The sequence below is a fragment of the Camellia sinensis genome, chromosome 5 (assembly GCF_055761805.1).
Source record: "Camellia sinensis isolate YWXY chromosome 5, ASM5576180v1, whole genome shotgun sequence".
NCBI classification, from domain to species: Eukaryota; Viridiplantae; Streptophyta; class Magnoliopsida; order Ericales; family Theaceae; genus Camellia; species Camellia sinensis.
In genome coordinates this window covers 205,235,075-205,307,163 of record NC_138965.1, presented here as the reverse complement: position 1 = coordinate 205,307,163, position 72,089 = coordinate 205,235,075, and the positions used below count along the sequence as shown (strand labels likewise).

Here is a 72,089-nt window from a genome sequence, read left to right as displayed (position 1 = left end):
CACGTACCAGAAGAGCCGACTAGGCGGCTAATGCTATTGTCACCAAATCCGGCTCAGCATGAAAGGTCGCCTTGTTAGCCGGCAAGGAGACCGAGGCAGCCAAACTCAGTGCCACAGCTGCATCTTTCAACGCCGACGCTTCGGAGGAGATTGGCATATTTTTGATCTTTGGCTCAATAATGAAAGGAGCAATCATAGTCGACTCCTCTAAGTGTGGCCGTTTTTCAATGGGGCCCTCTTCAGAGCCGTCCTCGCCCTCAGCGCTTCGTTTTTTGCCCTGATCCTACGAAATCGGCCGTCTTTCTGTAATCGGGCGCTCGACCTCTTTTTCCATCTTGGCCATGACAATGTGAGCCGTTTCTTCAACAACAGTAGGGGCAATAGATTCAGTCGGGACAAGTCCGGAATGGATGGCTACGGCCTTTTGTTGGGCGGCCATGCGTTCGGCGTTTCTTTTTCGTGCCATCTGCGTAAGATTTTCCCCAGCCATATCCTCAGAAAAATCACCGAGAAGGTCTCCCAAGTTTGTAAAAATATCTTCAAAGGCGTCTCCTCGGCCTGATGTAGATGGAGGGTCAGAAGAGTTCAATTCGGCTTCCTCGAAGGCCGAATGAATGGCTTCGTCAACTTCCGCGGCTAACCGGTCCTGGTCCTCGGCGATTGGTTCGGCCGTTTGTTCTTCCACGTGTTCAGAATCGGATGATTCTAAGTCAGTCTGTTTCAAGTTTTTGAAGCTGGGGAAGATAAGCGCTGTAAGGCGGTTGTCGCCTCGCACGATCGGAATATTGTCTGTCACTGAGAACGTCGTGTAAGTTGGCTCGTACCGCAGGAGAATGTGGACTGCCCTCCCTTATTTTTGAAGGTCTGGACGACTGACGAACTGCAACGTGGTTTTAATTTCTGTGAGCACAACCTCGTCGTCTGAAACCAACACTCTCTTCAAGTCGCTACCTGCATAAACAAAATGATTAAATGAGCTTAGTGCCGAATACATACATATGTAAATAACAGAAACAAGGTAATCTGATCGGCCCCCTAGTTCGCCTTTTCGCCTTGGCACAGGGTCTAGGCGATCTTCACCTTTGCCGAATTCCCAATTACCGCGGACAACGACCATCACATCGTCGACACGCTTGCCAGAACTGGCAAGCATGGTCACTAAGTGATGATCAGTATCCTTGGCTCTAAGAAAGTAGCGTCCTAGCCGGCTGGTAGATTTGGCTAGGACATAACAGTGCCGAATGGCGGGAATACCTAAATTAATTCTAAGACGCCAATTTATCTCTACAATCCCCATTATGATGCGAAAGAAGTTCACATTGGGCTAGGAAGGGATGAGACCCCAATACCGAAGAACGGCCCTCAAAAGTGGGTGAAGAGGAAAACAGATGCCGCCCTCAGTAATTGATAGGAGAGGAGAGACGATTATGCTCTTATCTTCCCTCACCATATCAGTGGTGCTGTCTGCCAAAAGTGACAGATGGACGTCGTCGAGGATGGAGAAATGGCATCGAAAGCCGGAGATTCGATTCGCAGAAAGGAGCTCCTTCAGATGTTTTGCCATTTTGGCCAACCCAAGGATTAAAGAAAACTAAAAGCAGATAAAGAAGGGGAAATGAAAGAGAAGAAAACTTACAGGAGACGAAGGAAAGAGCGAGAAACAAGGGATTGCAGAAGTCGCGGAATGTAGGAGTTGCACTAGAAGGCGAGCCAGATATCTTTGAGTATTCAAAACATACATTCGAAGAGACAAATTCAAATCGCATTAAATGGAGGCAATGTACGAAGGGGCGAGAAAGCGTTACAATGACCAAAAAGCGTGTGCACGTTCTGACACGCATCGAGAAGAGGAGTAACCGCCGAATTTTTAAACCTCCAGACTAGAAGCCAAACACGCCGACTAACTGATGTTAGTGGGGTGTTTGGGGGACAATTGTGGGAGCCGAATAATTTTGGATCAATAGGAGGACCAATCCGGTCCAGAATATGACCTATATTCGGCAGTGACGCTATTCAATTGAAGGGCCGAATAAAGTAGTCGGCATTCCTACCAGTGAAACAAGGGCCGAGTAGAAGTACATGTAAAGGACTAGGGTGGGGCCGGGCCCCGAGGCCCAAAGAGAATACTATAAATACAAGATCTTCAATTCTAGAAAGGTATGTGAGAACTATTAAGCTTAACTTAGAATACAAGTAATCTTGAGTACAGAGTCTAACTTGCTCGTCGGAGTGCTAATTCCGACACCCTCGACCATAGTGTTTGTTCCTTTTCAGGAGACTAGAATAGGATCACGAGCGTCCCCCGGGATTAGAAGAGTATTTCCAAACCACATCCCCATAACTGGTTTCAGAAGTAGTGGCTATGATCGGAGAGCTGCGAAGAGTATAATGTCCAGCAGTTTGTTGTTGTTTTACAACTTCTCTTTGGAATGCATCAGCGGTAGCAACTTCATCTCTAAGCATTTGTTGTTGCCTCCTCTTCTTAGCCCTTTGAAATACAATGAGCTCTTTGGAATGCTCTGCTTCCACTGCTTTAGCAGATGCTTCGTAAATAGGATCTCCAGTGAAATCAGACAGAGAGACAGTCATTTTCTTCATTCTCTTCAAGGGTGTCTCTTGCTCTTTTTCTGTCTCTTCTTGTTCTGCTTTTGTTTCTCCTATATGAACCTCAGGTATTTCTTCTTCAAGGTTAAATAAGAGCCTTCTCTTCTTCTTTTGTTGCTGTTTACTTTTCAGAAGATTTAAAGCTTGAACCTTTTGGGGAGAATCCCCCTGAGAGGCATCCACACCACCTACACCAGAGGAAGAGTTATAAGTAAGGACAAGAGTATCATAAAGGAGGAGAAAAGAAAAGAAACAGGAGTACATACTTTTCTTCGAGGCAGCTTGGGTAACTCTAGAAGGAGTTGAGACTGCAGGAACAGACTTTGTGGTGACAGGCGCAAGATCTGGGGTGACAAGAGCAGTGGAAGAAGTAACAACTCTAGCCCCTTTGGACTTGGCTTGAGGTACATCCAGCACCATTAACAGATCTTGAGGAGGAATGGCCAAACGTACCTCTACCAGTTCTGGCACCTTTTCAATATGTTACTTTGAGGTATGAAGGGGAAGTACTCAAAGTCAATGAAATCCTAGATGAATTTGGAAGTTGCTTCTTCTAATCTAGATCTTTGAACCTTCAGATCCCTGCTGATAAGGCTTAAATTAGTTTGGCTACAGAGAGGCATTGGGACCCCTTGTGAGAAGCCAAATTGCCTAGCGAATTAGGCAGGACAATAGGGCTCAGCACCATTAACAGATCTTGAGGAGGAATGGCCAAACATACCTCTACCAGTTCTGGCACCTTTTCAATATGTTACCTTGAGGTATGAAGGGGAAGTACTCAAAGTCAATGAAATCCTAGATGAATTTGGAAGTTGGTTCTTCTAATCTAGATCTTTGAACCTTCAGATCCCTGCTGATAAGGCTTAACTTAGTCTGGCTACAGAGAGGCATTGGGACCCCTTGTGAGAAGCCAAATTGCTTAGCGAATTAGGCAGGACAATAGGGCTCAGCAATGCATTTGTAAGCTCTGGGGTTCATAGTCCCAATGAATAATCCTCTGGGAATCAAGATAGAGGCCTACATGTTTTTGTGTTGAGGTGTAGAGTAGGACCTATCACTCAAAAAGGTCCTCAACCAAGATGGGCCAATGTTGGCAGGTTCGAAAGGGGGAAGCTGGGAGTTGGTAGAAGAAAGAAAAGTAAAAAGCAAAGGTGGAAGGATAGAGTGAAACATTAGCTAACTTCATGCCATGGGTAGTAGGGTTTGGCTCCAAAAACTTTCGACATTTAGATTGTAACTTGGCGAAATATGCAAAAAGCCAAAGTTGAAGTATCCAAAATGGACTTCCCTGATTGGCATCTAAGGGTTTCTCACAAAAAATGGGAACAAGCTCTATAGACATGACCTAGAACATATGGAGCTAATGCCACCTTTCTTTGTAAGACAAGGGCTTTGGCAAGAGGGGCAAATTTAGGCATGATCCTCTGAGAAGAGGTGCAGAAAAGGAACTTGTAAAGCCAATATAATATTCCCTATCAGTCACAGGCCTCTTTCTTTTATTCTCAGCCTTGACAAAGTCACTATAGGATAAGTTAAGAGAGGGGAAGGAAAAAGGGGTTTTGAGGTCAGGATAATCTGGACCAAAGGGGGTACCAGTAAGGGACAAACCTAATAGATGGCAGATGTCAAGAACAGTAGGAGCCATCATCCCATATCTAAATTGAAAGAAGTTAAAAGTAGAATTCTAAAAGCAAAGGGCGGCAGGAATTAAAAAAGGGTCCTCCGAAATGGTGAACCTGGATAATTGGAGGGCGTCGAAGAGGTAGAGCTCCTGTATCTAGAGTCCTATCATGAACGACCTGATAATACCATTCCTCCCACTCTGGTCTCATCATGGGCCAGCAGCAATGGGGGCGGCTCATCCTCTAGCTACCCCAGTTAAGACCACCTTCGTAAAGGAGACAATGGTCTTCTAGACGTGGATACAGAGCCGGAACCTCAGTAGGAATCTCCTTGAAGATGGGCCCAAGCACATACTCTTGCTGCTCATGACGACAAGGAATGAAGATGAGTCCGTCAATTACACTTTTCTCACCAGCCTTGTACTTCTCACACTCTTCATCAATGATCCTTTTCAAGGCTACAGATGGACTTGCACGCTCCACAATCGGTATTTTCAAGGAAGAAGAAGCCATTGATAGAGAGTTTTCTCAAAAGACGAGGGTAAAGGGAAAAAGCAAGCAAGCAGAAAATAAAGGGTTTGTGCGTTAGATGATCAAGTGGATTAGGAGCACGAAATAAAAGGGTTTTAAACCTTTGTGTCTGAAAATATACCCAATCGTGGAATTCATAAAGAAGTACTAAAGGTACGAATGCAAAAAGTTTCCCTCAATAGTGATGGTTATGGAGGGAAACACATCTCAAATCTTGATGTCAACTTCGAAATCAAATATTTGGCTTTGAAGCCATATTTTGGCGCCAAAAGTCAAATAACAAATAGCTTCGAAAGCAGGAAGTCTACTTCGAAGCACATTCCACACCTAAGGATGCAAGAATGCTCAGGTTGTTTATTTCAAAAGGATTAAAGACCTGTTTTAGGTTTCTTGATAAAAGTATAATCCTTCGAAGCAAAACTTCAAATGCCCTAAGGTAGGAAATTATTTGTTCTAAGTTTCAAACCAATAGTTGGTTTGATAGTATACAGAGGAATCACTTTTTTAGAATAAAACAGTGTAGTCCTTAAAAGAGATTTTCATATTTTGGAAGATATGGATTGTTTGTTTGAAACAAAAATTAGTTGATTTTTGCTTAATCGTATTAACCATATTTTGGAGAATTGAATATGATCAAATCAAGTTTCGAAGGACAAAGTTGGGTAATTCGAAGTTGATAGCTGAAGAATTATGTTAGTCCTAGAATCAGTATGAAAGGCAATACTTGTTTTCTCAAAAGAAAAAATTTCATACTTTGGAAGAGTTTGAGTTGGAATGGAGTCCAAGCACATCAATCATGTAGTTTACAATTGGAATGGTAAATCAGAATTTGATAAATGAAATTTGAAAAGGCCATTTGTATTGATAAGTGCTGTTTACACTAGGATTCATTTGATTACATTTTCGATTTCGTAGAAATATGGAATGGAGAAAGTTACAAGGTTATGGAATTTAGTCCAACAAAATTCAATAAATGAATACTCTTTCCCTACTCTATCCTCTATCTTGTCTAGGTTTGGTTTATCTAATTGGTAAGCCCTCAATTGAGAAGAGAGTTGTTGGGCCTTCACTTCAAATTCTATCTTTTTTAGAGCTTTATCTGTGGCGTCAATTTCCTCTTCTTCATGCACTTCGTTCATAACAACATCCTCCCCATACTCAGAATCCTGACTCTTGAAGGCTTCATATTCATCAAGAAGGTTCTCTGCCTCATACTGAACCTGGATTCGAGTAGAAATGGCTTCATCCAGAACTTCACTAGTAATGGAAGCATGGAGGTGCCAGTTGAATAGGAGAGGAAGTTGGTCTAAAAAGGTATAGAGCTCCATTTGGGCCACAGGGTTAAAGAGATGGCTTCGAGACATAATGTCACAAGCCCATAGAAAGTTTTGGTGGGGGAATGTCATTTCGAAGGACTTCAAAGGATAAATGAGAAAATGCAGTAAGCAATATCTGAGCCTTGAATTGTTGATAAGGAGTTGGAGGTGCCAAGACCCTGTAAGAGGGGAAGGATCGACCCTCAGAGAAAGTGATCCTCAACTTAACAATCCAATTTGGATTAGAAGGCAGAGGAGGAGTAGTCGGAGGTTCCCTGGGTGAGTCCAGAAATTCAGGTCTGGTCACACATTCTAGCCAATCAGAGGGGTAAAGTTTTGCCTTTTTGGCTAAAAGCGCAGGACTGATCCCTAGAGCTTCATCAGGATGTGGGACACTTCGAACCATCCGAGATGGCAAGGTAGAAGTATACCATGATGTAAGCAGGTTGTCTTCAAGACTGCGTCTACGGTTAATAGGAACATCTGGATATACTACAAAATTACGTTTGGAAGGAGAAATGTCAAGAGGGTCATCGAATTTAGGGAAACGATGATGAATGCGTTCCTTTGTCTGAGGTTGAGTAAGGGTAGACCAAGTTCCCCAGCCAGAGGCCGTAGAAGAAGAAAAAGCAGCAGCAGCAGCTTCGTCCCATGAGGACGGCTTTGTTCCAGAAGAAGAGCCTCCGATGTCCATGGCCTCAAATTTGTGTTCCAAAGAATCGTAAACAGTAGGTTCTTGGTTCGAAGGTGGATGATTCGCGAAATCTTCCATAACTTGTATAAATGGAGGCAGATAAAAGTGGCTAATTAATGCATGACGGTTCTTTCGAGGACGAACAACATCATCAAATAACTCTTCGTATGCTTGATCAATGTAAGAAAAGCTTTGTTTGGCCATGAAAGATGTATCAGTCTTTTCGAATACTGAGATAGTGGGGATGATCAAAGGATAGAAGAGAATTTAATGCAAGTGTTTCATTGATGAATGGCGGTTGCATTTCTGAAAAGTGTAAAGCCCATGCATGTTCTGAGACGTGGGTAAAATACATTGATCCGCTAATATCACAAAGTATTGGGTATATTAGTGTGGGGGGTAATGTTGGCTACACATTTTGTATAAGCTAATCACAGGTTGACACGTGGCATGATGAGGGCAATACAGAAAGATAGTTCAAATCTTCAATTATAATCGTACACGTGGCAGTCAGTATTGGTTATTAAAGATCTGCGTAGTACTGGATCAGCAAAGGAATACAATATGGCGTGGTTTTAACGGTTATACATACATTTAAATTTGAAATCAGGAAGGAAGCCTAACTGCAGATATGGCATAGTGGAGCTAACTGTAAGGAAACATCAGCGATCATGGAGGAGTGGTTCGACAGTTAGAAGTTCATTTTGACGGTTGGCATTGAGAAGTATAAATAGCAGAGAAGCTCCCAGAAAGCGCCCCAGACTTAGATCCAAAAAATCAGTTTTATCTATTTTATTTTCCTTCCAGTTTTTACATTTCTTGTTCTTTACATTCCTGTATTTTAAATTCCTACACTGCACTTCGTTCCTAGGAGTAGTTTCAAGTAGTCTGTCGTTGTAAACCTCTACGAGGCTGATTTGAATCTTTGTAAGTCTTCTATTTTACTTCATGAAATGCTATAATTGTTCTTTATTTAAATCATTGTCTGTTTAATTCTCTTAAAACAAAGCCACCAGTAAAAGTCCTCTTCATTGAGGCTGAAAGAACTAAAACACAATCGTCTGATAATTGGTTGGCAATTAATATTCTGTAAGGACTGATTAATCCTTGCTGGTACGCTCAAAATTATAATACTAACCTTCGAAAGCCAAAAACCAACAACCATCATGGCTAAAGACTTTCAATGACACTTTGATGTCATGATAGATACTATTTGTGATACTATCAAGCGCCATTAAAAAAAGATTTACTGGCACTTCAGTGACACTTGTAAGTGCCATTACACAATCGATGCTAAAGACTTTTAGTGACACTTTAATGTCATAGTAGACACTATTCGTGACGCTATCAAGTGCCATTAAAGAAGACTTACAATCTAAAAAATTCTACTATATGGATTTTTAATGGCGCTTGTTATGCCACAATTAATATTTTTAACAATTTCATAAATTTCACTAAATCCAATTCATTTGTGCCATTAAATGGATATAAAGTGCCATTGGAGCTTATTCTAATGACACTTTGCGAAGCTACTACCACTACTAAGAAATGTCACTTATATGTTCTTTTCATTGACACAACTAAGCATGCGTAAATGCCTGTAAAAATTGAATCGATTTTATAAAAAATTGAATATTGCTTGCCACATCCTATATTAATTTGACATCCATTCATTCTGTAATATTTTCATAATAATAAACAAATATTACCACTATAGGATCATCACATCAAAAACAAAAAAAAATCAAACCACAATCATTTTTTTATCTAAAAATATAAATTTATTTATATTGCAATACAAATCATAATCAAAATTATAAAATATTCTACCACACTAACAAAGTTAAAGCAAAAAAAAATTAAAAGAAAATTATTTCAACCATAAGTTCTGAAGAGCCATAGTGATATCCATATTCCAGAGAGACAAATTATCAAAACAAATTCAATTCCCAAATTCTCAACCTCACTTGTATAAATATTCTCGGCTAGTAGCTATAACTTGTGAAATCTGCATCCAAAAGATAAATATATAAAGGTAATTGAAACTATATTAAGTTAATATAAATTTGTTAATGAAATTGATATTTACGAAAAAAATGTACCACAAACGGAGCAGGGCAAGCAACATGAGCTCCAATAGCTTGTCTAATTGTCTTGACAAGTCCGTATGATCGGATAAAACTCTCATTAGGTTTGACTGGCATTTGAACATGTAACTCCCAATAGTCAGGTCCTAGTTCTTTCCCTTCTATTTTTTTAGATAGGTTTGTGCTTTAAGTACTCCAATTGCAATTGTTTCTGTTGGCCTAATAATACTTTTTAGAACAACTATATCTCTCACCTATAAATCAAGATTTAACTACTTAAGTAATTATATATTTACAATTAATAAATCATATTTTAAAAATAAACTAGTACAAAGTGTCAGAGTGAGGATGATCACAACTGAAAATAATATGCATTTCTCTAGTAGATAAGCAAGTCACATGATTTAATCACTTAATTGGGACTTTTAGAAATACCATGTTTACGAATGTGAAAAAAAAAAAAAAAAAAAAACATAGATTGGGCTTTAGAATATTTCTTGAAGTGATGGTGCGAAAAGAGATTAGTATTATTTTGTCATTTTATTTGTCCTTACAAACAAAAAAACGGTTTTAAAAAAATTAAAATAAAAACAAAGCAAAATAATACAAAATCTCACTGAAGCATTTAAACAAACACTTGCAAGACATTATATAAAATCACAGCATAAATACAATAATAGTAAATCACAACTAACCTTTTACATTAAAAGATGAAAATTAATAAATTCATGAGTTAAAATATTAGATTTTTCAAATTATATCAAATTTTATGCCTAAAACAAAAAGATCATAAATAAGTGACAAAGATAGAGGTATTGTGTGCGTTTGATGAGAGTGAGAAAGAATACCTAATGAACTCTAATCGTAAAAGATAAAAACATAACAAATTTGTGGTGTAGATGGTAGATAAGGATGGCATGAAAGATAAAGAATGATAAATCCTTGCTTCATTATTTGGCTCTCACCTCTTTGTCTTGCCAAAATCAAATTTACTTCACCAATTTTAGAATTGTTGGACTTTTGCCTCTGTCTCTATCTCGATCTACTCTGCGGATTTTGCCTTATCGAATTTGGTTTGTGTCACAGCCCAAAATTTAGACAATTAAATATTAAATTAGAACTAAACCCCAATCAATATTTCATCATCTAATTTCAATGCTCAAAAAAAAAATACAAGGGATAAAAAAAATTAACAAACGTCAACCAAACCATCTATCATAAATTCATGACCATCCAATACCTCAAACATTAAAGTAACAACAAATAGTCAAAACAACTTAAATAATGTAAACTTAAAAAATAACTCATAATGCCAAACTATTAAAATACTAAAATCATAAAAAATAAATAAATAAATAAACTAATATTGACCCTAAACTCCAGAAAACAAAAAAAGTCTAAAAGACATGTCCTACAACCATAGTTATTTTCTGTCACCACTGTAGTCCTAACTAAACCTGCAAAGGAAGCTTGACTGCGACCAAACAGAATGCACCCGAGATGTCAAGAGATAAAACGGGTTAGTATACAAGTATACTGCTATGAGTATAAGACTTGACACCCACGTGTCCACCAGACACAAACAAAAATACATTTAATTCTTGTTACGAGACAAGACAAGTAGTTCCACCTGCATCGAGACGAATGGGTAGTTTTTTGAGATATGATGACATTTAATTTCTTACTCGTACAGAACTAAATATAAGCTGAGTATACAAAATAAATAAATAAATAAATAAACAATATGGTGGATTAGTCCTGCATAAAAAGTTAGTAAGACCCACCATTCTGCAAAAAATAAAGTTAGTATAATTTAATCATAAGTAAATTACTGAAGAAGAATAAAAATATACTGTTTTACGCTTAAATCATTCGAATTGATCAAAACTCAAAGTACATTTAATTCTTGTTACGGGATAAGACAAGTAGTTCCACCCGCATTGAGACGAATATGTAGTTTTTCGAGATACGATGGCATTTAATTTCTTACCCGTACACAACTAAATATAAACTGAGTATACAATAAATAAAAAAAATAATATGGTAGATCAGTCCTGCATAAAAAGTTAGTAAGATTCACCATTTTGCAAAAAATAAAGTTAGTATAATTTAATCGTAAGTAAATTACTAAAGAAGTATAAAAATACACTGTTTTATGCTTAATCATTCAAATCGACCAAAACTCAAAGAACAAAAGTTGTACATAATCAAATTTCATAAAAGACAATGCGAAAGAATTTAGTAGAAACTGAACAGGTTGAGAGAAAAACTTGATAGAAGAACTTAGATGGAATTCAACCAAAAAATCTAAAACTGAAAATGAAAAAAACTGCCCTAAGATGATTTTTTTCGTAAAAGTTCAAAATACGAAAAGTGTTCAGAATAATGTTTTACTTCATTTTATGCGAAATCAATGAAAATGAGCTTGTTTTATGGGTTAAGACAACATATAAAATATGCATTGCTAAAATGAATAAAAACTATTGTAACCAAGATAATCCGATTACAAGTTCTAATTGATCTTTTTAATAAAAAGTTAAAATACAAAAGTTGTCTAGAATTAGGTATACATGCCTCTTCCCAAATTTCGTAATTTATCAAGGTCGTTTACTATTTTTCGAGATGTGTAAATCAATACAATTAAACTATACCAATAAATTCATATTTAATTCTTTGTACCTTAACTCCACCACTTCGGTCCTTCACTTCTGGCCTACACTTATATCTCATGTGTCTCCCGTATACCTAACACCGCTCCGAAGCTAAATTTGCACAGGGATATCGTTCCGAGTTTGACCCATACTCCTCGGACGGTTAGCATATACGTACGTGTGTAAATCAAAACACTCGTCTACTCCTGAGAACGAGGTAACACTATATATACACAACCCCTCATTTACTCATGAGAACAAACATAACAATGCCGAGCCTGAGGCGTTCAAATCAATCTCATAATCCTCACTTTTTTTTATACACTTTTTCTTATCAGCACTCAAACAAAACAACAATTCCTTGAGTCATGGTGGAATATTCAGAATTTATCTATGGGTTCTTAGTTTATTTTAATTTCATATATCTATGAGTGTGATTACAACCATAAAATAAATATTTATAAAAACCCTAAATCTTACATACACAACTAACCAAAATAATTGAAATCAATCCATCATCTTTATGCCAATACAATATCAAACCAACATCAAATAAATAAATAAATAAAAACAACGAAATAAACATAAATTAAAGGTCGTTTTGCACTCACAATTATTTTTCAAAAATCAAAAAAATAATTAGAGAATTAATGAAGTCACCAAAATAAAATCATAACCCCCTTTTTTTCTCCTTTCCTTTCTCTCTCACCGTCTCTCTCTAGGCTTTCTCTCTCTCCCGGCTGCTACACTCTAGTTTTGATTTTTTTTTTTCCTTTTCCTAATGACAGCCTTATTACAACCTAATCACAATTATGTAACCTAATACAACATAAATACAACATACATAAATATAATATATATTTTATCAATATTTAAAACAACTTTTTTTATATATAAAATATATAAATATATAAATATTCGGATTAATTATATATAATTAAATTAATTAAATACCACATTAAATTCTCATGTATCCATGCAACTAATAAAGCCAAAAATAAAATAAAATAAAGTAATAATAATAATAATAATAATAATAAATAATGACTTAAGAAAAAATTAGGGTCGCTACAGTTTGTTTCCTTTGAGATTCCTTATTTCATTTGTTATATAATATATATATATATATATATATATATATAAAACAGTGGAGAATGAGACCAGATGTATCATATGGATTAAGTTTGTTCATATTTTAAATAAAAAAATAAATATTAATTTTGGTCCTTATATTTTTAATTAAATCAATTGTAATCTATAATTTTTAATTTTGTATCAATTTAGTCCAATTAATAATACCGATAGTATTTTTGATGAAAAATGATCACTGAATTTGTTAAGATTAACTCAACGAGTTGAGCAAATTTATTATTTTACCTCTAAAAGAATGTCATATGTCATTTGTATGCATATTAAAAAATGCTAACAATTAGGGCTAATTACACTATTAGTCCCTCTATTTTAGCTATTATGTCATTTTAGTCTTTATAATTTCAATTAAATCGATTTTAACTTTGAATTTTTTTATTTTATCTCAAATTGGTCCAATTGATAGCATTTTCTTTTTTTTTAATGACAAATGCAACATGTCATCGTTTTAGGATTAAAACAAAATATTTGATTAATTCAGTGACTTAACTTTAATCAATCCAATGAATTTTTTTTTTTTTATCAAAGACCTTAAAGATGTTATCAATTCGACTAAATTGACGTAAAATCTAAAATTAAGTGTCAAAATTGAGTTAATTAAAACTATATGGAACAACAAAATGTAAGGGTTATTGATGTAATTTACTCAACAATTATAAGCAGTTGAAATAAATTGAGATAAATCTTTAAATTCAGAGTCAAAATCGAGTTAATTGAAACTACATGGACTAAAATTCAAGAAACTTTATCATTGTATAGGAGAACAATTTGAAATTTTATTTTTCTTGTTAAGTCATATAAAGTCGTTGATCAATTTTGTACATGTGGCAAGTACAGTTAAAAAAACATGTTATATTGAGTTTAATTTATTTGTTTTTATTTATTTTGTGCATTTTAAAAATTTTGAAAATACATTGACATTTTTTGTTTTTTCAAAAAATGTCATTAGATAGCTTGGAAAGTTTTTGGCTTAGTGGCATTTCTGAAAATGCTATAAAATATTTGTTTATGACACTTTTCACCAAATGCCATATAAAGTAACTTGTACATACCTAGTTTAGTGACATGTTTTAAATAATGCCATTGCTACTAAAGTTTAGTGGCATCTATTGATAAATGTCACTAAAACAATTTCTTGTGTCATTCTTTTGTAAAATGTCATAAAATTGATGTGACATTTCTTTATTGAAATATCGCTAGAGCCTTATCGATGGCATTTTTCTAAAACGTGTCACCAAATATTATTTTTATGGCATGTTTTAAAAACATGTACTAGTGTAGTGCCATTAAAGTGTGTTTTTGTTGTAGTGTCTATGTAATTATTGTTTTGAAATGACAACTAATTTGTTATATCCCCTTAAACATAAAGATGGTACTAAAAAGGGAGAATCAATTTGTTGGCTGTATAATTTGTAAAAGCCAATCATAGAGTGACACGTGGCACCTAAAAGGAAATTTAGGAAATTAATGCAAGTCTCCAATCAAAGACAGACACGTGGCAGTTCATATTGATAGTATCAGATCTGCTGGCATCTGAATAGTCAAGAGGCGTGAGATGACATAGCCTAATGGTTACCTACAATTTAAATTCAAATTCAGAAGGAAAGCCTAACTACAAAAGAGGCGTAGTGGGAGCTAGTTGAGCGAAGCCATGACCATAGATCGTGGAGATTTATTTCGATGGTTAGAAGGTCATTTCGACGATTACCACTAAAGAGTATAAATAACATAGAAGGCTAAAGAGAAAAGGACCCAGACTCAGATCCAGAAACCAGTCATTTACTTAATATTTTCTTTCCAGTTTTTTACATTTCTAGTTCTTTACATTTCCAGCACTTCAATTCATGTACTGCACTTCATTTCCTAGGAGTAGTTTCAAATAATTTGTTGTTGTGAACCTCTACGAGGCTGGGTCAGATCATTGTAAGTTTTCATTTACTTAATGAAATTGAGATTTTGAAATTGTTCTTCACTTATTATTTACTAATTTCTCCTAAACAAGCCACCAGTAAAAGTCCTCTTCATTGAGGCTGAAAGAACTATAACACAATCGTCTGATAATTGGTTGGCAATTAATATTCTGTAAGGATGAATTGATCCTTGTTGGCACGCTTAAATTTACATTATTAACCTTTGAAAGCCAAAAAAGCGAACATATATTTTTGGCACGCCTAGTGGGACAATTAAAAATGGCTAGACGTAGAGCAAGATGAGAAAATAAATGCCTGGAAGAGGGTATGGAAGGAGATGTAGAAATACCTAACCCAGAAGACAATGTGATGGATTCACCTATCCCATTAGATCCTCCACAAATGGTCAAATAAACCAGCACTTCAAAACATAGAACACATGTCTAACACAATGGACTGGGCCATGAGACTGGACCTTCGAATGTTTCTTCTACCCAACCACTGAATCCATGGGGAGGTTTAGTAGATGTTATGGGACAGTAACTAATGTATACAATGGAAAGATGGACAATATCCTTTTTGGATCAAATGAATTCTCATCAACCAACTACTGTAAGACAACATGAAGAAAGTGTAAATAATCCTCAACAACGATTGGCTCGAGATAAACAGCCTATGCAAAATAATAGACAAGTTAATGGTTAGACTAGTAGTCACAACCATGAGAGGCAAGCACCTGTGTCTCAGTCATGGTATAAAACTCCTTCGAGACCAATAGCCACTCAAAATGTACCATTCTCTACCAATGAAACCATACAATTTGGTGGATCTGGGCCACCCTAGGGTAATGGCATGAGGACATTTTCAAATCCTATATTTGAGAACATGCCTGGCACAAGGGGTTTCACCAACCCTATGTTTGAGTTTGCACTCGGGGGGTTTGAAGGATTTTCTGCAATTGGAATAGAAACAACACCTACATCTCCTCATGTGGTACCTTTCACAGGGCAAGCCCTAAGAGGCCAGCCATACTTTCTATAGCAGCCAGTACAACAAGGACAACTAGCGCTGTATATACTCGTATATGGACCAAGAGGCCCACAAGCACATGGCGTTCCTCCAAACCCTGTGTATGTCCCTCTAGTAGTGGTTCAACCAGTACAAAATATGGTTCCAAGGGACCAAATTGCTGATATAGTTAAAGAGATGTGTGGACCCATGGCTTAGGGGGTCCAGACACCAGTATATAGAAAACCTTACCCAGAGTGGGTAGCTAGGGTACACGAGTATCCTAGGGGGTTTAGAATACCAGACTTTGTCCTTTTTTATGGTAATAGAAATCAGTCAATAGTGGAACACATTGCTAGGTTTATAAGCCAATGTGGTGAGTTTGCTAATAATGATTACATCAAATTGAGACTTTTTCCAAGTTCTCTAACTAGAGCAACCTTCGTATGGTACATAAACCTTACACCTGGCTCTATCCAGACTTGGTGGCAAATAGAGGAAGTTTTCCATGCCCAAATTTTCTAAATAGAACCTGAAGTTTCTATGGCAGACTTGGCAAGATTGAGCCAGAGGCCTAATGAGAAGGCCACTTAGTTTATTTCCAGATTTAAAAGGGCATAGAACAAATGCAGGGTCATGCTACCAGAGCCTAAATTTACAAGTGTAACAACCCTGACCCTTGATTAATGTTAATCCATGCTTAATTATGCCCAATGAGTAATTAAAGTGAAAATTTGCATCATATATTTCCTTATTTGTGTTTATTTCTGTTTCACGTAGAAAGATTTGTTCATGTTTTCATTTTGGTTTGTGAATTGAAGGCCTTATCGGCATTCGAACACAAAATTTTCTTGGTATATGTGTTCTTTGAAATTTTTAGAACATTATGGTAGGTTCAATTGAAATTTAATTCGGAACGATTAAAATTAGATTAATAATGTCAATTGATTAGCTATTAATGAGGTCTTCCTAATGGAGCCTATATAAGTCCACTTTGACTCCCTTAATACATTGGACACCCTCATTACATATTCCTCATAGCTTAAAACGTGAGAGAGAGAGAGAGAGAGAGAGAGAGAAGAGAAGACTTGAGCTCAACTAGGATGATTGCTAGAGAATTGGGAAGAATTGGCTTGAACTTAGCTAGAATCTGAGCCATTGAGAAGAATCACTCAAGAACTCAAAGAATCAAGACTTGTAGGTAAGAAATTCAACCTTTGAATTATGTAATTAGCTCATTCAAGTTGTGAATTCAGAGTAAATGAAAGATTAGTGCATGAAATCAACTAAAGAAGTAGGAAGGAAGGAGAGTAGAGCTTTTATGTGCATTTTATGGTAATTTCGAAGTTGATTTCAAGTAAATTCTCCATGCATGTCATGTTCTCAACTTAATTATGAAAATTCATCATGTTTTCCATTAATTTGCCTTAATTGATCATGTTTTAGAAGCTTTGAAATCAAGAAAATGCTTGCATGTAAGTCCATGTGTTGTTTTATAAGTTTCAAGTTTAATTTTACCCAATTGACTCACTTTTGGGCCTTGATTTTGGGAAAAAATCTTTAATTCTTAATGTTTTTAAAGTTTAAACTTGTTTTCTCAAGTTTTGGGGGCCAAGAGTTATGTTTTGATGAGTTAGATTCGAGTTATGTTTTGATGAGTTAGATTCAAGTTTTAAGCTTGGGAGTGCAATTTGAAAATTCCAGATTTTGCACTTCCGCTCTACCGAAGGAATCCACACTCGAGCGACCACTCTGAGTGCATGCACTTCCGCTCGAGCAACCTGAAGTCCGCTTAAGCGTGAAATGCAAGCTCCCAGAAGTTCCATGTTTTTGTAGACCGCTCGAACGACAAGAGTTGCGCTTGAGTGAGGACATGAGTCTCACACTCGAGCGACTGTCGAGCGTCCGTCGAGCGTGAAAATCACATAACCAGTACTGTTCCAAAGTTTACAGGTCGCTCGAGGGGGGGAATTTACACTCGAGCCACCCCTCATATGTTTTCATGATTTCTTAAGCGGAGAAAGTTGCGCTTGAGCGGGGACCCCTGTTTCCAGCATTTTGACCAAGTATTTTCAAGTGCATTTTAGCATCCACATTGCATCTTAGGCATTCTTAGGCCAAGATTAAGACACCATAATGAGGATAAGAATTAGAAGCACACTAAGATAAGAAAGAATTAAGTTAATGTTTTTGGGTGTGTAATTCAGTACGTGTTCGTTTTGTAACTATGTAGGTCACGCACCACAAGACGTCTGATTTGCCCATTCTGTCTGTTTGCCTTGAAGCCATCTATTAATTGTGAGTAATAACACTGTAAAGCTATGTTTAATTATAAGTATTCTCTGACTGATATGATACGATCTGTTTTCTGAAATGCTATTTTATGAATCATAAATGAATGTCCATTTTTCTAAAATATATTTATGGCATCTTATATTCACGTGGCTCTTACCCTAGGGTAACAATACCGTGGTTTATATTCACGTGGCCCTCACCCGGGGGTATCAATACCGTGGTTTATATTCATGTGGCCCTTGCCCAAGGGTAACAATATCGAAGTCTAAATTCACGTAGCCCTTGTCCGGGGGTAACAATACCATGGCTACTTGCGCGTAAGATATGGACCTTTATGGTCGTTGGTACCGACTATACATATGTGTGATAACCCTGTTCCGAATTATGCTAATTAAACTTAATTATGATTGTGATTATGTGTTTGATATGATTTTGAGTGCCATCTATATGATTATATGTGGTTTTGAATTTCTATCTGTTCACCGTAGAAAAATCTATCTGATTTTCTGCTTTAGAATTTAAATTGAAGGCCTTATCGGCTACAGAAAACGAAATTGACTACGCCATTATGATTGGCATAATTTTTAGAGCTTACGGTGAAATTTAATTGAAAACTGATTCGAAATGAATTAATTAGTTTAAAATTAATTGAATTAAGCACCATTAGTTAATCCTAATCAAATTTGATTAAGGAAGCTTATATAAGGGGCCCTATTACACTTAACCTCATTCCTTTTTTAACTCAAGTCTAAAAATCACACTCCAGAAAGAGAGAGAGGGCCGGTTCTAGGGAGAAGAAGAGGGAGAATTATGTATTTTGACTCTAAGTTTGTGAATTTGGAAGTTTAACTCCAAGAACTAGCTAGAAATTGGAAGCTTGGAACTCCAAGGTGAGTATTTGAGCATAAATTCATGGGTTTGAGTTTGTAATTCTATGAATTAAAGTTATATTGTAATCAAGAATGTGAATTGTGTTGAATTTGTGGAGGTTGAAGTCTATGTGTACATGCATGTTAGAATTTGCCATGGATTTGTATAATCTAGCTTAAGGCATGATGAACATGATGAATTGGGCATCAAATCTCACATGCATGCATAATTCTCATGAGTTTCCTGATTATAAGTATCATTAATACCATTTGAAACAAGATTGAAATCAAAAGCTAACATGCATGTATAATTCATGGAGTTTATGGAGTTTGGTTATATGTATATTGAAGTTAATTATGAAGCTAAGTGTTTTGTTGAAATGATTTGAGAATTGGATCATGATTTTAACTTGATTTTGAACAATTGCTCATATTACTTATATACTTATGATATATAATGTGTTTCCACATTTTTTAACCAAGAACATGAGTTTTGGGCCTTTGAAAGTTGAGTTTGAACTGCAAAAACAATTCTGGAAATTCCAGAATTCGACATGTCCGCTTGAGCGGGGAATGGCCGCTCGAGCGTGAAATGCTAGCTCCCAGAACTTTTGCAGACATGGATGTCCGTTCGAGCGGAGAGGTTCACGCTCTAGCACCAAGCCGTGTGGTTTGGCTTTCAGCTCAAGCGTCTGAAGTCACGCTCGAGCGTAAAAATGAGGCAACCAGTACTTTTCCAGACCTAACGAGTCCGCTCGAGCGGCATAAACCACGCTCGAGCGGGGAGCCCTATTTCAGAAATTTTGAAAAGATGTTTCATGTTTCATTTTCCGTTCTCTTTCATTTCTAAGCACTCTTAGGCATGCATTGGGCTTTGTATATGACCTAAAGGGATAAGAAAGAAGCCTAAGAGAAATAATAAGTTAAGAACAGATTGAATAACTTATGACCCATTGTGTTATGAATTATGTAGGGTCGAGTGCAAGGGCGAATCAAGCACCGGATCACTGTGAGTAATATCTTAGTAAAGATATTTTTGTATACGCATTGCTTCCTAAATGTTGCCAACGTGGTAGTTTCTAAATTTGTGAAATTGTACTATGAATGAGTGTTCTATCCATTCGTACCTGTAAAATGAATGTTGTGAAAATGGAAAATGGGCCTAAGGCCGTTCAGTATATTTGACAAAGATGTAGATTGGGCCGAAGACCGTTTTGCATAATTGATAAATGGACGAAAGGTCGTTTTGAATAAAGAACTGATTGGACCAAAGGTCATTTTGAGTGTGAATACAGATGCGACCATGATTAAAGGCGCATCACCATGAATATGGGAATGTTGGACCCGAGGTCATTTTGTAATGTGATAAGGAGGACCGGTGGTCCTTGGCACATGGATCCATTAGACCTAAAGTTGGTCTATGAATGAGTATTGGACCCGAGGTCGTTTTGTACAGGTGGACCCAAGGTCGTTTTGAGTGCAATGGGCCTGAGGTCGTTTCGTACCTAGATATGACATGGACCTGAGGTCGTTTTGTACATGGATATAATGTGTTAGACCCGAGGTCATTTCATACGTTACAGTCATGCATTTGATACAAGTGGAACTAGTAGTTCAAATGTTTAAATTATATGTACGACTTATTCATAAACGAATCTCATTCATTAACCTCTTTACTCTGGTATTATTCAATGGGCATCAGCTCACTTTGTATTTATATGTATGTAGATGAGCAGCGGGATATCCAACCCCAGTCCTAATGAGCGTTAAGAAACCAAGTTTTGTGTGGTCATCCAAGGTTTGCTTTTGTTTTATTACTCTTGGAGCCTTTTTGTGGTCATGTAGTACAACCTTGACCGACCATGTATAGAATCTGAATTTTTGTTAACACTGGTTGAATAATCCTGGATGTATGTATGACATACTTTTTGTGAATATGCTTATGGTGTGAGTTATTATGAGTATATAAGAATGTTTGGTTAAGCCTTGTAAGCACAGCTCTATGGACAATTCATAAGTTTGCTTCCGTTTTGGCCCCTTAACTCTTATAAAATATGTTTTATTTGGTTTGAGGCCGCAGATAATCCCTTGATTACTGGCCGGTTATAACCCTAATCCATAGGGACGGGTTGTGGTCATGACAATATAGATCTCAAGACTAAGTTGATATGATAGCTAATGGATGTACCACCTATAGCTGTTATGATTTCCAGATAAGTATGTGAATTTGAATCTGTTTCTGATATAAACTCTGTTTTCTAACTCTGAGATGGATATCATTTATTAAATTCTTTACCTTATTATTCACTGGGCTTTCACTTACTCTAGTATTTATGTATATAGGTGGCCAGGCATGTAGCCAGGCTCAGTGATGACCGCCTAGAGAGTTTTTGGTCAGCCAGCCTTTGCGCCTCCCAAGGAGGTTCCATATGGTCATGTTGGTGAATGTAAAGGGCTTTGTTTTCTTTTGGATTATGAACAAATGTCCTATTAACTATATATTGGGCTATGTCCCTTTTTGGTTTTATTTGTAATGAATATGACAATATAACATCAGGCATATGCGTATATAAAAAAAAGAAAAAGAATTTATGTCCTATATATGTCAGCACAACTCAATGGACTATGTATGTTTCTATATTTGCTTCCGCAACTCCTAATTATATGATATTCTGTTCAGAGGCCTTTGTTAATCCAAGGATTATTGGCCGGTTACGACGCTAAACCCATAAGGGCGGATTTGGGTCGTGACAGTAAGATTGGCTCAGAATGGCTTGGAATTTAGGCTTGGAAAAAAGTTTGATTCAACTAAGTTTCGAGACTTAGTAGAGTTAACCTATAAGGTGTCTAGATATAAAACTTTACTCGAGAAAGAACAAGATCGAAGTAATGCATCACATAAGGCCTACTATAGGGACCCTAATTATAAAATTGATGCAGCAAAAATAGTAGGAAATGAATCTATGACTTGTGAGGCATTAATTCAGAAAGACAATACAATAGACCAGCAGTTTTAAAAAAAGACATGCATAAGAAGTATTCTTTTGACTTAACAAAAGCAGATGACAATTTTTATCATTTGCTTGCATCAAATTTCCTAAAGTTACCAAAGGGAGTCAAAATTCCAACCCTTGAAAAACTTAAAGGAAAATTATACTGTAAATGGCATAATTTTTTGTCTCATTTAACTAAAAACTGTATTATTTTCTAAGACAGGATCCAAGAACAGATTCAGAAGGGGAGTTTAAAACTTCCAGCCAAGTCAGAGAAAGCTATGGGAATTGACACTAACCCGTTTCCAAAAATTAGAGAAGCTGCAGCCAATGTTGGCATGCCAAATTTTCAAAATCTATCCCCGAAAGAATTGGAGGAAGTTACTGTGCAGGTGCATGTGGCTAGCCAGACTGCTCTAAAAAAGAACACAAGAAGTTCACCAGCTAATGGACAAAGCTCTGTAGGCATAAAAGAAAGCTTTAGTGAAGAGATGTTGGATGATGACTCTCTCGAAGCTGCTATAGTGCAAATGATGTGTCCCATGTGCAGAATGTGTTACAAGTGGTTGAAAGGGTTTCTAGTTGATGAGAAGCAACATTACAAAGAGGTGCAGAAGGACCGAGTAACCAGCACTCATAACAAGAGGCCATACCCAACTGGCTCTAGACAACATTCGTCCTTGGTAACTCCACCAGACACTAGGATGCAGTCAAAGGGAAAGAGGCCTTTGTATGAAACTACGTCACCAAATTATTACAGAGTTGACAGTCAGCTTGAAAGGAGGCATGGATTCAGCACAAGGCATGAGACCAGGACTAATAATTAGCCCCCAAAGACTACTTCAAAGAGTGGGACAACAGATCTAGTAGCCAGACCAGTGGGCTCATGGGTCCCAGGAGTTCCAGATTGGTTTGTCATGTAGAATAAACATAAGGAGATGTCAAGTTAAAGAAGGGTTTTTGGAGACTAGGGGAAAATGATCAAACCTCCCTTGGTGGCTCCAAACAACTGGGTGTTATTAAAAAATCCAAAAATAAGGGAGCTAGATAAGGTTTTTATAATTTCTAAGTTTCAAAGATAGAAGATCCAACGAAGATACACCAATATTAGAAGAATCTGAAAGAAAGTAGAGAGAGCACTTCCATGGCACAAGCAAAGGATCAAACAGATGGAGGGATAGGTTCAAAGCTTGTTCCCAAGATCAAGAGGAGTGCCAGCGTGGAGCAGTTGACAAAATTTCATACTGAACTAAGGGCCAAGGAAAAATCCAGTTTAGTAGGCCTTGAAAAGGCTTTAATGGAAAGCGACGATGAAATGGATAAAGGGACTGAACTAGGCCAAGAGAGAACATTAGCTAAAGATAGAATATTTGAGGCTTTCATGGCTGAGCAAACCTTTTTGGTTGACAAGCTAATGGAAGTAGGCGTGTCCGCGGTTCAGTTTGGGACAGTTTGCGGTTCGGTTTGGACCCGTCCGCATGTATGCAGTTTGAGGAAAAGTCAACCCGCAACCGCCCGCTATGCGGTTTGCGGTTTGTGAGGATAGGGTTCCCGGTTGCGCGGGCGGTTGCGGGCGATTTGCGGATTGAACTTTTTTTCAAAATTTTTTTGTTAAACCCTTTTTTTTCCCCATTTTTTTATCAATATTTCTTTTAGACCTTTTTCCTCCCATTTTCTAAAATGCTCTAACATTAATAATTAATGAATTAAAACTTATAAAAAACTTATAAAATAAAAAACACAACAAAATCAATTCATAACCTAAACAAATCATTCAAAATCTACCTTCATCATTAACTTGCATTCATCTCAATTCATAACCTAAACAAATCATTCAAAATCTACATTCATCATTAACTTGCATTCATCCTACATTCATCATTCCTAACCCAAATTAAAAAATCCTACATTCATCATTCCTAACCAAAATACAAAAAAAAAAAAAAAAATCTTCATTAACTTACATTCATCCAAAATGCAAAAATAAATAAATAAATAAAAATTCATTAACTTACATACATCCAAAACCAAAATGCAACTAAAAAAAAAAATTGTTGTCAAACTTCATTCAATTCAAGCCCATGAAATAAAATAAAAACATTTCTAAGATATCAAACTTCATCATGAATCATCCAATCCAACTTTCAGAGAAGATAGAGTGAGTGAGTTTGATTAGGGGTTTTTTTTTTTTTTTTTGAACACTTAGATTTGAAAGGGAAAAAAATGGGTTTTTTTGAACGGTCAGATTAAAAAAAAAAAAAAAGAAGTTTTATGCGGGTAGGTTGGGCGGGTACGGATCAAACCCGCAACCCGCTTGCAACCCGAAAATTAGATAAAATCCAAACCGCATCCTACCCTAATGTGTTTGCAAAACCGCCCATATATACGCGGTTCAGATCTGGTAGGGCGGTTTGGGTGGGTCGGATAACCCTATGCGTAGCCCTAAATGGAAGTAAATCACCAACAGGCTGTTTCAAAGGAACCTACTATCACAGAGGTACCAGAATGCAGTGTGGAAAATGCTTCCGAAATAACTAAACAAGTTAGTTTGGAAGAGAAACAAGTACAGCCAGCAATTCAATTTAGCTTATTTCCTCCAGTATTAGTAAATATGGTATATATACTGCCACAGGAGTTCTAAACTGAAGGTGGGAATCGAGAAGGTCAGGAAGATGACCCTATTCCAGTTTCTAGTGACGATTTACAGGTTAGTATGATTCAAGATGAGTCTGATGTGGCCACACCAATGGAAACTGAAGATGAAAGTATGGAGGTGAGTATTAATCTCTCGTATCCCTTCAAGTACCCTACAACATCTATGATGCAGCACGTTAAGCCCTTGTATATCAAGGCTTATTTTGATGGAATACAAATGAACAGGGTGTTAGTGGACAATGGGGCAACAGTGAACCTGCTTCCGAAGTCTTCTTTGAAGAAATTGAGAAAAAGAAACCCCAAATTAATCTCAACCAGCACAACCATTGCTAGCTTTGCTGGGATAAGCAGATGGCTCAGGGCATCCTACCCATCAACTTGAGTGTGGAAATTAGAGATTGCAAGATAACATTCTTTGTTATAGATAGTAATGTCAAGTATAATGCTTTATTTGGCAGGGATTGGATCCACACCAACAAATGTGGGCCTTCCTCTCTACATCAGAAAATAATGATGGCCCTATGCAATGGAGAGACAGAGGAGATCAACGCAGACCCTCAACTCTTTATCGCTTGTGCTGATTTTGCAAAGGCCAAGTTATATACTGAAAGAGTGACACCACCCAGTATATTGAGGAAACCTGATGGAACAGCCAAAGTGACGGTTGATGAAGAAGTAGCACATCTGATGCATTTAGTGCAAGAGAGTGCTGATGAAGAGTGTGTCACCAAGGATAACAATGATGCCTGGTTGTAGGCAAAAAGATAAGACCTAAGAAGCCAAATCCTTGGCCTTGGTCAAGTTTTCAGCATTGGACATAAAATCAATAGTTTAGAATGTTTAGGAACAAGAGATGAAAGCCATGGTGGTTGGCTGTAATCAGGAGCAACAAGAGGTCAGGCTTTTGGCCCTTGATAAGTACTGTGCATTGGATATTGAAACAAAAGTCCAAGAAATATAGGAAGAAAAAGCCTTATGGACAGATTTTATCCATAAGAAAAAAGGCAAAGATGTTGAACCAGAGAAGGTGGGAGCAGAACAAAACGAAAAAGTTGCTTCGAAGGTAGAAGAAGTCAAAGGAAAAGCATTAGTAAATGCTCAAGTACAAGACCCCTTGGAAGAAGTCAATTTAAAGGAAGGTTCTGCACAGCAACCCACTTATATCAGTGCTTGGTTAAGTTCTATTGACAGGAACCAGTTGTTGGTAGTCCTAAAGCAATATAATGATTATTTTACGTGGTCTTATGATGAACTTCCAGGATTTGATAGGTCATTAGTGGAACATAGGCTCCCTATGAAGCCTAACTTCAAACCACACAAGCATAAACCAAGACGGATGAATCCTGAAGTGGTTTAGAAAGTAAATGAGGAAATTCTTAGACTCCTTAAAGTAGGCTTCATTAGAACAGCCAGGTATGTTGAATGGTTGTCTAACATTGTGCTTGTGGTTAAAAAGAATGGCAAGATGAGGGTATGCATCAATTTTAGAAATTTGAATTTAGCAACTCCAAAAAATGAATTTCCCATGCCTATAGTGGACCTATTGGTGGATAGTTTAGCAGGGCATAGGATTTTGTCTATGATGGATGGGCATTCTGGTTACAACCAGATCTGCATTGCAGAGGAAGATGTCCACAAGACAACATTCAGGTGTCTTGGAAATATTGGCACATTCAAATGGGTAAAAATGCCATTTGGTCTAAAGAATGCTAGGGCAACATATCAGAGGGCAATAAATACTATCTTTCATGATCTTATTAGAGGATACCTAGAGTGTTACATTGATGATATTGTTGTAAAGTCCTAGTCTATGGAGGAACACTTGGTTCACTTGGTAGCAGCTTTCGAAAGGATGATAAAGTTCAAGTTAAAGCGTAATCCTCTCAAATATGCTTTTAGTGTATCAGCTGGAAACTTCTTGGGGTATGTAGTACACAAGAAGGGAATACCGATTGATCAGAATAAAGCCAAAGCCATCATTGAGGCCAAACCTCCATCAAGTATGAAAGAAGTACAAAAGTTTCTTGGTCAGGTTAATTTTCTTCGAAGATTTATTTTTAACACAGCAGGAAAAACTAAAGTATTTTCTTCTTTGTTAAAGTTGAAAGATAAAGAGGAGTTTGTGTGGACAGTAGAGCATTAATATGCTTTTGAAGGAATTAAAGCCTTCTTGGCCAAACCTCCAGTGTTGATATCGCCAAGGAGCAACAAGCCCTTGAAGTTATACATTGCTGGAACGGAAGATTCATTGGGAGTTTTCCTAGCCCAGGACAATGAAGAAGGCAAGGAGCAAGTAGTTTATTACCTTAGTAGGTTTTTAAATTCTTGTGAATGTAAATACTCAGCTGTAGAAAAGCTGTGCTTTGTATTGTACTTTGCAGCAATGAAATTAAGATATTATTTTTTGCTTATTGCTGTCTTGGCACGGACTTGGTTAAGTACATGTTATATAGACCTATGTTGAGAGGAAGAATTGGCAAATGGATATTATCTTTATCAGAATTTTATCTAAAATATGTTCCTCAAAAGGCAGTAAAAGGACAAGTTTTGGCTAACTTCTTGGCAGATCATCCATGTCAAACAGAAAGCCAGGAGATAATAGATCTTGGAATGGTCAATGTTGAGCCATGGCAGATGTGGTTCGACGAATCAAAGGCCAATGGTTTGATTGGAATTGGTGTTGTAATTAAGTCATCACAGGGGTAGAAACCACACATGGTTTCAAGGTTAATGAAACCACTTGTTCCAATAATCAAACTAAATATGAAGCTTTAATAATGGGACCGAAAATGCATATTGGATTACAAGCTCATGCAGTTGATATATTTGGAGATTCTCAATTGGTGGTTAACCAAGTGAAAGGAATTTTCAAATGTCAAAGTGCAAGCATGTTACCATATTATGTTGTTGCATTACATTTGTTTTCTCAGTTTTAGATAGCAAATGTGACTTACATCCCAAGGTTCATGAATAACAAAGCTAATGATGTAACTCAGAAGGCTTCGAATTTCAAAAGGAGGGATGACACTCAATTGAACATAAGTCAAGCAACGTATCAAAAATTAATACCGCCTTTAGCTAAAAGGGATGTTGTGTTGGAAGTCAATCATAATAACTTACAAGATCAATGCAATACTTAACTGGCCCATCTTCGAGGGCCAACAGAAAGATTAAATTATAGTCTATGCAATATGTAGTGTATGGTAATGCTCTTTACAAAAAGGGAGAAGATAGGTTATTATTGGAATGTCTAGGGTCGAATGAGGCATTGACAGCCATGGCTGAAGTACATGAAGGCATTTGTGGTGTCCATCAGCCTGGTGTGAAGATGAGATGATTGCTTCGAAGACATTCCTGTTATTGGTCAACCATCCTTAAAGATTGTATACAGTATGCTAGAGGTTGCCAGGCATGCCAAAAATATGGCATGATAAGACATGTACCAATAACTGATTAGCATGTAGTTGTGAAGCCTTGGCCATTTAGAGGTTGGGCTATGGATATGATAGGGAAAATACGTCTACCCTCTTTGAAGCACCATTATTTCATCCTATTGGCCACAGATTACTTCACTAAGTGGATCGAAGCTAAACCATATAAGGCTGTGGATCAAATTGAAGTTATTGGATTTATTAAAGATCTAATTCATAGGTTTGGTATCCCACAGACCATAACTATAGATAATAGGACTGTATTTAATGGAAAGATGGTAAAATCTTTCATAGCAGAATTTGGAATTAGTCTTATTAATTTCACCTTATTATGCACAAATAAATGGTCAGGTAGAATCATCCAACAAGTCCTTCAAAAAAGGAATACAGAGAGTTGTGGAAGACAATTCTAGGGATTGGCATAGCTTGTTGTTGGATGTATTGTAGGCTTATAGGACTTCTCTAAGATCAAGTACAAGAGTCACTCCTTATGCCTTAGTATATGGGCATGATGTGGTGTTGCCTGTGGAGATTAACATTAGGTCTTTAAGGGTGAAATGCCAGGACCAGTTAATTTCTGAACAATACCATCAGAGCATGTTCTTGGAATTAGAGAACATAAATGGAGCTAAAATTCTGGCATTAAATAACATTCTGTTCCAAAAGACAAAGGTAGGCCAAAAGCTATAATAAGAAGGTTAAGCGTATTAGCTTTGATGAAGGTGATTTGGTGTGGAAAACAATACTCTCAATAGGAATTAAAATCCATAAATTTGGTAAATGGTCACCTAATTGGGAAAGACCATATTAAGTCCATAGAGTTTTTCCTGAGGGAGCATACCATCTGAGAAATCTAAATGGTTATGTACATCCCAAGAAAATCAATGGCAGGTATTTGAAGCCTTATTATCCAACTATGTGGGAAACACAAGAAGTGTGAGAAATTCTAAACAAAAGAAGCATGAAAACACTCAAACAATAAATAAGGATTTCATTTCATAAAAAGTTAAGTACATGTAGCCATAGATTGGCCCAAAAATCAGTACAATGCTTCAGTTGTTCCCTTATAATTGATTCTCTACTCCTAAGGGATGAGAACAACTGAATGGCTAGAACCATATCTTGCTTACGGTCAATTAGCCCTTGATTGTCAATTTTCATCTTTGTAGCAGTTCGATCCAAGGCTAGATTAACTGCTGCTAACTCCTTTTCTAATTGGAACTTTTTTTTCAAGAGCTGGATTCGAAACTGAGAAGCAGAGGAATGTTGTCCTTTCAATTCAGATACCTCAGTATGTATATGGGAAACAAATTCCTTGTCTTTCAATAGCTTCTTTTCTATAACTTTAGCAATGTGGCAGATGTTGATATAAAAATCTATGGTAGCTACTGCTTGGGATAAGTGGCTTGAAATAGCCATATTGGATTGCTTAATGACTTTGCAGCATTGGAGGAAACCATTCTTAAGTATGGGTCCTTGTAAAGCTTCAAATAGAATCGTTGAAAATAATGTCAGCAATTCCAAGCAGGTGCCCAAATCTAATAGAGGCAAAGAAACTCTGCTGATGGTTGAAGAACTCTCAAAATTTTCAAGAGGGAGTCGGCAAGGCCAATGGCTTAGATTCACTGCTGGCTGTTGGAGTGGATAAAAGTGTGTCAAAAAGGCTAGCCAACTGGGCTTCAAAGATGTCCATATCTTCCACTAACATTAAAAGTGTAGAAAGGTCTCGAAGAGATGGCTGCATGGGGATTGGAAAATGGGTTGAAGTGTCCCTGGCAGTGTCTATAGTCCTGGCCACCAGCAAATCAAGGGAAGAGGGACTGGAGCTGGATAGTGGTGGTGGACAAGAAATTGGTAAGCTACCAGTATCTTCTCTATGAGCACCAGCTATCACTGATCAGGTGACAACTAGGGCTTTCTCAGGTGATGAAGGAGCAATCAAGACTATAGCGGGAGTAAATTGGGCTGAGGTAAAGGTTAGATGAGGTTGATATGGGGTATGGAAAGTGTAGAGCTAGGAAGTGGAAATATTGTCTAGATGGGCTCTACACTTAAGGGCATTTCGGTGTTGATCTTTTTCCTCCTTTTTGAGGCTGCCTCTAATGGCCTTTCAACTTCAGATAAGACAGAAGAAGCCATTGTCGAAGGAGAAGAAGGTGGAGTAACTGTTGCTGCAAGATAGAAAATAAGAAGTAATGGAAGTTTTATTGCTGAAAACTTGGGAAAGGAAATTACTAGAGAAACTAAAGGAAATTACCAGCCTCGGAAGTGGTGGTGGTAATGGTTGGAGAACTTCGAAGAGCATAATGTTCGGCAGTTTGTTGCCTCTTTACAGCTTCCCTTTGAAGTGTATCAGCAATAGCAGCTTCATTCATTTATATCTGCTGCTGCTTCCTTTTCTTAGATCTCTAGAAAACCACTAATTCCTTGGATTGCTCCCTCTCTACTGCCTTGGCGGCTTCCTGATGAGTAGGGTCATCAATGAAATCAGAGGGGCAGACTGTTATTTTCTTCCTCCTCTTAAGTGGTGTTTCTTGTTCCTTTTCTGTAGGAACTTCAGGTACCTTCTCCTCTTCAGGATCAAGCACAAATTTCCTTTTTTTTTTTCTATTACTGTTGCTGTTGTTGGTTGTCTTTAAGAATGCTTAGGGCTTAAGCCCTCTGAAGAGAGTCGACTTATGAATCTCCTGCATAAAAAAGAAGCTATAAGTAGATGAGCAAGGCATTATAAAGAAAAGAGAAAGGAAATATGGAAGTGCGTGCCTCTCTTTGAAGCAGCCCTAGTGACTCTAGAAGGAGGAAGAGAGGCAACAGGAACAGTCTCTGTGGCAGTGGGAGTAGGAGCTGGAATAGCAGGAGTAATAAAAGGAGTAATGAGCCTAGTCCCCTTAGGTTTGGCCTGAGGAGGCAAGTCTAGTCCCACTAATAGATCCTAAGGGGGAATGGCCAAGTGCACCTCCATATTTGCTGTCTACCAGTTCTGGTACCTCTTCAGTGCAGTGCCTTGTGGGATGAAGGGAGTGAATTAAAATTCGATCAAGTCTTGAATCAATTTGGAGGTTACCTCCTCCAGCTTGGTTATTTGCTCTCTCAGCTCTCTAGTGGCAAGGAAGGGGTTAGTTTGGCTGCAGAGAGGGATAAGGATCTCCTGAGTAAACTCAAATTGCCTAGCAAATTGAGCAGAGCAGTAGGCTTTTGCTATGCATTTGTAAGCTCGAGGGTGTAAAGTGTCAATAAAGAGCTCCCTTGGAGTTAAGATAGAAGCCCACATGTCCTTGTGCTGAGATTGGGAACAGTTTCTATCAACCAAGAAAGTCCTCAGCCAAGCTGGGCCAACATTGGCTTCGAAGGGACAAAAGAAGGTTTGAGAATAAGGGAAAACTGAGAGTTGGTGAAAGAAAGTAAAGTAATAAGCAAAAGTGGAAGAGTAAAGTGAAACTCTGGCATATTTTACTCCATAAGAAGTAGGGTCTGATACCAAAAATCTCAGGCACCTAGAGTGTAAAGTAGTGAAATAAGCAAAGAGCCAAAGTTGCAATATCCAGAGTGGTCCTCCTTGGTTGGCATCCAAAAGTTTTTCACAAAATTGGGGGCAGGCTCTATATGCATGGCCTAAAACGTATGGAGCTAAGGCTATTTTCTTCCCCAAAACAAAGGCCTTAGCAAGGGGAGCAAACTTAGGTATAATCCTCTGAGAAGACAATTTGCAAAGACAATATAGAAGAAAAAAGAAGAACTCTCTGTCTGACACAGGGCCCTCTCTTGGGTTTTCAGAATGTGTAAAATCACTAAAGCAGGAATTCAAAGGAGGGATGGAAAAATGCACATTAAGGTCAGGATAATCAGGACCAAAAGGGGTGCCAATGGGGGATAACCCTAAGAGATGGCATATATCAAGAATGGTAGAGGCCATCAAGCCATATCGACATTGGAAAAAATTGAAAGATGGATTCCAAAAACAGAGTGAAGCAGGTATGAGGAAAGGGTCTTCAAGGATAAAAAACCTGGCTAGTCAAAAGGCATTAATGAGGCAGAGTTCCTGAAGGTCTAGCGTCCTAGTGGGGACAACTTGTGACAACCCTCACCTCTGATTAGTGCTAATCTGTGATTAAGCATGATAAATAACTGATTAGGATGAAATCCTAAATTGATTACATGAGTGTATTATTTTAAATGCATTTCTATCTGTTTGATTTCTGAATGATCTGTTCACGTTTTAATTCTGAACTGCGAATTGAAGGTCTTATCGGTGACCGAATCAGAAATTGATTAGTATTTTATGCTAATTGGGATTTATGTGATTTTACGGTAGGTTTAATTAAAATTTTGATTCGGTATGATTAAATTAGTGTTTCTGTTAAATTAATTAAGCCAAGGTTTATTACTTTTTTGCCATTGAGTGGATTGACTCAAAAACCCACCCTTATTATGCCTTATACATATTTGATGCATCATTTTGTTCATCTTCTTGACCATAACTGTGAGAGAGAGAGAGGGAGATAGGAGAAAATTGATTCAACAAGAAATTTGGCTAGGAAAGTTAGAGGAATTGAAGAAGATTGCAAAATTGAGCTAACATACTTGGAGTTCAAGAACAAAGGTAGGGAATTCACCCTCTTGATTATGAATTTAAGTTGTTTCTTGCATGGTTCATGGTAAAATTTGGAGTTAAAGTCAAGAATTAATTTAAAGAGTTGAATTGAAAATTAATTCATGCATGCATGTACATATTCTTGAATTTTGAGATTGTTTTCATGCAACTCTCACATGCAAGTTCACATTTTGGTTGTAGTCCATGACTTCACCATAGTTTTGAGCTCAATCTTGCATTTGACCATATTTTGGAGCATTGGAATCCATAGGAGCTCATGCATGTTATGTTCTTACATAGTTCATGAAAGTTTCTTTGAAATTGTGTTCAATTGGCTTACCTTTGGGCTTGATTTTTAAAATGAATTTTGAAACATGTTATACTAAGGGTTTCTAAGTGTTTTCCAGAAAATTAGCCCAAAAGAATCGAGTTTAAAGCTTTAAAAGTTGAGTTTTGTGCTTGAGGATCAATCTAGAAATTCTAGATTTTGGATCCACGCTCGAGCAAAGGACTTCACGCTCGAGTGTACACTCTGAGTACATGCACTTCCGTTCGAGCGAAGAAAGTCACGCTCGAGCATGAAATGCATATGCCCAAAAGTTCATGTGTTTTGCAGTCCGCTCGAGCAAGAGAATTCACGCTTGAGCGAGGGTCTAAGTCTCACGCTCGAGCGGATGTCGAGTGTCCGTCGAGCGTGAATATCATGCAACCAGTACTTTTCATGAGTTTGCAGCCCGCTCAAGCAAAGGGAGTCACGCTCAAGCGGAGCTTCATTGTCTGCATGTCCGCTCGAGCGTAGAAAGCCACGCTCAAGCGTGGACCCCTGTTTCAACAAATTTTGAAAATGTTTTAAAGTGTAACTTTTGCATCATCATTCCATTCTAGGCATTCCTAGGCCAAGTTTAAGGCATCTTAATGAGGATAATGTTAGAAAACCACACCAAGTCAAGATTAGGAGCTAAGCTAGTAATCCCAAGTGTGTAACTTAGTGTGTGTGTTCATTCTGCAACTGTGTAGGGTTGGCACCCGAGGACGCTGACTAGCCTGCCTGTAGCCCAGTGCTCTGTGAGTAACAATGTTGTAAAGATATGTTCAATTATAACTTTTTCTGAACGACTGATTATACTGCTTTCCGAAATGGCATCGTTTACTGAATGAATATTTATCCTATTTGTAAACTGTATTCGTGGCATCCTTAGCAACTTACTGTTACTGTACTATTACTGCTACTGCTACTCTTACAGAGATCTCTGTCGGTTCCAATGTTTGGAACTACTACTATTATTGTCATGATGGCCATCAACTGACTGTTCAGTCTATTAAGACCTACTGTACTGTTTGCTATTGGATGAACCACATATGACTACTATGGCATGAAATATGAGCCACTGATTGAATAACTGATTTACTGATGCAAATGACTGTTTTAATTAATGAAAGGACATTCATTCTTAACCCCTTTACGCATATGTTATCCACTGGGCTTTAACTCATTATTTATATTTATATGTAGGTGTCCAAGCACCGGACCGGAGCTAAAGGCGTCGAATTAAGCTCCCTTTTTGTCAAGCCAACCACTGTTCCTCATTTCGAGGTCCCGAGTTCATTAAGCTAAGGCTGTTTTGGGGTGTTGTAGTTTCCCTCCTTTTGTCTCTGTTTTGTATTGACTGAATAAGTCTCGACTATACAGCTATGGTGAAGGGATCTGGTCCCTAACCTGGATGATTGTGTATAGTTTGTATGTACATATGTTTTGGTTATGAATGTAGCTTTGTTCATAAAAGTCTTTTTGCCTTCAGGTTTCATAGCTCATTGGACATCCTTTATTTACTGTTTGGCTTCCGCCGGCCCCTTTTCTTTGTATTATTTATTACTACTGTTAAGCAGGCCTTTGGTAATCACGGATTACTGGCCGGTTACGATGCTAAACCCATATGGGCGGGATTGGGTCGTGACACAACTCGATCATACCATTATTCCTATTCAGGTCTCATTCTGGTCCAGCAGGGGGGGTCGATTCAACGTCCAGCTCCCTCAGTCAAGGCCACCCTCATAGAGTAGGCAGTGGTTCTCCAAACAAGGGTATAAGGCAATGAGCTAAGTAGGGGCCTCCTTGAAAATAGATCCAAGCACATACTCTCCTTGAGCATGGTGACGAGGAATGAGAATGAGTCCATCAACAACACACCGTTTAACAGCTTTATATTTCTCACATTCTTCATTGATGAGTTTCCTCAAAGTCACAAAAGGGCTTACACACTCAACAACTGGCACTTTTAGAGACGAAGAAGCCATTATCGAGGAGTTGAAAGAGGAAGGTAGATGAGGAGTGGAAAGTTGCAAGCAAGGGCAGTAGAGGTGAGAAGGGAAATCTTGGGCAAGTGAATAGGCAAAGCGCGAAGGAAGAGGGTTTTTAACCTTTCTGTCCAAAAGATTACCAATTCAACCCAACGGGTCAGTTAGACCCAAAATAAACCATTTGATGGTTTTGACTTATATGGAATTAAAACGCTAATTTCATAACATAAGGGGTTTTAAAAACACATCATAGAGAGTCTCTTTTAGGAGTAAGTTGTGGAAGGGAAGTATATTTTTAAAAGCTCAGCTTGGCTTCCAAAACCTGTAGTTGGCTTCAAAGCCAGTTTTCTCCCAAGATCTTTGAAGCATATGCCTCAAAAAAGGAAAATAGTTAAGGCTTGTTCTTTTCGAAGGTTCTATAAGCATACTCATAGACCATCTTTATAGGGTAATGTCTATCGAAAGAATCTTTAGAATGCCTATCTTGTTTAAAGTTGTGGATTTTGAAACTAAGCACTATAAAACCAGTACTTGGCCAAGTAGTGAAGGAACCCAAAAGGACTCACTCTTTGAGAGTAAGCAGTGTAATTCCTAAGAGAAAATTCCATACTTCGAAGCATGTAGACTGTATTTCGAAGCAAAATGGTTAATTCGAAGTTGTTGGTTATACAAATTATGTTAACTATATAATTGGAATGTAAAACTTAGGACAAAGATTGCATTTCTTAAGAGAAAATTCCATACTTTGAAAATACTTAAGTTAGGCTTCAGAGCAAAATTGGTTGATTTGAAGTTTTTGTGAACACAGTAAAGAGCAAGGTCACATTAACCATATAATCAAACATACAATTGGAACATCAAACCAGATCATGCCAAATAGGGGAATAAACACTTAGTTTTATTGATATATACGTAATAACATTAGAAAGGCCTACTTGGCTACGAATTCGATTTCATAATAATACGGAATAGAAAAAGTAACAAGTTCATTATATTTAATCCAGCAGTGTTCAATGAACTTATGTTCTTTCTTTATTCTATTTTCTATCCTATCAAAGGTAGGTTGTTACAGCTGGTATGCTCTTATTGGCGAAAAAGTTGTTCAGCTTTCACCTTGAACTCTATCTCTTTCAAGCCTCCATATTTAAATCATCCCAAGATGCTGAATCCTTATTCTTGAAGTCATCATATTCTTCAATAAGGTTCTCTACTTCGTACTGAGTCTGAATTCGATTAGCTGTAATTTCATCCAAAGAGTCATTGGTAGCCAAAGAAATTTTGTACCAATAAAGAAGGAGTAGAAGTTGATCTGAAAAAGCTTGAAACTCTGCCTGGGCAATGGGGTTGAGAACATGACCCCGAGTCATAACATCACAGGCCCATTGGAAGTTCTTGAGAGGAATTTCATCTCCAAAACATTGAAAGGCAAATGAGAGAAGGCATCAAACAGAAGTTGAGCTTTGTATCGCTCAAATGCAGATGGAAGAGCTGGAGGTTGGTAAGAAGGAAAAAATTGATTCTCGAAAAGAGTAAGTCTCAATTCCTCCATCCAATGAGGATTCTGAGGAAGATGAGGTGCAGAGGGATCCATCCCGAAGGAAGAGGAGAACTAGGGGTCATTCATGTATTCGAGCCAGTTAGAAGAGCAAAGTTTTGCCTTATTAGCCAAGAATAACGGATTGTATCCCTGTGCTTCGTCTGGATGAAAAGTTTCTCACACTATCTTCGTTGGCATAGAAGATGTGTACCACACCACAAGCAAGTTGTCCTCTAGACTGCGTTGGTGATCAATGGGTACATAGGGGTAAACCATTGAGCTCTGAGTAGAAGGAAGAATAGAAAAGGGATCATCAAATTCAACAAATCGATGATGAATCTGCTCCCTTAATTGGGGTTCATCAGGTTTTGACCAATTTTCCCAGCCAGTGGACTTGAAGGAAGAAGAAGCGACTTTGTCCCATGCAGAGAGTGGTGGGGCAGAAGAGAAGCTTCCAAGATCCATTTTTACAAATGCTTGGTCCAAAGGTTTGTAGTTGGCAGATTCTTGGTCTAAAGGTTGGTAATTTGCAAAAGCTTCCATGACTTGTATAAATGGAGGTGGATAAGTGTAGCCAATAAATGCATTAAGGTTCTTTCGAGGCTTGCAATCATCTTCCAAAGACTCTTCATATGCCCGATCAATGTAAGAGAAGGTGTGATTACCCATTTAGAATGTACCAGTTTTTTCGTCTACTCAAAAAATGGAAGTGCAAAACACAAGGATTTAATGATGTTCACTGCTTCATTGTTTAAAAAGCAGTTATACTTCCAGAATATATAGAGTCCATTCACATCCTAGAACATGGATAGATTCCACTAGTCCACTAATATCACCAAGTATTGAGTGTATTAGTGCGGGGGGTAATGTTGGCTGTATAATTTTATAAAAGCCAATCGCAAAGTGACACGTGGCACCTAAAAGGAAAATTGGGGAATTAATACAAGTCTCCAATCAAAAACAGACACATGGTAGTTCATATTGGTAGTATTAGATCTGCGTGGCATTTGAATTGTCACGACCTAACCTCAGGGGCTTAAGGTTGGAATCGCAACTTACTAACTTATTCTATTCGTAGCAAATTAAACTGCGCAAGCGGAAACAAAAATAATTAAACTGGAAATTACTTCATTTTACTATTTTAATAAGAGAAAATACATTTATAGGGCTTTTATTATTTTATTATTTAGTAACCGACCCCGAGTAGAACAAAAGGGAGCAAAAATATAAAAAAAAAAAAAAAGGAAGAAAGATAAAAATAAAAATAAAAAAGTGGTTCAACATCAATCCATGTGCGGGTTCCATTTTGTGAGGTTATGGGTTTTCCCTACATCTTGTCACTTGAAAGGGTAACAGCTATAAGCACACAGCAGAATGAGAAATATTATGAATACAAAATAACCATGGATTGTTAGTTAAGCCAAAACATTTACATAACTCAATTTGGTAAATAAATCATTTAAGTGACAGAAACTGAAATATATAAATTATGTAAATAACTAACCATAACCATGGTACAGAACAAAACAGAACAGAGGTCATGGAAGTGACAATCAGAACAGAGGTCAATGGGTCCATGACAAACAGAGGACCACAAAGTGGCCAAACAGAGCCAATGGTTATTTAAGTCTCTGAAGGTGTGGGACTCCCGTGGTGGTACTTACAAAACATAATTGTTTATAAGGTCATAGTCAAATATTCTTTAAAATTTAAACAAACATATTCATGGATTTCATTTTTAACAAATAGAGTTCATAAAATAATCCACGTAACTGAAATATTAATATAGTTTATAATAATTTATAAAACATAACTTGTATAAAATAAAGTATGGTAAGTTAAAACATATGTAAAATACATTATGGTGACTCAAGGTATAATATAACTCACCTTAATATTGACCCTTAGCCTTTCTTTTACTAACATAACCTTCCTATTTATGTACCTCTCTGTTTCTTTTCTTTTCTTTTCTTTTTCTTTTCTTTCTCACTGATTTCAGTAACTCCAGGGCTTTTGATCAGTTCTTCCCCATTTATAGGGAAGCAGAAGCGCCCTGTGGCTGACACGTGGCCAATCTTGCTGATCTCAAATCCTTTTTCATAATTCACCCATATTTGCTTCATTAAAACCGTAGATTATTACTTATCTAAATAAATATTTAAGATAATTACATTTTTGCCCAGATTCTTAATATAACTATATAAACAAATTAATCCCTAGCTAAATTATACTTTATCGTATATTCACAGAAAATTAATTATTTATTTTACTACCATACCCACTATTATTATTATTATTATTATTATTATTATTATTATTATTATTATTATTATTATTATTATATATTTACTCTTACTTTTGTATTTATTTATTTATTATCTTTAACTCTAATTTGGCCCAACTAGTATTATAATTCCATATTTGTGTTAATTTGGCCCCAAATACTAATCCCTAATTAATCTCATATTTGATAACCCAATGCTAAATTAGATTTATATATTTATTTATTATTATTTATTTATTTAATAATATATCATCACATACAACCATAATTATATTTAACTATAATTATTTATGTGGTATTTAATTAAACGTTCAGGATGTCACATTTCTCCCCTCTTAAATAGAAATTTGTCCCCAAACTTGACGTACCTTAATTTTTGAAGAGGTGCGGGTATTTGGCTCGCATTTGACTTTCCATTTCCTACGTAGCTTCTTCGATACGATGATTTCTCCATAAGACCTTTACCAGTGGTATGGTCTTGTTTCGAAGAATTTGATCACGAGGATCGAGAATCTGCACTGGTTGCTCTTCATAAGAGAGATCCTCTTGAACTTCCAGGTTCTCACAGTCGACGACATGTTCTAGATCTCGGAGGTGCTGTCGAAGCATTGAAACGTGAAACACATTGTGGACATTAGATAGTTCAGGAGGTAGTGCAAGGTGATAGGCTACAGGACCAATCCTTTCTAGTATCTGGAATGGCCCGATATAACGTGGGTTTAACTTTCCTCGCTTTCCAAATCGGATCACTCCTCTTGTTGGTGAGATTTTGAGGAACACATGATCCCCTACTTGAAATTCCAAGTCCTGTCTCCGAGTATCTGCATAACTTTTCTAGCGGCTCTGAGTAGTGCGAATTCACTATTGGATGAGTTGGATTTTCTCACTTGTGACTTGCACGATCTCGGGGCCTAACAGTTTCCTGTCTTCGAATTCCGTCCAACACAGAGGTGATCGACATCTCCTTCCATATAGAGCTTCGTACAGCGCCATTCCAATGCTTGCCTAATAGATGTTGTTATAGGCGAATTCTACTAAAGGTATGTGCTTATCCCAGTTACCTTTGAGGTCTAATACACATACACGTAACATGTCTTCCAACGTCTGGATTGTTCTTTCAGATTGTCCATCAGTTTGTGGATAATAAGCCGTGCTAAACTTCAGTGTGGTTCCCAAAGCTTCTTGCAATTTGTTCTAGAAGTGAGACACGAAGCAAGGGCCTCGGTCAAACACGATCAAAACTGGGATACCATGCAAACGAACAATCTCCTTGATGTATAAAGTGGAAAACTTATTCAGAGAGTATACGATTTTGATTGGTAGAAAATGCGCTGACTTCGTCAATCGGTCTACTATAACCCATATTGCATCATTCTTCGAAAAAGGCTGTGGTAGCCCGACCACGAAGTCCATCGTAATGTGCCCCCATTTCCATTCAGGAATATGGAGTGGTTACAGCAGTCTTGTAGGTCTCTGATGTTCCACTTTAACACGCTGACAATGCAGACATTTGGAAACATGGCTTGCTATATCTCTTTTCATTCCAGTCTACCAGTAGTGTTCCTTCAGATCATGGAACATCTTTGTGTTACCGGGGTGGACTGCAAATCTCGAGTTATGAGCTTCCTCCAGTATATTCTTCTTGAGTTCCGGGATGTCAGGTATGCAAATTCGATTTTGAAATTTCAGTATCCCATTACTTATAGTCAAATTAGGGTCAGGCGTATTCCTTTGTTCCTCGTACTTTTTCTTCAAAAATTTATCTTCCCATTGGCGCGCTTTAATTTCTTCAATCAATGTAGGCTCCACGGTTATGTTGGCGAGCAACCCATTGATCTTGCAGGAAATAAGAGTACATGCCAAACTTCTAGTCGTCTTTCGGCTCAGTGTGTCTGCCACCATGTTAGCTTTGCCTGGATGGTGATGGATTTCTACATCATAGTCTTTCATAAATTCTAGCCACCATCGTTGCCTCATATTCAGTTCTTTCTGTGTGAACAGATATTTAAGACTCTTATGATCAGTGTAAATCTCGCAGGTTGCACCGTAGAGATAATGACGCCAGATTTTGAGGGCAAAGATCACCGCAGCCAATTCCAAATCATGAGTTGGATAGTTCTTCTCGTGAGTCTTTAATTGTCGCGATACTTAGCAATGACTTTTCCATTTTGTATGAGAACGCATCCCAAACCATTGTATGAGGCATCACTATAGATTACGAATCCATCTGTTCCTGTAGGGGGTGCTAGTATAGGAGCTGACACAAGTCGACTTTTTAATTCTTGGAAGCAATGCTCTTTTTTGTCAGTCCATTCAAAGGGTATGTTCTTCTGAGTAATTGGTCAAGGGCGATGCTATCTTTGAGAAATTTTGCACGAAGCGTCGATAATAGCCAGCTAGACCCAAGAAACTTCGAATTTTTGACACATTAGTAGGTCGTGGCCAGTCCACGCTTGCTGTAACTTTTTTGGGGGCCATCTTTATTAATGACATGACCGAGAAAGTGTAAACTAGTGATCCAAAATTCGCATTTCTTCAACTTGGCATAAAGTTTGTGATCACGTAGTGTTTGTAGAACCATTCGCAAGTGCTGCTCATGGGCCTTTGGTGACTTGGAGTATATGAGGATGTCGTCAATGAAGATGATGACGAACTCATCAAGATAGGGTTTGAACACTCGGTTCATGAGGTCCATGAAGGCTGCTGGGGCGTTTGTGACGCCAAAAGGCATGACGAGATACTCGTAATGGCCATAACGGGTTCTGAAGGCAGTCTTTTCGATGCTTTCCGCTTTGACTTTTAGTTGATGGTAACTAGAACGCAAATCGATTTTGGAGAATACTTGGGCGCCTTGAAGTTGATCAAGCAAATCATTAATTCACGGTAGAGGGTACCGATTCTTGATAGTGACCTTGTTTAGTTCTCGGTAATCGATGCATAATCTCATCGTGCCATCCTTTTTCTTCACGAACAATACCGGAGCTCCCCAGGGTGAGGTGCTAGGTCGAATGAAACCTTTGTCCAATAGTTCCTGGAGTTGAGTCTTCAGCTCTTTCAATTCTGTCATCGACATGCGATAAAAAGCTTTTGATATTGGTTGTGTGCCAGGTTGGGTTTCAATGGTGAACTCAATTTCCCGATCAACCGAAATACCGGGTAGATCTTCAAGAAAAACATCCGAAAATTCTCGAACCACAGGGATTGCATCAATAGTGGGGGCCTCTTTTTGTATATCGATTACATAATAAATATAAATACCACACCCCTTTCTTAGAAGTTGTTGGGTTGTCATAGAGGATATAATAGAGGGAGGGTTAGAGACTCCAGTCCCATCACAGACAAGTTTGGTTTGGTTTGGTATCCTAAGGAAGACCTTTTTGGCTTTACAATCGATAGAGGCATGGTTGGCAGCTAGCCAATCCATACCTATGATCACATCAAAGTTCCCAATGCGGAGGGGAATCAAATCTACGTATAAGGTTTTGCCTTTTAGGAATATAGCACAAGATCTGTACACATCAGTACTACAGGCAGACTTACCGGAAGGAAAAGACACAGACAATATATATCCTAATGGTTCGGGTGTTGATGCCAACTTGGCAGCAAAGTGTGGTGCAACAAAAGAATGAGTTGACCCAGAGCCAACGAGGACATGAGCTAAATGACCATAGATAGAAAGTATACCTGACACAACGTTTTCAGTAAACTCTGGTTTTCCAGGTACTAAGGCGAAAGCCCATCCTTGACGTTTTTGGTCCTTCCTCTCTCCTCCAGGTCCTGCGGGTTTCCTGACTGGGCTAGAGGGACTGGCTGTAGGATTAGTCAGTTTTGGATAATCCCTCAACAAGTGGCCAACTTGACTGCATTTAAAACATGCTCCCGTGTCTCGACGGCATTGTCCCCAATGAGCCTTCCCACAAATGGGACAAATTGGAACAGTGCCACCTCAAAGGTTGGTAGGACCTTGATGGCCTGAGCTGGTTGTGCCCATATTCACCTTTTTGGGAGGCGTAACACCGGGTCTTCTGTTATCTCTTTCCCAGAATCGCTTCTTGTGGCTTGGTTCCCCAGAACGCGAGGCTTTAATCCTCTTTTTTGCAATGTACGCCCAATCTACCACTTCCGCATAGGTTGGCAGTTTTAAGACCTCGAGCCTGTCTTTAATTTCAGCATCCAATCCTGCTTCGAATTTTCTTGCTTTTCAAGTTTCGGTGAGGATGACATATGTTGCAAACTGAGTGAGTTGTGTGAACTTGTTCTCGTATTCTGCCACCGTCATGGTTCCTTGCTTTAGATGTATGAATTCGGATGCCTTCTGTTCCCGCAATGAATCTGGGAAGTATTTTTTGTAGAATGCTTCCAAGAATCTTGCCCCCAAGTCGTAATTTCTTCTTTGGCCAGAGTGAGAAACCATCATTCCTATGTATTGTCTTTGAAGTGGCAGTGGCGAAAGCTACCTTTTGTTTTTCGGTGCAGGGTAGGGCGCGAAAAATCTTTTCCATGTCTTTAACCCAAGCATCTGCTACCATTAGGTCTGGGCCGCCGGTAAATGTGGTGGGTTTCAGATCCTGGAACTGTTTTATGGTAACCGGCTCTTCTTGCCGTTTCGGCATCCTATTATTGATGTTAGTTTGCAAGGCTTGCAAAAAGCTAGTAACCACTCTTTCCAGTATTCTTTCAATCGATTCAGTGCCATTGGCTGATGACTCACTTCCATTACCATTATTAGCCATTCTACAAAGTAATAAGCGAGGCATTATATTCACAACGCAGCATATATATAAGCATGTGTAGCGCAATCTATATTTATATAAAATGCCAACTTCATATATATATATATATATTTACAATTCATATTACATCAGTCAGAATATGTTTAGTGTCCCATCCTTGTGGTAACAAAAACAAAAAGACAACAAAAAAAAAATATTAGAACACATCATGGTCAGCATACAAAAAGATTTTCTTCCACCCAAATCTAGAGTGGTAGGTCAAACGGGCCGAAAAACCATGGGAAATCGTGTTGCATAAAAGGCTTAAATTCCCTCTCCAACTGGACTATACCAAAACATATCCACGCTACTTGGACTGTGAAAATGGGAATGGATTGTATGTATCCCAAGAATGCTCGGTCGACAATCCAACCAAGTGTTTCAATATATGACAAGTCATTATTAAAGTCAACATTTTGAATATTAATTATCTCTACCGGGTTATGGATTGTGGTGAAAATATAGTCCTTAGGGTATACGTTCCCCCTTCTGGCCACAAACTCTGGGGGTAGAGGGCCTATAATATAGTGCGGGCGGTCATGTCTCGGGGCAACGCCAAGGACACGAGATGGTCTAAGAAAACGTCTACGTGTATCGACAAGCCTTTGTCTCCATAATAAATGTTGGACATCGATAGGATCAGCCTGGATATAAACTGGCCAACCCATCAACTGGACAAGGCCTGCGTGCAGTTCTTTGATTATGTCCTCGGAATCTCTCCAACCCTCAGGTGAGGCCAGGGCGAGGTGCTCGACTAAGATCTCATCTAAATTAATGTCTCCGAGCTTATCCCAAAACGCATCATCAAGATTAATCTCTGAAATTCCTACAATATCAAAATAAATGTGAGATTTTATACAAAAACATCACAGGTAAATATTTATTATTATATATATTTTTTATCTTATTTTATTTTATTTTATTATGTTTATTTAGCTATATAGTTTTATTCATAGATTTATTTATAACTTTTCGAACTTCCTGATCAAATTAAAATAGCTTTTTTTTTTTTGAACTGTTGCTCTAATACCACCTTTGTCACGACCCAACCCCAGGGGCTTAGGGTTGGAATTGTAACTTACTAACTTATTCTATTCGTAACAAATTAAACTGCGCAAGCGGAAACTAAAATAATTAAGCAGGAGATTACTTCATTTTACTATTTTAATAAGAGAAAATACATTTATAGGGCTTTTATTATTTTATTATTCAGTGATGGGCCCCGAGTAGAACAAAAAGGAGCAAAAATATAAATAAAAAAAAAAAAGGAAGAAAGATATTAAAAAAAAAAAAAAAAAAGTGGTTCAACATCAATTCATGTGCGGGTTCCATTTCGTAAGGTTATGGGTTTCCCCTACATCTCGTCACCTGAAAGGGTAACAGCTATAAACACACAGCAGAGTGAGAAATATTATGCCAAGAGTATAGAAAATACAAAACAACCATGGATAGTTAGTTAAGCCAAAACATTTACATAACTCAATTTGGTAAATAAATCATTTAAGTGGCAAAAACTGAAATACAGAAATTATGTAAATAACTAACCATAACCACGGTACAGAATAGAACAGAACAGAGGTCACATAAATGACAATCAGAACAGAGGTCAATGGATCTATGACAAACAGAGGACCACGAAGTGGCCAAACAGAGGCCAATGGTTATTTAAGTCCCCAAGGCATGGGACTCTTGTGGTGGTACTTATAAAACATAATTGTTTATAAGGTCATAGTCAAATATTCTTTAAAATTTAAACAAACATATCCATGGGTTTTATTTTTAACAAATAGAGTTCAGAAAAAAAATCCACATAACTGAAATATTCATATAATTTATAATAATTTATAAAACATAACTTGTATAAAATAAATTATGGTAAGTTAAAACATACGTAAAATACATTATGGTGACTCAAGGTATAATATAACTCACCTTAATATAGACCCTTAGCCTTTCTTTTACTAACATAACCTTCATATTTACGTACCTCTCCGTTCCTTTTCTTTTCTGTTCTTTTTCTTTTCTTTCTCACTGATTTCAGTAACTCCATGACTTTTGATCAGTTCTTCTCCATTTATAGGGAAGCAGAAGCGCCCTGTGGCTGACACGTGGCCGATCTTGTCGATCTCAAATCCTTTTTCATAATTCACCCAGATTTGCTTCATTAAAACCGTAGATTATTACTTATCTAAATAAATATTTAAGATAATTACATTTTTGCCCAGATTCTTAATATAACTATATAAACAAATTAATCCCTAGCTAAATTATACTTTATCGTATACCCACAGAAAATTATTTATTTATTTTACTACCATACCCACTATTATTATTATTATTATTATTATTATTATTATTATTATTATTATTATTATTATTAATTTACTCTTACTTTTGTATTTATTTATTTACTATCTTTAACTCTAATTTGGCCCAACTAATATTATAATTCTATATTTGTGTTAATTTGGCCCCACCGAGGCACCAGTGGAGCTCATCAACCGCCCCAGCCACGGACAAGTGTCGATCGGAGTACAGCGCGAGGTCTCCGAAAAGAGCCCCTAGAAAATCCAGGATTTTTCGCGCCCTACAGGAGTCGAACTTGACTCATGGCTATGGGACGGCAATGCCTTCACCACTGGGCCACCACCCTCGGTGGTATAGAGGCAATGACTTGAAAAATAGGATTCTAGCACTTATTATGTGCTAAAAATATAATTTAGTCATGAAAAGTGATATCTCGCCGAGTAATGCCTTGGATCCTCCATTGATGTGTTGTATGGTTGAGTCATTATCATTAATTTATTTCTCATCTTATCTCTTTTAATTCTCATTGCTAGGCCACAGTGCATTATGCAACTCTTGGTTTCACGACTCTCTTTCATCTTAGGGTGCGTTTGATTGGGGATCAAGGGGGACTATTTACTATTTGGATTGTAATCTATTGGAAGTGGATAATTCGGTGTTTATTTTTTTTTAAGTCCGCCAGACATGTAGTCCGGCCGAACTCTTTATCTCCCATATGTGGGATTATACTGTCCAGGAGGGGGGTGTAGGACAATTTTCATGGGATAATTTACTGTTGGGATTAGGTGGTGAAATGACTAGTTTGACCATCTACTATTTAATTATGCATTATATTTAGTAAAATTTAATAAAATTTAAATGTCTCAATTTAAAAATAAAATAATTTTATTTAACTTTTTGTTGATGTTTTATTTATTTAAATTTTTAAAATAATTTTTTATAGATATTTTATTGATGTTTTATTTTAAAATTTTGCTTATATTTTATTTAATTTCATTATTTAAATTTTAATAGATGTTGATTTAATTTCATTATTTCATTATTATTATTTTTTAAAATAAATTTATTTAAAATTTTAATGAAAAAAATAACATATATTTTTATTGATATTTTATTTATTTTTTTAAAAAAAATAAATTTATTTAATTGTGTAAAAAATAAAATAAAATAAATTTTTATTTAATCTAGCTAAAAATAATTAAAATATTAAAAAAATGTTTAATATTGTCATTACTTAGTAAACAATTGAAAAATGGTAAAATAGTTTTTTGCTCATTTATCCTATCCAGTCTGTCCAACCAAACATTGGATTCACTAAAAATAGTCATTTCCAGACATCTAATTCATGAGAAAACAAACACGGGATACACATCCAACTCAACCAAATAGTCCGGGGGATTCATAGTCCTAGGATTCACTACAAGAAAAGGGCTTTATAACACGAAAGCATTTGCAATGGCATCACTTACCGTCGCAAAAAGTGATTTTTTGTGATGGCACCACTTGTCGTCGCAAATGAATGGGGTTTTTAGCGACGACATCCCTTCTTGTCACAAAAAAACAACTTTTTGCGACGGTAACCCCTGTTGTCACAAATAAAGCTGTTTTTTGCGATGGCATGAACTGTAGTCGCAAATAAGAGAGTTTTTTGCGACGGTAATAGGTGCCTATAGCGACCCCGGGTCTCTACCTGACTGTCAGGGTATTCTGGATCTGAATCTTGTTGTTTGATGCTACCGGTTATGTCTTTCTTCCTTACACCTCTTGAATTTGAGTTTTGAAATGACTTGAGCGTACTTAGAACAGGTTGGTTGCCTTTCGGTCTAGAATCTTGTTGCCCAAAATTTTGGTCTTCTGCTCAAGCGGGCCTTCTTGCGCTCGAGCAGAGTTTGCAATCTTTTAGTATCGGGTGTCTCTGCAAAAGTGTTGCAAGAGTGTTTTTCACGCTCGAGCGGAGTTTCTTATGTTCGAGTGTCTGAGCTCGAGCAACCCTTATGGCGCTCAAGCGTCTGTCTGCAATTTGTGAAATGCTGGACAGGTGTAATCCACGCTCGAGCGGTGCTCTTTACGCTCGAGCGAGTTGTTGTTGTTGTGTCTGACGCTCGAGCGTGAAACTATCTGCTCGAGCGGACTGTGCGTATATCAGATCGTAAAAATGACTTTTTACATAACTTTTTTCCATCTCTTTTCATCCAAACCCTAAGTTGAGAGCTTCTCTCTCTAGAAATACTCTCTCTATATATATTTGACCTAGATCTAGTGGTCTTCTCACCCTCCTTCCTTAGACAAAAAGATTGAGCTCTTCACAATCTTCATTTCCATCCAAGAAGAAGTGGGATTTGCCATTTTGGGAAGCTTCACCTTTGTCTAGCCCTTCTCCTTGGGCTTCTACTTGGAGGTAGGGATTTCTTGAGTTATATATACAAGTTTTGCTAGATTAATGTTGATTTAAAAAGGGTTTTGAAGTTTTGAGTTGATTTCTTTGATTTTGATTTCAAAATGAAGAGGGTCTTGAATGTGAGTTTGTATTTCAACCTTTTACTATTATTTTGTGGGTTTTCCTCTATTAAACTCATGGAAAATCGTGTGAGGGAGTTCCTATAAGAAAATGATGGAGTTTTGTTTTTAATAAAAAAACCCTAGAAATTGGGGATTTTCTTAAAAAGTAGAAAGGCCTATGGAAGTTCTTCTTTTCTTGTGATTGAAGGATGAATGAGCATTGATTTTATGACGTAGTTGCTAATAGCAATTTCTTGATGTATGTATAAAATGGAGGTCCATTTTTAAAGTCCATTGATAAATGTATATATGTGTAGAGTTATAAGATGGCAAGTTGTTAAGTGCCATGGATGATGTAAAAATGTTTGATATTAATGAAATGGGAAAATAAAGTGAAAGATGACATGATGGACATATTGAAAGGGTTGATCAGGATGAATCATTGTTGAGAAATTGTGATGGTGTGTTGAAGATACATGATTATTTTGCGAAATGAGAAACGTATTTGTGAAAGTGAGAAAAGTATTGTTTATTATTGTTGTTAAGGCATTTTGAAAATAGAGAAGTGTTATGAGATATTAATTATTGCCTCTCATTTCCATTTGATTTAATATCACCATTGTCTATGAAGTGAATTATTACCATTGTTGCATTCTCATCATGTTTACTTGAGAAGGATTATATTGTAATGAGAACTAATGGAAATGTGTATGGGGTAAATACGTTGGTAAGTCCGGATAGGGGGTGTAGATGAATTTGATAAGTTGGCTTGAGTGTCCAGGGTGAAAGACCTGAAAGTCGTGCGAATAGGTGTCGAGCCTTCCGGTTAATACCGGTAAAAATGGCAGTTTGGTAGTACTCGTAGAGTCTACTTGCAGACACCAGCCTAGGAATTACCAGTGTCGTATTTACCGCCCCTGGTGATTTAAATATTGAAAGTTTGAAATTGATGAGATTGCATAACATTATTGAGAACATGGTGATTTTGAAATAGTGCGTTGAAATAAAATTTTCCTTCAATGTGGGCACTTGCATGGCATTACATATGCATTTTTTTCTAACGTTGATGGTATTGGCATAACTGTATATACTTTGTGAGGAATCTCTACTGGGCTTTATGCTCACCCCTATGAGAATTGGTGCAGGTAAAGATGTGGTGACCCGCCAAGCTAAAAGCGTGGAAATGTTTGAAGAAGAGTAGTTTGACTCTTATTTTGTTGTGATATTTGTTGTAAGCCAAGGGCTAATGTGTTTGGGGTCCGAGAGACCATTATGTGTAACCGGGCTATTGCCTTGGAACTTGTAAGCCCTTGAGGGCCTTATTTGTTGTGATTTAATGATTTCTTTTATATGCAATTGGATCATGTACTAGTTTGTAAATAAATGTATAATGGCATGTGAGAATACCTTGGTAAATATTGGAACCGTGCACATGAATTTGAGCAATATCTCATTTGGAAGTGGTTGATGTAATAGTTTTGTGAGTTTATTTTCGGGGCGTGACAGTGCCGTTGCAAAAAAAAAAAAAAAAAAGGGAGAGAGAGAGAGAGAGAGAAAGTGAGACTATTTTGATAAGACGGCATTAGAAGTAAAATGCCATCGCAAAAAACTGAAATTTTTGTAGTGTTTCATCCATTTTTTCATCTTCCTGTCTCTCTTTATCTCTCTCTCTCTCTCGCTTATCTCTCGCATTTTTTTTTTCACTAATTTTTTTAATATTTTAAGTTTTTATTTTTATTTTTAAATACACATAACATAAATACACTTAAAAAGTATAATATTTGTGAAAAAAATCTTTAAAAAATTCTCTCTCTTTCTCTCTCACACTCATCACTCTCTGTCTATCTGTCTCTCTCTCTCTCCCCCACTATGCTCGTGTTGCTCACTCTCTCCCTCCTCTCTTCTTGATTTATCGATCTCTTTCTTGATTTATCGATCTCTTTTTTTTCTCTCTCTTCTCTTTCAATCGCTCATCTCTTATTTCTCTTAATCACTTGTCGAAAGAGAAAAAAGTCAAAAAATGAAATAGGCCTCTCTCCCTTGCTCATCTCTCTTCTCTCTATCTCTCTCTCTCTTTCTCTCTTACTCATCACTCTGCTCTCTGGCTCGCTCATCTCTCTATCTCTCTTGCTCACCTCTCTTCTCTCTCTCTATATATATCTCTCTCTCTCTCTTTGTCTATCTCTCGCTCATTTTGTTTCTCTCTCTTTTTTTTCCTCTCTCTCTCTCACTCATCACTCTTCTCTATAGCTCTCTTATCTCTCTTCGCTCTCTATCTTTCTTGCTCATCTTTCTTCTCTCTCTATATATATATATATATATCTCTTGTCCATCTCTTTTTGCTGTCTTTCTCTTTCTCTCTTTCTGTTTATCTCTCGCACATCTTTTTTCTCTCTCTGTCTCTCTATCTCTCTCTCTCTCACTCATCTCTCTTCTCTCTCAATCGTTCATTTCTCTCAATCACACTCTTCTCTTTCTTTGAGCCCATTGTTATTGAAAGAGAAAAAAGTTAAAAAATGAAATGGGTCTCTCTCTCTCTCTCTCTCTCTCTCGCTCATTCTCTCATCTCTCTTCTCTATCTCTCTCACTCTCTCAGTCTCCCTTGCTCATCTCTCTTCTCTTTTTTTTGTCTCTCTCTATATCTGTCTTGCTCATCTCTTTCCTCTCTCTCTCTCTCTCTCTCTCTCTCTCTCTCGCTGATCATCTCTTGTTTCTCTCTCTTCCTAGCTTTCATTGTGCGCATAATGGACACTGAGTTTTTTTTTTTTTTTTTGTGACGGCAACCTTCACCCGTCGCAAATAAAGGTTATCAGCGACAGCAATACCCCCGTTTCAAAAAAAAATTACTCCCTCTGTCCCAAAATATTACTCCCTTATTTCATTTTTTATTGTCTCAAAATATTAGTCCCTTTCCAAAAATCAAGAAATAAAATAATATGAGTTTATTATTTTGCCCTTCTTTTAAATTCATTAATAATACAAAAAGTACAATTATTACCATTGATATTCCAAAAAAAAATGTATTATCAAAAGGTAATTTTGAAAATTTAATATTTTAAAATATAATAATTGTACTATCAGAAAAAATTGGATTCTCCAAAAGAGACCATTATTTCGGGATAGAGGGAGTAGTTAAACGCCATCGTTTTATTGTTTAGGGCCTGTTTGGTGACCATTTCATTTTCAATTTTCAGTTTATATTTACAAAAATTTTAAAAACTGTCATAAAAATTTGTTCGATAATTTTTTTGGTTCATAAGTGGTTGTCTCAGTTTATAAATTTGAGGAAAAAACGTAAAATCAAAAAATAAGTTTACGTTGATTTTTAAACAGAAATTTAAAAGTTTGACTATCAATTTGTTTTTCAATTAATTTTTTTTTCCAATAATTTTTTTTCTTTGTAGTTTATATTTTTCTAAAAATAAACAAAAACCAGTTTATAAAATTTTAGTAAACATAAACCAAAAACGTAAACGTTACCAAACACTACCTTAAATTTTCATTTGTGACGGTTATACTTGATGTCGCAAAAAAAATAAAAATAAAAAACTCAAAATCTAATTCGCGCTCATTTTCCCCCCCTCAACCAAAAATCCCCCAATCTCAAATCCCTAATCTTTTGAACCAAATATCCTCTCTCTCTCTCTCTCTCTCTCTCTCTCTCTCTCTCTCTCTCTCTCGACTGTGAGCATGGCAAACAATGGCGTCGAGCGACGGCAAGCAGCGTGAGACGGCGAGCAGCGGCAGACGATAATGGTCTAGTGTTTGGTTGGTGATTGGGAGTCTTCTTTCTCATTCATAGTTCTTTAATCTCCTTGAAATATGTGCACTTTTTTTTGTGGATTAGGTCTCTAAGATCGCAGTTGAGCTTTTGTATTTGATTTGTTGAAATTCATTCCATGGTTTTAGCTATTTTATTTGCATTTCTGCCTCTATTTGCTCATACTTGCATGTAGGTATTTTATTTGGTTATCATTTTAGTAATTTGAGCTAGATATGTTCATTTGACATATTTATAAATGTTCTTTCTGAAATTGTGTCTTGTTTGTGAATACTCACTCAAACTTGAGTCACAAAATATGTGTTTGTAATTGGTAGTGAGTACTTCAGAAAGAAAAAAAAATAAAGAAAGAAGAGTTATTTATTTATTTTATATCATATGTATGAAAAATGCTTAAGACCCCTAAAGTTTCACCCTAGATTTTCCCTAATGACACTACAAGAAAATGCACTTTTGGCGACTAATGTTTTAGTCGCCAAAAGCATTGATTTTAGTCGCCGAAATGCTTTGCCGACCAAAAATTTTGGTCGCTAGCTTTGTCGCGGATACATCGTCGGCGAAGGTATTGGCAACTAAATTTTTTTTAGTCGCCAAAAGTCCAAAAGAATGGTGACTAATATTTTAGTAGGCAAAAGGAGCAACTATTAGCGATTAAAAGTGCCTTAGTTGCTGATGAGTCATATTGGCAACTAACATATTAGTCACCCAAAGGGTACATCAAGTCATTCAACTCACATCTTCAGCTACTAAATCTTTTGTCGCCAAAAAATTCAATTATCTACGGCGACCAAATTAATAGTCGCCAATAGTGTTATTTTTAGCTACTAAATCTTTTGTTGCGGAAGGGTTGATTCTAGTTTAGCTACTACACAGCTTAGTCGCCCATGACATATAATTTATGTTTTGGCGATTGAATATGTCGTCGTCAAAAGTGTTTTCAGTTTTACCTACTAAACAATTAGTCGCCAAAATTGTTTTCAATTTGTTTTGGCTACTAAATATTTAGTCGCCGAAAGATTTATTTCTTTTTTTGGCTACCAATTGTTTTGTCACCAAAAACGTCATTTTTTATTTTTGTTTTTCTTTTCATTTTAATAAATTTTTTCACAACCTGTATATATCTACTGCAACCTGTAATAGGTATACAAACAAATCAATATATATATTATCACCTATTCCGTAATGCATGTTTCACTTACAACCATCAAACAAAAAAGAACACCTTACAATGTAAACTTATATACAAACCAACTAATATATTTCAATTACAAATAATAACGTCATACATTCCAAATATGTTACCAAAACAATGTCCTTTATACACAAAACATTTTTACTATACTATGCATTGTAATGACCATTTGGCATGGTACAAATTACCATGGTAATATGTACCATGACAAAAGGTAATCTATATATACCACCAGAGCAATTAATACAAGTTCCAAAAATACTATGTACCCCGCCAAAAATTATATATACGATTCATCCAAATTCCACACAAAAAGTAGAGGATGACCAAAAACTTCCCAACTTTGCAAAACTGTGAATTATCTTCTGGAAAAAAAAAAAAAAAAAAAAAAAAAAAAAAAAAAAAAAAAAGATACCAATTCTTTAGGATTTTGTATCATATCTCATGTTTGAAATGCTTTTGGATTAAGAGGGGATAGTACAATCCTATATTATTCTATCACATGTTTGTTTGAAATTACTAGACATTTACTACATGGGGTAAAACATAGATGGGGTCTTTTAAATCTTTTTACATGTTAGTCTGCACTCACTAGGAATCAATATATGAACTATATCAAAATCGGACCATCAATCTGGAACTCAATTTCCCATCAAATAAACATATTACAAAGTATAGGGAAACAGTAAACACAACAATGATCATCACAGCATTCAATTCCAAAAAGAAAAAAAAATTAAGAAAAGAAAATATCACAAGAATCATCAAAGTAATAGAACAAAATTAATATATATATATATATATATATGCATGCATATATCTATAGTGTTAGTTTGGAATATTCCTGAAACAGAGGCACATTTGGTCATATAGTTCAACAATCCAAAATCGAGAATCAGAAATCCACAATCCGAAATTTCAACCAAACCCATTCACGAAATCAGAAAAAGTCCTAAAAAATTGATTACGAAATCAACAGAAAATGAAAGAAAACAAATATATAAAAACCCTACAGAAATCGTGAGACACGGGGATGGGAGAGACAGCGAGAAAGAGATACAAACAGACAGACACAGATCGACAGAGAGGGAGAGAGATGAGAGAGAAATACCTGTAATCAATGGTGGGGCCTATTTACAGTGGTCGTGGTGGCGAGCGCCGATGGCCAGCGATGGTGATGATCGACGGTGGTGAGCGGCGGTGAGGTTTGGTATCGAGTGCTCTTTATGTTAGTGTGTGAGACAAAAAAAAAAAAAAATGTATCTGTGTAATATATATACTGGGCGCCAACATTAATGAGTTTCCCTCTAAAAAAATTTCGAAGCTTTAGCGACTAAATGATTATTTGTTGCCAAATATCCTTAACAGCGACTAAAAATTGGTCGCCAAAAGCATCATATTTGGCTACTAATTTGAAATTGTCATCGGCAATGTTTAATATACAGCCACTAACTTAGTTGTGGTCACCAAAAATTCATCAAAATGCGCCCATTTTTTGGCGACAAACATTTTTTGGCGCAAAATGTTATTATACGGCTACTAAATGAAATTTTAGTAGCGTAAACTGGTTGCAAACAGCGACTAAAACTAAGTTTGGTCGCCAATAAGACTATATGGTGACTAAAATAATTTAGTAGCTAAAAAGATTAAATGAATGCCGACTAAATGAGGTTTTTAGTGGCCCAATATGCTGCTTTTGGCAACTAAAATTGTTTTGGTCGCCAATTTTAGTCGCCAAATGTGCAGTTTGTTGTAGTGTGACGTGGATTGTTGTATGTTTATTATTGATTTGTTTAGGTATCAATCAACCAACTAAAATTAATACCAAACCCCTTGTCAGGTTAGGATGGGGATGTGTGAAATTAGGCGTCCTATTTTAGGAGTCTCTAGTATTACTTGTGTGTATAAATTATTATCTATTTAGTCATTTGAGCTATAGATATGTCCATTTGACATATAAAATGTACTCTTAAAGGCAATCACTCAAAATTTTGCCCAAATTTGAGTGAAATGAACCACTCCACTGGACAAACTCGTATTTAAGCATAAATTTGAAACCCAAAATATTTCCATGAAAATTTTGAGTAAAACTCAATTTGTATAAGTTTAGTTCAGTGAGTGAAGGTTGTTTTAAGTGATTTTTATCCAAATTTAAGTTTGATATATAGTATGGAGTCAAGGATTGGAGATACCCCAAGAAAACTGTCTTGTTTGTGAATATTCTCTTATCTCTCTCAAACTTAAGTCTCAAATATATATGCATGTAATTGGTAGTAAGTACTTTAGAAAGAAGAAAAAAATGGTATTTTATATATTATATTATAACATATATATAAATTCATTTATTGTACATTGAAAATAAAATGGAGTGATCTCTTCTTGCTCCCTTCTACCTTATATCTCTGCTTATTTGCTTTTGATATGAAATGAAAGTACATGGTAAATAGAGAAACATTACTCTTACTGTTATCTGATCATCATTGGATCATGTGCATTTAGTAGCATGGCGGAGATGTGACTGCTTCGGTTTACTATAATAATTTAATTGAATCTAGTGCCTGAACTACTAATGGATACAAATATAGTAGGTAGTTGAATCTTGATTGCTCCCTTAGCTATTAATATGAGATTTTGAGTGGTTAAAAAATACAGGCATTTTGATGTGTTCATGGTATCATAGATATGAAAGTGTGTTTTAGATTTGCTTTTGCTTATTTATTCATATGGGCTAGAATTTAACCACACAAAGAAGAAAAACACAAGGTGTAAAAGGTCATGTCTACCATTAACATTGAATTCAACCTCATGAAAAGGTTTCAAGTAACATTTTTGTCATTCTTTTTCAGCCTCATGAATTCGAGGTGTTGACCCCCCAAAATCACCACACCGCGTCGAATTAGCACAAAACTTGGCACACATGACCGCCTAGGCACGAGAGACTTGTGGGAGAAGACAGGACTCGAATCGGGTTCCCGGTTTGGGAGTTAGAGCCAGATTTCATTCTAGGCAAACTAGTTCCTTAAGAAACTTTGAATTCGAGGTGTTGACGTCCCAAAATCACCAAATAACATCGGATTGGCATTGAACTTGGCACACACTACTGCCTAGGCACGAGAGACTTATGGGAGAAGACGAGACTCGAATCGGGTTTTTGGTTTGAGAGTTAGAACTGGATTTCACTCTAGGCAAACTAGTTCCTTAAGAAATTTAGAATTCGAGGTTTTGACGCCCTAAAATCATCAAACGGTGTAGGATTAGCACGAAACTTGGCACACACGACAGCCTAGGCATGAAAGACTTGTGGGAGTAAACAGTACTCAAATCGGGTTCCCGGTTTGGAAGTTAGAGCCAGATTTCACTTTGGGCAAACTAGTTTCTTAAGAAACTTAGAATTCAAGGTGTTGATGTCCCAAAATCACTAAACAGTGTCGGATTAGCACGAAACTTGGCACACACGACCGTCTAGGCACGAGAGACTTGTGGGAGAAGATGGGACTCGAATCGGATTCCCGGTTTAGGAGTTAGAGCCGGATTTCACTCTAGGCAAACTAGTTCCTTAAGAAACTTAGAATTGGAGGTGTTGACGCTCTAAAATTACCAAACAGCATCGGATTAGCACGAAACTTGGCACACAAGCCCGCCTAGGTATGAGAGACTTGTGGAAGAAAACGAGACTTGAATCGGATTCCCGGTTTGGGAGTTAGAGCCGGATTTCACTCTAGGCAAACTAGTTCCTTAAGAAACTTAGAATTCGAGGTGTTGACGCCCTAAAATCACCAAACGGCGTCGGATTAGTATGAAACTCGGCACACACGACTGTCTAGGCATGAGAGACTTGTGGGAGAAGACAGGACTCGAATCGGGTTCCTGGTTTGAGAGTTAGAGTCGAATTTCACTCTAGGCAAACTAGTTCCTTAAGAAACTTAGAATTCGAGGTATTGATGTCCCAGAATCACCAAATAGCGTCGCATTAGCACGAAACTTGGCACACACGACTTCCTAGGCACGAGAGACTTGTGAGAGAAGACGAGACTCGAATCGGGTTTCCGGTTTGAGAGTTAGAGCCGAATTTCACTCTAGCCAAATTAGTTCCTTAAGAAACTTAAAATTCGAGGTGTTGACGGCCCAAAATCACCAAACGGCGTCGGATAAGCACGAAACTTAGGACACACAACTACCTAGGCACAACAGACTTGTAGGAGAAGACAGGACTCGTAATTGGGTTTCCAGTTTGGGAGTTAGAGCCGAATTTCACTCTAGGCAAATTAGTTCCTTAAGAAACTTAGAATTCGAGGTGTTGACGCTCCAAAATCACCAAACGGCGTTGGATTAGCATGAAACTTGGCACACACAACCGCCTAGGAACAAGAGACTTGTGGGAGAAGACAAGACTTGAATCGGGTTCCCGGTTTGGGAGTTAGAGCCGAATTTCACTCTAAGCAAACTAGTTCCTTAAGAAATTTAGAATTCGAGGTGTTGACGCCCCAAAATCACCAAACGGTTTCAGATTAGCATGAAACTTGGTACAGACGACCGCCTAGGCACGAGAGACTTGTGGGAGAAGACGGGACTCAAATTGGATTCTCGGTTTGGGAGTTAGAACCGGATTTCACTTTAGGCAAACTAATTCCTTAAGAAACTTACAATTGGATGTGTTGACACCCCAAAATCACTAAACGACGTCGAATTAGCACGAAATTTGGCACACACGACCACCTAGGCACGAGAGACTTGTGGTAGAAGATAAAACTCGAATTGAGTTCCCGATTTGGGAATTAGAGCCGGATTTCTATCTAGGCAAAATTATTTACTTAATTATCTTTGTAATTGTATAGTAGTTAAATTTTTATGTTTTTTTTGTAATTTACATATTAACAGATAATTATTTTGTCATTAATTATTTTATTTTTTGTTTTCAGATATTTCCCGAGTAGGAGTTTGGTTCTTGTGGAATGCATGCCTATGAAGAATACGACTAACTTTTGTTTTTGGTACCCACGGAAAATTATGAGGAAAACTTTTAATTTTGGTTTGTGTTATTTTGAATTATGAACAACATTATGTATTTAATCATTATGTATGTATTATGGAACATTATGTAGTGGTGTAATTTTGTTGATATGTAGTTATGAGTGCAATAATATTTTTATTATGGAGAAATTGTTATTTCTATACAAGAATTTTTATATTATTATGCAATTAGTGGTTTCTTTTTCAATTGTTTTTCATTTGATATAGGTAATTTTAATACTTTTAATAATTTTCTTGTAGTTTTTTTTTTTTCTTTTTTTGTGATGGCACCACACCGTCGCAAAAAATAGGTAATTTTAATATTTTTAATAATTTTCTTGCATTTTTTTTTTTGCGACGACACCACACCATCGCAAAAAACATTAGAACCATTGGCGACAATGGTCATGCCGTTGAAAAAAAAAAAAAAAAAACAATTCGCGATAGCATTTTTTGCCATCTCAAATAAAACTTTCAGCGACGATAAAACATTGCCGTCGCAAAATGTCTCAATTTTTTTACATATTATAGGCGATAGTAAAATGTCGTTGCAAAAAGTAACAATTGCTGTTGCAAAAAAAAGACGACTGTAAAACGCTTTTGCAACACCCTCTGTTATGACCCCTCCTTTGCCGTCGCTAAAAAAATGTTGAGACAGCATTAGGAGTTGCCGTCGCAAAAACCTGAAATTTTTGTAATAATTCAAGTCCGATAAATTCTAATCTCTCTTATCCAATCTGTCCAATCAAACACACCCTTATTGTAATAAAATTATGTTCTTTTTTTTTCTTTTTTTAAAAAGAAAAAATTACTGATGCTTATATAGCAAAGGGGGTATTACATCCTAGTGACATAGTTTTTTTTTTTTTTTTTTTTTACACAAATATAGAAATTATATCTCCATAACTTTTCATTTACACCTTATCACAGAATCACTTGCTCCCATATATTTTTGTAATTTTTTTTTTCTCTGTTTTGTGTTGTAATTCCCCCTATTGTAAAAAAACTGAAATCCATTGGTTGGTGGAATCATCATTAAATTAACATTTAGATGTAGAACCACAATTTTGGGTGATCTAACAGTTCTTTTATTTCTCTCTCTTTATTTCTGTCCAGTCAATCTCAAATCTATGTTCACGGACTAACAAACAGAGAAAGAAAGAAAAAAAAAAAAAAACACAAAAAAAAAAAGAGAACAGTGTACTTTTAACCTTCTAGTAGTAAATCTCCACTATGGGACCCAAATACATATTCTTCAACTCTATATTTCTGTCTTATTTTTTGGTTGTTTCTATGTATTAATTTTTTTTTTATTAGCAAAAAACATAAAAATTGTTTTGGTTGATTCTATGTACTTAATCACTTACTACCACATGATACATGATGAGTTTTTGAGTGTAGATGCTTCTAAATAGTGGTATTAATTGTGATGTAGTAGCAGTGTGGGAGTATCGGGCAAATATGTGAAATGGAATGATATGATTGTGAATTTTTAAAAAGCATCCACAAATTCCCTAATTTTTTTTAAAAAAAATTTATTGATATGCATATGAATTGTTTGAAAACTACATGGTCTCAATTGATAAGAAATCACTTGATAGCAATCCGCGTAGGACAAATTTTTTTTGATTAAAATAATCGGAAAAAAAAAAACGCCTAACCACATAATTCTTTTTATTTTCTCAAACTTTTTTTTTTATAAAAAAATAAAAAGTTAACTAAAATAGTTAATTACCAAATGAGATTCAGTACTCTCAATATCTTTTTTCGATGCTCTCAATATCTTTTTAAAAATAAAAACAAAAAATATCCAGATATGTATCGGTATGGTCGATATAATCATATATTAGACGATATCAACTCATATATTAGTGCATATATATATTAAAAATCTAAAATTTTGTTACTTATTACACTACAAGAAAAAACACTTTTGGCGACTAAATTTTTAGTCGCCAAAAGTCTTCTTTTAGTCGCCAAATGTAGGATTTTCACTTTTCCCGACTAAATATTTTAGTCGCCGTTGTGGTCGCCAATACATGGTCGGCAATACCTTTGGCGACTAAAGATTAGTTAGTCGGCAATATACAGGTCTTCAGCGACTAAAGTTTTAGTCGCCAATAGTCGATTCCATTTGTGAAATTAGACATTTAGCGACTAAAGTTTTAGTCGCCAATAGTGTTTTTTTTTTTATTATTTATACAATTGGCGACTAAAGTTTTCGTCGGCAATGTCACTCTTTTTTGGCGACCATAGCATTTTGTCGCCAAAAGCATTTTCCAAAAAAAAAAAAAAAATACCCACTGTGCCTCAGCAGCTCCCAAGCTTCGAACCTGCAACCTCCAAGCTCCAAACCTTAACAACACACGCCACCCCACTATGCCACTCAACCATCACATGAATATAATTGCAACTTATATTATTTATATATTACTTTCACCAGTATTAATACAACAAAATATATATAAATATAATTATATATATTCAAATATAATTTATGTAAAAAATAAATTATTTATTAAAAAAAATTTATCTCACTTTTGGCGACTAAATCCATTATTTAGTCACCAATTCTACAATTTTAGGCTACTAATTAATTTTGCAGTCGCTAAAAAAAAATGTTGCGCCTAAAAACACACCTTTTGGCGACTAAACCTGTTTTTAGTCGCCAAAAACGACCCCTTTTGGCTACTAAACTGAATTTTAGTCGCCAATACTCAGTTTTTAGCTACTAATTTTTTTTTGTAGCCAAAAAACTTCGCTTTCAGCGACTAATCTCGTTTTAGTCGCCAAAACACCTACCATCGGCGACCAATCTGCTTTTTAGTCGCCAAAACTAGCACCTTTGGCTACTAAATTGTTTTAGTCGGCAAAAACCATCACTTTTGGCGACGAAAATTGTGTTAGTCGCTGAAACCCATATAATAGGCGACCAAACTGATTTTTGGTCGCCAATACATATACATTTGGCTACTAAATGGTTTTAGTCGCCAAAAGACTTCATTTTCGGCGACTAAAATGGATTTAGTCGCCATTTGTGCAACTTTCAGCGACGAAATTCATTTTTTTAGTCGCCAATGGTGCTTTTTGTTGTAGTGTTAGTTAATATCTAAAATCCTACTTATTTGTCTCCCTATTTAAAACCTTAGGACGCACTAGTCATAATCAAAAATAAAAAATATAATGACATCTCGAATGGAGTAATTATTAATTAAATATTCCGGAATATCATGTGGCGTTCTCTGCGTGTTGGCCTCAATGAGTAACATAACAAATTTCTTTTATAAATTAAAGATGATGACTCACTTTTTTTAAATAGTTAAGAGAGATAAAATAATCCATTTAATGTGAATTATGATTTAAGATTGCGTAGGCTACTAACTCTACATGTTACATGGAGACTATGTAATGATACAATTTAGCAGACAAAATAGTCAATATCTTCAAACAGAGAGAAAGAGCTTATCATTATGAGTTTGTTAAAACAGTCTAAAACCCAAGGGTGGGAGTAACTGAGAAGCTAACAATGGAAGCTTGCATGCATAGCAGTATATCATATTAGTCTCTTTATTGAACCTAAAAGCATATATAAATGACAGCTAAGCCTTCAAAATATTAGCAAAACACAAACAAATAGCAAGAGATTGTTTAATTAATGGTTAGTCACAACCAACGGAGACACCTTGAGCCGAGCAGGGATCCTCTAGAGTGATTTTTTTCTAAAATTTCCTAGAGTGCTACATTGTGTGGTTGAGATTTACTGGCAAGTCACATCATGTGACTTGCCAGTAAATCTCAACCACACAATGTAGCACTCTAGAAAACTTTAGGAAAATTTCACTCTAGAGGATCCTTGGTGCCTTGAGCCAATACTAGCCAATATCATTATTCCTCATAGACTTCTCACATCAAAACCCTAAAAAAAACGCCTAACCACATAATTCTTTTTATTTTCTCAAACTTTTTTTTTTATAAAAAAATAAAAAGTTAACTAAAATAGTTAATTACCAAATGAGATTCAGTACTCTCAATATCTTTTTTCGATGCTCTCAATATCTTTTTAAAAATAAAAACAAAAAATATCCAGATATGTATCGGTATGGTCGATATAATCATATATTAGACGATATCAACTCATATATTAGTGCATATATATATTAAAAATCTAAAATTTTGTTACTTATTACACTACAAGAAAAAACACTTTTGGCGACTAAATTTTTAGTCGCCAAAAGTCTTCTTTTAGTCGCCAAATGTAGGATTTTCACTTTTCCCGACTAAATATTTTAGTCGCCGTTGTGGTCGCCAATACATGGTCGGCAATACCTTTGGCGACTAAAGATTAGTTAGTCGGCAATATACAGGTCTTCAGCGACTAAAGTTTTAGTCGCCAATAGTCGATTCCATTTGTGAAATTAGACATTTAGCGACTAAAGTTTTAGTCGCCAATAGTGTTTTTTTTTTTATTATTTATACAATTGGCGACTAAAGTTTTCGTCGGCAATGTCACTCTTTTTTGGCGACCATAGCATTTTGTCGCCAAAAGCATTTTCCAAAAAAAAAAAAAAAATACCCACTGTGCCTCAGCAGCTCCCAAGCTTTGAACCTGCAACCTCCAAGCTCCAAACCTTAACAACACACGCCACCCCACTATGCCACTCAACCATCACATGAATATAATTGCAACTTATATTATTTATATATTACTTTCACCAGTATTAATACAACAAAATATATATAAATATAATTATATATATTCAAATATAATTTATGTAAAAAATAAATTATTTATTAAAAAAAATTTATCTCACTTTTGGCGACTAAATCCATTATTTAGTCACCAATTCTACAATTTTAGGCTACTAATTAATTTTGCAGTCGCTAAAAAAAAATGTTGCGCCTAAAAACACACCTTTTGGCGACTAAACCTGTTTTTAGTCGCCAAAAACGACCCCTTTTGGCTACTAAACTGAATTTTAGTCGCCAATACTCAGTTTTTAGCTACTAATTTTTTTTTGTAGCCAAAAAACTTCGCTTTCAGCGACTAATCTCGTTTTAGTCGCCAAAACACCTACCATCGGCGACCAATCTGCTTTTTAGTCGCCAAAACTAGCACCTTTGGCTACTAAATTGTTTTAGTCGGCAAAAACCATCACTTTTGGCGACGAAAATTGTGTTAGTCGCTGAAACCCATATAATAGGCGACCAAACTGATTTTTGGTCGCCAATACATATACATTTGGCTACTAAATGGTTTTAGTCGCCAAAAGACTTCATTTTCGGCGACTAAAATGGATTTAGTCGCCATTTGTGCAACTTTCAGCGACGAAATTCATTTTTTTAGTCGCCAATGGTGCTTTTTGTTGTAGTGTTAGTTAATATCTAAAATCCTACTTATTTGTCTCCCTATTTAAAACCTTAGGACGCACTAGTCATAATCAAAAATAAAAAATATAATGACATCTCGAATGGAGTAATTATTAATTAAATATTCCGGAATATCATGTGGCGTTCTCTGCGTGTTGGCCTCAATGAGTAACATAACAAATTTCTTTTATAAATTAAAGATGATGACTCACTTTTTTTAAATAGTTAAGAGAGATAAAATAATCCATTTAATGTGAATTATGATTTAAGATTGCGTAGGCTACTAACTCTACATGTTACATGGAGACTATGTAATGATACAATTTAGCAGACAAAATAGTCAATATCTTCAAACAGAGAGAAAGAGCTTATCATTATGAGTTTGTTAAAACAGTCTAAAACCCAAGGGTGGGAGTAACTGAGAAGCTAACAATGGAAGCTTGCATGCATAGCAGTATATCATATTAGTCTCTTTATTGAACCTAAAAGCATATATAAATGACAGCTAAGCCTTCAAAATATTAGCAAAACACAAACAAATAGCAAGAGATTGTTTAATTAATGGTTAGTCACAACCAACGGAGACACCTTGAGCCGAGCAGGGATCCTCTAGAGTGATTTTTTTCTAAAATTTCCTAGAGTGCTACATTGTGTGGTTGAGATTTACTGGCAAGTCACATCATGTGACTTGCCAGTAAATCTCAACCACACAATGTAGCACTCTAGAAAACTTTAGGAAAATTTCACTCTAGAGGATCCTTGGTGCCTTGAGCCAATACTAGCCAATATCATTATTCCTCATAGACTTCTCACATCAAAACCCTAAAATTCTCACACCAAAATGGCATATATTCAAAACCCAAAATTACTCAAATGCGAGGCAATAAGATTGGAGCTTCTTGTTGCAACTTCCAAGCCCATACATGTACAAATAGATGTAAACAAAATAACATCATCAATCCATACATTTTTATTTTTTTTTATAATAATTAGGTGTTTGAACCAGCTTGGGCACAATCCTAACCCCCAATTATTTTTTTAGATAATTCGAAGTCAAGACCTTAAATCTTAACGCCAAAGTTTACTGCATGGCCAACGCTAAACCCATACACTTCTAATTGATCTAAGAGTGATGACTGTTTGTATCATGCCGATCATCTCCTCCATGATGCAAATTCAACCCACTTACCTGAGAGTCAGAACCACCTGCCGCCACAACTGGCCTAAACCCATTGATCGCTGCCAGCAACCCCAAATGCCTGTCTGCCACCACCGTCCCACTGCCGCCGCCACCACTACCACCACCGCCCAGACTCGATTGTTGGCCAGGCAAGAGAGCCATTGGGGCAGCAAAATTCATAAAATGTAGCCCGCTAGCACTCATAGAAGAAGGCAATGCCCATATCGGTTCACCACCACCACCACCACCACCACCAACCCCGTTAAGCAATTGGTTACTAGAATTGCTCATCATCCACATTGACCCCGGTGGCGACACCGCCCCATAGCTCCCCGGAATTGTACCAGAACTCGAATGCAACATGTAGCTCCCCGGATGATCTTGCTCCAGTGGCGGCCTTTTTGTCTCGTGCAACTCTAGTTGCTTGGCTTGTAACATGGAATTCAAAGTACTAGTATGAAAATTCAGCAATGTCGATGAATTCGATGAATTCTCTGCTGTCGGGGAGATTCCAGCGCCAGAGAAAAAAATCCTGCGCTGTGACTCTTCCACACTCCGTTCCCAATTGCTCTGCGGCCGCAATGATGCCGTGGAGAGATTCGGATCGAACAAACTCGTTCTAAAATGGGAAGAAGCTGACATACTAGACCCAGAACTCCGGAGAGATATATTAAGAGAACTGTAATTGGCCGGAATTGTTCCCGTTCCAGTGGCGGCAATCACTGCCGGCTCCGCCTGTTGGAGCAGCCACTCGATGGTCTCTCCATCGGACTTGTGGCCGAGCTCTCTTGTCAGCTGGAAAACCCTAGCGGCGCAAGTCGCCGGCATTCGGATCCTGCGGCCCCGGCCGTCCACTTTGGTGTGTCGGTCCTTCGTCGATGCCCTCTTCGGTGGCGGCTTCTTGGGTGGCGGTGTCGGATCCGCCACCACTTGCTGGCGGCTTGTGGTGGTTTCGCCCCCACTTTCGGCGGCGGAAATTGATTGTTTTTCTTCTTCTTCTTCTTTTTTCTCTAGTAATTGAAATGGGAAATTTGGCCAGCGCATACCATTTTGTGCTTCCATGATCATATGTATGAATACATGAAAATGATTATATATATTTTTTTGTAGCTAGTACATCTGTAGATTGACCCTCAATTTGATGATTTGTGGGTCTCTTTCTCTCTGTTTCTTTCTCTCTCCAAGAAGTATAGATTGGTGTAATTCCATTCATATGGGAGCTGGAGGCAGGTGGGTTGTTTGTTTTATCTCTCTAGATTGGAGGTGAGAGAGAGAGAAAGAGAGAGAGAGAGAGAGAGAGAAAAGATAAGGGAGGTAGTGGGGGAGCAAAGCTTTAAGCAACAAACACAATGAGTGGGAATTATATGGGGGGTGGGCTATGAGCCAATGAGAAGGAGTGTTCTTTATGAAAAATTTTGCTCTTATGAGGGTAGAACTGTCATTTTACATATATGGGAATTTTTATTTTTATTTTTAATTTTTTGGAAATTTTTGGGTCGTTTTTATTGTGGTTGGAGAGTCTCTGGATTCAGACTCCACGTGCGGTGCCCTTTTATCATTCAGTGGTGCCCTGTACAAAAATCATTTATAATGGTTATTTTGAAAAGGTGTTTAAAAGTTATTTTTTAATGTTTAATTTATTTATTTTTTATAAAAAAATTTTAAAAAATTAAAATATAATTTTTAATCATCTTCTCAAAACACTTTTGTGTCTCATATTTTTGGCCTCAGAATGCTATGAAGTGTTTGTACGATGAAAACTAAATTGGTATAATATAGATTTAAATATAAAATGAATTTAAATTATATATTGAAGTTTTAAAATGAAATTTATTTTTAATTTTTGAGATTATAGTATTACTAAAAATTATTTTGTGCTCATGATATTGTCCGTGTTTTTAATGTTTATGGTTCTATTATTTTCTTTGTTTAAAAAAATGAATATGTCTAATTGTATTTTCAAAAAATATATATACACACATATATATATATATATATATATATGATTAGTACTAGGGACAAGTCTAGGATTATGATTTTGGAGGGTTACTTTATAGTTTAAAATATTGGATGGGCTATTCTATATAATTTTGAAATTATCTAAAATAAATTTAAGAGTGCGAACTTCTATAATTTTAAATTATTTCCACATTTCTAATATAATATATGATATTTTTCAAATTTTTGGGAGTCCCCCCCATCCATCAATGCTTAGTACATTCGTGTTTTAAAATTTTATTTTAAAAATAAATAAAAAGAAGTTATTTATAAGAGGTGATTGTCGACCGTTAAAGGCAATCAATGAAAATAACTAGTAAAGGTGATTTTTGATAATCAAATGTGACCACTAATAGGAGATGGTTAGCGATGGCTATAGATGGTTGTCAACCATCAAAAGTTGTAGTTGGAGGTGATTGTTGACGGGTGTCATTGGCCAAAGATGGAGCGTGGTTAGATATGGTGGCCGATGATGATTAACTTATGAGCATTGGATGCTTAGGTGGTGATTTAGGCTGAATTTGAATTATAAATTTAAGTAAAAAATTAAAATTGAATAAAAAATTTATTTTTGAAATCAATTAAAAAATATATTTTAGGTTACAATAAAAATTTTAAATTATTTATAATTATTAAAAAATAAAAACACACCCAACAAATTTTTATTTATAATTTTCAAATTTATTATAAACGTAAACATTAGCAAACCAATCCCACGAGTTACACGACTAGGTTAGTTCTTACATTATCAGGTGTGAGTTTTCACGTGATCTTTTGATATTCACAAGCATTTTCATGCTTATTTTAGGTTAAAAAAATCCACAACAGTGTTAGGATATAAGAAATTTTTCTCAGAAAAAAGCTCATAAAAAATATTGAAGGAACGAGATTGATTTTAATAAGGGGCCCCTTTTCATAAATTTTTTTTTACTTATATTTTATTTAATTTATATTATTTTTTTATATTCCAATAAATCTTATGAGTGGCATAATTATCAAAATATCTCTAATAATATTCATATTTACAGTATAAATATTCTGTGATGTGAATGTCCACACTATCAATGTGAATGTTTATATCGTCAATATGAATATTCACACCATCAATGTCAATGTTCACACTATCAATGTAAACATTAATATGTCAATGTGAATATTTACATTGTAAAATATGAATGTTCACGTCACCAAATTGCTAACCGTTCGAAAAATATTTGTAAGGGTAGAAATGTCCACAAAATACTTTAAATATGAGAATTAGGATTTGGTAGGTCAAATGTTCAAATAATAAGACTTATTGGAATACAAGAATATCTTATGGATTAATTAGAATACAAACACTTGAAAAATGATTTTATAATAGATCTCCATTTTAATAAAGGTTCCATTATATATAATTTAGTCTCCGTTTGAGAAGTAGGTTGGCTTTTTAATTTTTTGACTTTTTTAGCTATTTTAACCTGGGCTAAAAGCTTGATTTGGGAAGAATTTTTTGACTTTTTTGAATTTTTTTGTGAGAAAATAGTGTAATGATTATGGATTGGATGTGATGTTTTGTTTGTTGTGGCTAAAATAGTCTATTTTGTCTTTTGTGGCTAAAATAGTCACAAAAGCCCTGGCCAAACGAAAAATTTAATTCACACATCAATATCCATAGTGAAACTTTAAATTTTTTTTGAGAAATGTTATGTACCTCAAATTTGAGCTTGCCTTGAATGGCTTGAATTTCATTTTATCGTTTGTCTGGCAAAAAAGCTGAAAGTCGCGATTGACAATGTGACAACTGTAGTAAACAAATGTTTCACCTGGTCGTCTGGGTGGTCGTCTGGTTAGTTGACCCGTGAACACCAATTTAAGTCATTTGAAGCAACTCAATTTGAGACACCAAGGATTTATGTTCCTTTTTTTAATATCGTAGAGTTTTTTATTCATAATTTTTTTTTTTTTTTTAAAAAAAAGTGTGGGATCCAATATCCTCCGAGTCAAAAAATAAAAAATAAAAAATTTAAATAAAGAAGAGATAATCAAATGGGTCCATCTCATTCTGGCAATCATTGCCATGATTCCCTCCTTGCTTTTCTTCTTAAACCATGGTTGGGGACCCAAATTCTACTAATAATGCCGTATGAAATTGGCTATAGGACTAACAATTTTTCAGACCAATGGAGCATCTCATAAGTTCGTTTAACAGGACATGGTGGCATGTCATTTTAATTCTAATAATAAAAGAAGTACATGGTGATTTTAATTTGATAAATTATAATTACAGTTTGGAAAACATTGTTTAAAATATAAATTATTTTATAATTGTAGAAATTATATATGTTTTTTCTTATCAGAATTTGTCTTTTAACAAAGTTAACATAAAACATGAAATTACTTAATTTCCCTTCAATGCAACAGTATCACAACGGTTAATTGAAATATATTACTGATATCATTAAAATTGTTAATTGATGTAATGGTTAATTAATAAAAGGGATTTTTAATGATAAATCCTATTTGGTAGTGTTCTAACCCAAGAAGTCCATGAAGGAAATTTATCCAACCTAATCTCATGGATTTATACCTTTATTCCATAAGGTCTTTTTTTTTTTTTTTTCTATTATTTTCTTAGAGTCTAATACCATTATATTTAATGTTAATATGCATCAACTATACACCACTGTTTAATATTGATATACATTACATACAAAAAATTAAACATGGTTATTTATTGATTGTCATTATGTTTTGCAGGGCGGGCCCTGGGGTGAGGCGACTAAGGCGGTCACCTCGGGCCCCAATTTTGAACAAAATTTAGGGCCCCTAATTAAGGGAGTGTATCATATTGTGTTATTTCATAATTACTTCAATACTAGCTCAATTCATTTATTATCATGTTATCGTATGGTGTTATTTTGATTTGTGTCCGATTGATATTTAATGTGAAAACTTTCACTTTTAGTTAAAATTAACTTAGCAAGTGTATGGAGGGATTAAAATTTTTCCCATAAGTTGAATTTTATAAAAATTTATTTCTACTAAATGAAATTATTCATAAAATGTTTAATTTTAATTCAATTGCATTTTTCTAATTAAAAAAATTGTACCTTATTACTATATTTTTTTACTAGATTGACCTTAAAATAAGTAACAAAAAAAATATATCTTAAATGAAAAAAAGATATTAGCCTTAATTATTATTTTACATACTTTTTTTTATTCAGTTAGATGGAGTTAAATAAAAGATTAAAAAATTATCATGGCTTCCCTTAGTGAATATTAAAATATATAACTAATAATTCATATTATTGAGTTGTGTCATACTTGGATTCATGTTGAAAAATAGTCAACCTTAACTTGCTAATTTTATATATTGCTTGAGTTGTGTAAAAAATTCGCATCCTTACCCCCAATTAATTTTAGTTCTTATAGTATTGGTAAGCTAAAAAATAAAAATTCGATTCAACTAATTGAAATTCAACTATTATATATATATATATATATTTGTTATCTAAATTTTGTTAAATTGTAATGCAATAGAAATAAATTTTTATCCGTTTATCTAAACAATTTTTTTTTTTTAGATAATGACATATGAAGGGCCCAATTTAAAAAATTCGCCTTAGGCCCCTAATAAGTCAGGGCTGGCCCTGATGTTTTAGTAGTTCTCATGCATCCAAATGTTAACTGTACGTGATAACGTGAATGTGAATGTGAATGTACACATCAGATAACGTGAATGTTCATACTAAAACATATGAATGTAAATACAAATGTTAATGTTCATAATGTTAATATCAAATGACGTGAATGTTTACACAAACATATGAATGTGAATACAAATTTTAATGTTCATAATGTTAATTTTTGTATTCCAAAATTCATGTAAACATTCACATTCATATGTTTTAGTGTGAACATTTACATCATATTTATATTCAAATGAAAGTTGAGATTTGTAGTTGTGTAATTTGATGCAATGCTGATATGAACCTTAACATCACCTTTATCACAATGTCATTTGATGTGAACATTCACATCATCTAATATAAACATTCACATTCACGTTATCTAATGTGAATATTCATATCATCACGTACAATCAACATTTAAATGCATGGGAACTACCAAAACATAATGACAATCAATAAAGAACTATGTTTAATTTTTTGTATGTAATAAATATCAACATTAAATAGTGGTATGTAGTTAATGCATTTTTTTTGGAGTGAAGATATGAGGAATAGGAATAGTTTTGTTTTTAGAATGGAGGAGAGTACTTTGGTTTTACTACACTAAATGTGACCTAATGGGATAATTAAAAATAATTTGAGTTTTATGGTATAAAAGTGTTAAAAACGGGATTTACGAAAAAAATTCCCTTAATAAAATTGATTATTTATTACACGATTAGAAATTTTAAAAGACGGGATATAATTTTCAAAATAACAAAAAATTAATAGTTTAAGTAAATCTAAAAAGATGTAATTTCAACATTGCTATATCCACACAATTTATCTCCCCCTCCCAAAACCAAATCCCTTAAGATGGTAATAGAATACATGTAAAGAGTGTTTTGAAAGAATATTAAGGCGTGGGTTAACTTTTCAAATTCTACTTGTCTCGTCATTCTATAAAGAAGTTTTAGGAAGAAAATTGTCTTGATAAATCATTTTTCTTATAATTTACCGTTTTAATTTTTATTTTATAAGATAGTCATGTTGCTCTCATTGTTTCTCTTATTTAATAATGTAACAATGGATCTTGAGTTAATTGTTCTTCAATTTTGCACTCTTGAGGTGATTGCATTTTTTTTCACATTTTACCATGCACCGTACATTAAGAAATTGACTCTAAGGCCTTGGTTGGCAACCATATGTTTTAGTTAAAAAAAATTAAAAAGTCATTATGAATTATTATATCACTCTCTCTATTTTATCTACATATTTTTGTAAAAAATAAAAAAAAAATTGTTAAAATAACTTATTCCTAAACGAGGCCCAAGTCCATATGATTTTTAGAATTTAATAGTGTTCAGTTTCATTATTAAAAATATAATAACAACATTTTTGACAATTAAAATAATTTATTTTTAAAAAATTATCTCGTTCTTTAATTTTTATTTTTGAAATTTTAATTTGTTATAGTGGTACAAACGGATCACACACAAATATCACATGTGCCAAACAGCCAATGGCCTAGTTCACGAAAAGAAAAGAAAAGAAAAGAAAACACAACAATGATAACCCAAAGTTCAAAAACATTTAAACAACCTATGAATATGGCATTGTTTGGCACTCTAGATTAGAAGTTTGATTTGTACTAAGCTTGATTTAGATGTCACTAGTCAGGTCTCATTCTCTTAACATTAACATGAAATATATGTACTTTTCACAAGCCATGGAAGGAAAGGGCCCCCAACCTTGTCTTACTCACTCACACAATTAATTAATTTTTCCTTCCTTTTCTATTT

General features: G+C 36.0%; 1 protein-coding gene across 1 annotated transcript; it reads right to left on the bottom strand.

The window, feature by feature from the left end:
- Positions 1-64,281: 64,281 nt before the first annotated feature.
- Positions 64,282-65,998, bottom strand: LOC114263558 (transcription factor TCP15). The gene has a single exon (XM_028204118.2). The coding sequence runs from the start codon at positions 65,699-65,701 to the stop codon at positions 64,577-64,579; it is 1,125 nt and encodes a 374-aa protein (XP_028059919.2). The 5' UTR covers positions 65,702-65,998; the 3' UTR covers positions 64,282-64,576.
- Between the last annotated feature and the right edge of the window lie 6,091 nt (positions 65,999-72,089).

Coding starts and splice junctions, on each gene's coding strand:
- LOC114263558 (XM_028204118.2), bottom strand. CDS start 65,701: ATGATCATGGAAGCACAAAATGGTATGCGCTGGCCAAATTTCCCATTT.